Here is a 71,596-nt window from a genome sequence, read left to right as displayed (position 1 = left end):
GAGGTGTGGCTTCAGTAGTGCCAAGGACGTGGGCTCTGAACTCTGAGAGATCTCTGATGAAATTCCAGCGCCAGCATTAACTAGACAAACTTGGGCAGGTCATTCAAACTCTTCAAGCCTTTTCTTCTTCCTTAATCTGTAAAATAGGGGTGGCTGGGGGGTTCAGTTGGTTAAGTATCTGCCTTCAGCTCAGGTCACGATCCCAGGGTCCAGGGATCGAGCCCCACATTGGTCTCCCTGCTCAAGGGGGAGTCTGCTTCTCCCTCTCCCTCTGCCGCTTCCCTTGCTTGTGCTCCCTCTCTCTCATATAAATAAAAATCTTTACCAAAAAAAAATAAAAAAAATCTGTAAAAGATGTGAGACCAACCTTGCAGAACTGTAAAGGTTAAAGTCTTCAGGTGTGAGCACAGTGCCTGCACAGGGTAGGTGTTCAAAAACTCAGATTTCACTTACTTTGAATCATCTTTTCTGCTAGAAATTTTCCTGCTTCAGCTATTTACTTTGATTTCTGGAATAATCCGAACAGTGAAGTGATGACGTGGAGGGAAATCCATGAGTATATTGATCCTACGGTGTATTAAAAAAGTACTATTGTATATGTTAAGATTCCTGCCTAACTGCAACAAAATCTGTATAGGCTAAAGCTGGAAATACGCTATTTCAGTGTGGTGGTGTGACACCAACAGAAACTGTTTCACAGATCAGTGATCTTAATTATGTTAGAAGACTTGGCGCATTTGTACACATAATTGCCATTGAAGCCACTCAGGGCCCCAACATCATTAATGTCCTTTCAGATACAATGTGCCTTCTGAAAATAGAAAAGGCTCACATTATCCTTTGCATTATGGATCCTTCGAATGTCACTCTTAGAGAAAGCTGCTAACCATTTCTAAAAATGAAAAGATCATGATGTCTCTTAGCATTTGGATAACATGGTATACAGTTTGTATAATCTCTTCAGGTACTTTTATTCAAATTTAATAAGAACTCCTGCTCCTGTGAGTCCAAAGGTAACAGTGGTCTCAGCATGTTATGAAGCAGAATTTCCAACAGAACTCACTCTCAAAAATGTCCTGTTTTCAGAGCACCTCTGTTGGCACTAATTTTATTGTTCTTGATTCCTGAAATGACACTTTTGTTCTAACCTGCCAGCTGACCAGGAGGGAAGTACTTTTTGAACGGCTTACAAGTCGTGCTCTTGCTGGTGAGACCTCCAGGGACAAGTTTTATTTCTGTTCTGGAGTTGAATCTGCATTTTTTCAGAAAGGAGCAATAGTTTTCCAGAAAGTGTTTGAAACTAGGGTGTTTTAGCCATAGGATTCAGGAAAGACTGCTTGAAAAACATTCCCAGAATGCTAAAAGGAAGGCAGACGTCACCTGGGATCCCACATGTATCCACATTTTAATGAATACTCCTAAGACTATTTCCAGGCAGATAAAGATTCGTAAGAACTGATCTTGTCCTCTCGATACTGTTTTGTAACTTCCTTCCCACTTACGCACGTGCCCTATGTCAACTATTATGTATTATGTCAAAGACTGCATGATAAAGGGTTACATATGGTTGATAGAACTGATCATTTAGGTCTTAAAATTGTTCACCACGACACTGGGAAGGTTATATTTAGATTTATCTTTATGCTGCTTGTATTTTTCCCCCTTCAGATAAGCTCCTGGAAGGGGCAATGTTGAGTCGAAGGGATTACCCGCTTGAAACGTTGACCCACATTCCTGGGCGGCCTTCCCCCAGAAGCCTATCTGCTTGTTCTCTTCACGGTGCGTCAGAGGATAACATGGCCAGGCCAAACCACAGAACCGTCCACAGCACATCTTAAACAGAAACTGAAGTGAAAGAGTTGAATGTTTTGAGTGAAGTCATTTTCCTCTGTGACAGCCACCATTGGCCTGTGGCTGGCAGTTTGGCGGGTGGCACGTTCTCACAGCAGTGGGTGACATGGCTGCACCGAGGCTCACAGACACCACTCTCACACCCAAGACCACCCAAATATGTAGGCATTTAATGTAACTCCAGAATTCTCGCACAGATGAGGAGAGATCTTAATTGTTTCTGGTTTTGATCTGCTTATTTTTGGTCTGTCTTGGGACCTTCCTGGAACAAAAAGCAAGGCGGCGTCAGCCAGTGTGGACAATCTCTCTCGAGGTCCTGTGGTTCTGCTTTGAGCAGTCCATTAAGTGGAGCATCTCACTTCTCAGGAAGCTTCCCTGCCGAAGAGTCCGGCGACACCCCTGGGTCTCCTGGAGAGGGGCGGGTGATCACACAGTACTTCACGCATCGGCTTTCTCCTCAGACACGAATCATGTTTTGGAAAGGTAGCGTGGAGGAAGATGGCAAATTGCTGCAAGGAGTTTTGAGGAGAAATCCCCTCAGCCCGAGAGAAGGTTGTGCAGCTGGACAGACACATCCTCAGTGCTCTCCCTTCCACTCTCTGGAGGTTCCTTGACCTCAGGCCCCTTGGTTTCCAGTGTTCGACCCCCTCAGGGAGCTGGACATGGGCCTGGGATTCAATGTCCACTCCCTAACCCCAGTACCTCCCTTGCGGGTCCCACCTCGCCCTGCTGCCGGGGGCTGCCCGGGGACCCTGACCTCCTTGTGTCCTGGATAACAGTGAGGAGATCCTCAGAGATGGTGACAATTTGAGAATCAAGTAGGGAGGCAAGCATCCTTTTGAGGCACCTCAAAACCAAAAGATGGGGATAGTTATTTCCTTCACTGAGGATCAGATTGGAGAGGGGATAGATATGCAAGTTAGGGTCATGTGGGTTCAGATCTCAGCTCCAGACTTTACAAGGTTTGTTAACCATGTGGCATCATGTCAAGTTTTGAGCCTGTTAACTTCAGAGTAAAATAGAAATGGTGGCTACTATGTCCTAGCTTAGTGGTTAAAATCACAACATTTCATCTATGAATGGTCTAGCAGAGTGCACAGTACACAGGTGCCCATGAACCCTGCTTCACGGTCCTGTCCCTGTCCCCGGGAGGGCCCTGAGAATCATGGATCTTATTGCCAATCGATCTGCTCCCAGAGCTCCCTGAACAGGGTGTTTTCTTCCCTGGATCTCCATATATTGCCGTTTTATGGGGAGGCAGAACCATGATCTTGATTTCATGAGTTCTTGTGTCCTGGGGCCACTGCCAGGGCCAGTAACCACTACCTCCAGTCCTGGGACTCCAAGTTTGCTTCCTTAATGGCCCTCCAAAGGGGACAAGCATGACAGAAACACATCGAAAATGGGGGCCCTCTCCTCCCAATGGAGACCGTGAAGCTCTTTTACTCTGGAAATGGCACCAATTCCCTGGGATCCTCAGCTGAGAACAGGCATATGTGAAAGCCACGAATTGTCTATTTTATGGCAATGCCTGCAGCGAGGCTGCCGTGTGTCATCCTGTAATTTACTGAAATGTTCTGTATCAGATGGAGGACCGTGTGCTTCCGAGAGCCTGGGCTCTGCAAGGAAACACAGGCAGGTTTGAATCCCTGCACTGCCTCTCACCGGCTACGTGACCTTGAGCACATTAACCTTACTGTGCTCCAGCTCCCCCATCTGTAAAAGGAGGGTGAGGGTATCGTATTAGTTTCCTCTTCTGCTGTAATACATCACCACAAATTTGCTGACTAGGAACAAAACGCATTTATTACCTTAAGATTCTCGAAGCCAGAGTCTGTAGTGGGTCTCCTACTACAGTCAAGGCATCAGTCTGCAAGAATGGCCCCTTCTGGAGTCTCCAGGGAAGCGTCTGTGTGCTTGCCTTTACCAGCTTCTAGAGGCCGCCTGCATTCTTGGCTTGTGGCCCCTACCAATTTCAGAGTCAGCAATGGCCACTTGTCTCCTCTCCTTTGACTCTGACCTTCTTCCCTTTTATAAAAACCCTTGTAATTACAGGCCCACCTCCCAGGATGATTGCCCATCTCCAGATCTTCCCTCACCCCTGCCAAGTCCCTTTTCCCATATGAGGAAACGTAGGCATGGGTTCAGGCATAAGGAGGTAGATGCCTGGGTGCGGGGGGGCGGGCGGGGAACACAACATGTTGCCTGCCACAGGCCCCAAGCTCAGCGCTGCAGCAGAGATCCAAGAGGTCATGTCCGCGAGGCAGGAAGCACTAGGCACTCAGCCCGAACACAAAACCATCCAGAGAGACGGCTCTGCCCTCCAGCCCCACAGGACAGACCCTCACGGGCTCTCCATTCTCACGTGTTGAGATGTGGAGCCATTGAAGCCCCCTGAACAGCCAGGCCAGGTGGAGATTTGCACTAGGCCGGAGTTCTCCCCTGCCTCCGGATTGAATGCATTTCCTCCATCAGTACCGCCACGGCTCTTCTAAAGTGAAATCACACACAGCTTGAAGTTTTTGGAAGCAAAAGATTGCATTTTTTTTTTTTTAATTTGAAATTTACCAGCTTCCTAATATTTTTCTCAAACCCTCCTATTCTTTGTAGGAGACAGACTCAACGCAGCATTATACATAGCAATCTCAGGGGACAGGGGCGGGGGGGGGGGGGGGGGGGGGGGGGGGGGGAGGGGCGTGTGTGTGTGTGTGTGTGTGTGTGTGTGTGTGTGTGTGTGTGTGTCTGTGAGTCACTGTTCTCCCAATCCTGCTGAGCGTAACGGTCCAGCCTCTCTCCGCTCCTATCCTCGCGCTAGAGGAGAGTGTATGGTTATTTGATTGGTGGGTTTGGCAGAGGAAGTGGGTGTGGGTGGCTTGACCCTTTGTGCCTCTTCCTCTTTGGGTTGGCTGGTGTCCCTGTGGAGTGGGAATGTTCTGGTCTGGTCCAGGTCCACAGAGAGGGCAGCCAAGCAGATGGGCTCTGCTCCCACGGGGTAGCTGGCAGGCAGGGTGGGTGGGGTGGTGGCGAGGCCCGTGGCTGTGAGTACGGCTGTGATTGGATGGTCTCGGGCTCCCTCTGGGCTTTAGTGATAGGAAGCCACTGTAGCCACACAGCTTCCACTGATGGATTATAAAGCTGATATTTTGATGTTCATTTGCTTTGGTCCATTTTCTCTCAGTTGGGAAAAAGAATACTATATCGCGGGTTCCCCCTTAGGCTCAGAAGTGCAAGGATGCCTTTTGCACTTAGAATTCAGCACACCGTTGACTTTTGGGGACCTGGGGGAGGAGAACAAATGGGGACCCACATACCAGATGTCAAAATATTTCAAAGTTATAAATCAAGCTAACAAACTGTTAAGTTAAATAAGCTTTATCCTCCTACCCTGCTAATTATAACTCTATAATGACCCAAAACATCAGGTTCAGATTTTTTTTTAAAGATTTTGTTTATTTATTTGACAGACAGAGATCACAATCAGGCAGAGAGAGGAGGAAGCAGGCTCCCCGATGAGCAGAGAGCCCGATGCGGGGCTCGATCCCAGGACCCTGGAATCATGACCCGAGCCAAAGGCAGAGGCTTTAACCCACTGAGCCACCCAGACACCCCTGTCAGGTTCAGATTTGAGCCCTCGGATTCCTTGCATTCCCTACCAGGGAGTGGTGGCATGGAGACACCGACCCCTGACTTCTCATGCCCCTGTCTTCCCAGCCTCAGCTCTGTCCAGCTTTGTGTAGACAGCCCAGGACCCCTTTCCAAGTTCCTTCTAAATGGCTACAACCAGCTCCTGGCGGGGGGGTGGGGAGCATGGATGGTGGGGAGAGGGATGGTGGTGGGGGAGCTGCCCCTAATGTTGCTTTGGAGCCACGGTGTTTAAATGACTCCTTTTCCATGAAGCTTCCCCAGTAACTCCTCAGTCAAAGTTTTTCTTCCTCTGAATTCCTCTACCATCTGACACTTACATTCCTCCTCCAGAGCCAAACAGTGGACTTTTGGAAGGGTACCCTCCATTCACCACTGCTGGGAAGTGCCTCCTGGTCACCCTGCCCAAGGCGGGCAGAAATACTCAGGGAGGATCTCTGTTCCGTCTGTTCCGATCCTCTAGTCCATTTCTGAATGGAAACTTCAGCCTGTTAGACCCAGGTCTTATTTTCTTTAAAATTTAATTAACATTTAGTTTAATTCTTTGTCCTCGTCAGTATTAGCACAGCCTCGCTTCCTGAGAGGACGAAGTAATGACCTCTCCCCATTATCACCCTTTGAGGGGGGTTGATAATAGCATTATACATTTTTAAATAGCCTATTTGGGAATTTTAGGGGTTGATTTGTTACTTCTGTGGAAGCCTTAACATCCAAAGCTTCATTGTTATTTTTTTTAACACATGGCTTACCTTATTAAGCACAAACTCCCAATCTCTTGATCGATTATCATTTGTGCCTGACACTTTCCTCATGCGCCATCAGCTTTATCACAGGATGGAAAACAGTGTGACCTGAGAGCAGACTGGCTGGGGGGATGCCGAGACACCCCAGTCAGTGCAGATTCATGGAGACAAGCCATCAAGGGAAGCCTAAGGCACTTCCTGACACCTTCAAGGAAAGAAAGTCTTCCATAGTCCACATTCTCAGGTCTTTCCAATTTCCCACATCATTAGTGCCACTCACATCCATACCCACTTAGAAACATGCCTTCTCTCCAGGAGACCTTGGAACACCGGACTGAGCAAGTCTATGACAAGCACATCCCGAAGTCACCGAGCCCAGACCCTTCAAAAATCCACTTCAGCTCTGTTTCTAGGAAAAACTATACCACAGCCCTCTCAATGTACCTGCTACTTGTTTAAAATTTCAGGGAGCAGCAAAACACTAGTGCCGATATGGATCTTAGAGTTTATCTATCTAGTTCAACCTGCTCGTTTTACCCAGGAGAGCGCATGCTTCAGGGAACAGAACGTCCCTTGTTTTGGTAAGGGCTCTCAGTGGACAGTGATCACTGCTGGTGTTTACATCTACTTGCAGATGTAAAATTCCAAGAGGTCCCGCAGACCCAGGGTTTGGTATTGAGAAACCCAGACACAAAGAGAAGTCATGTGTCCTCTGTGCACCAGTGAACATTTTTTTCGCAACCAGATACAGAGAAGTGGCTTTAAATCGGCTGGCTTTAAAGCAACGGATTCCCTGTGTCATTGCATTGCTTTGTGTAATCTAAATCTCTATGTTAATCCTGCATTCTGTGATTGCTGGAGAAATTGTTCCCCACACATGAGTATCTTCTTTGCAAAAATGTTTAAGCTCATAAAATTTACTGTTTCCATCTTTTCCAAGTGCACAAGTCAGTGGTATTAGGCACATTCACAGTGTTGCATGACCCTCATTGCTATCCATTTACCCATTTTTCATCACCCCACACAGAAACTCTGGACCTGCTAACCAATAATTTCCCATTCCCTCCCCACCCAACCCTTGCTAATCTCTATTCTACTTTCTTTGTCTAAGAATGTGCTGGTCTGGGTTCCTCATACGAGCAGATCCATAGAGTAGTTGTCCTTTTGTGGCTGGCTTATTTCACTTAGCGTCATGTTTTCCAGGTTCAGACAGGTTCAGGAGGTAGCACGTGACAGGACTTCCTCCCTTTTTAAGACTGAATAACTATTCCATCGTTATGCATAAGCCACAGTTTGTTTACCCATTCATCCAGAAAGCACTTGGTAATTTCCACCTTCTGACTCTTCTGAATTTGGTTGCTACAAACACAATTGTACAAATATCTGTTCAAATCCCTGCTTATTTTTTTTTAAAGATTTTATTTATTTATTTGACAGACAGAAATCATAAGTAGGCAGAGAGGCAGGCGGGGCTGTGGGGAATCAGGCTCCCTACTGAGCAGAACCCCCCCCCCCCCCCGCCCCCGCCGCCCCTCTGAAAGCAGAGGCTTAACCCACTGAGCCACCCAGGCGCTCCCAAATCCCTGCTTTCAATTCTTTTGGAAATGTACCCAGGAGTGGAACTACTAGATTGTATGGTAATTCTGTGTGTTTCACTTTTGGGGGCACTACCACACTGCTTCCATAATGGAAAACATTCCCACCAGCAATGTACAAGGTTTCTAATATCTACATATGCCATCCCAATACTTGTTACTCTGTGTCTGTACGTGTCTGTATGTTTGGGTAATAATCATCCTAACAGGTATAAGTGATATCTCATTGCGGTTTTGATTTGTGTTTCCCTAATGACTAATGACGTTGAGCTTTTTTTTTTTTCCAACGTGCTTATTGGCCATTTGTATATTATCTTTGGAGAAATGGCTAGGGAAGTCCTTTGTCCATTTTTGAGTTGGGCTGTTTTGTTGTTGAGTTGTAGGAGTTCTTGATAGATTCTCGATTCCTAGTCCTTATCAGACATATGATTTGCAAACAAATTACCCCATTCCATGAGCTGTCTTTTCACTCTCTCAATTTACCTGTTTTTTCTTTTGTTGCCTTATCCAAGAAATCATTGTCAAATCCAATGGCATGAAGATTTTTTTTATTTGTGTTTTCTTCTAAACTTTTAAGGTTTTAGCTCAATATTCAAGTCTTCAGTCCATTTTGGTTAATTTTTGCATATGTTGTAAGGAAACGGTCCAGCTTCGTCCTTTTGCATATAGGTATCTGGTTTCCCCAATACCATTTGTTGAAAAACCATCCTTTCTCCATTGAACGGTCTTGGCACCCTTTTCAAAAACTAACTGACCATTTACAAGAGAGTTTATTTGCGAGCTCTCTATTTTATTCTATTCGTCTTAAATTGTGTCTTCATTCCAATACCACACTGTTCTGATTACTGGAGCTTCATAATCAGTTTTGAAAACAGGAAATGTTTTCAAACATCAAAATCCTTCAGTTTTGTTCTTCTTGTTCAAATATATTCTTTTAAAATGGTGCATTGGGACAGTATGCAGTTCTAAAATATATTTTCAAGAGTGGCAAAATCTGAATTTTCAAAACTTTGATACAGAAACTAAATGGTTTTTTGCATTTTCTTTGCTGCACTAAAAGGATTAAGTGAAGATGCATCTTGCTTCCTTCTACCCAAACTCACCACCTCCCCCCACAATCCTTCCCAATGGGTTAGAAGAGTAAGGGAGGAGTTGATTCTGGGGGTAAAGATTCTACTTCAAGAAGCACAAAGAGAGGCATACATGTAGGGGAAGGCAATGCTTCTGGGAAGGGAAAAAGCTTACTCCTAAAAAGAAGATGGAGGGTAGAATATTGCTAAAAAGAAGGAAAGTGTGTCTAGGAGTTGACTCAGGGCTGTTACCAAGGATGAAGAGGGCCGTCTAGCCCAGGTTGGTGGAACTGACTCAGGACCCCTAGAGGAGCCTGGATCAAGTCCCGGTGCCAGGTCCTGGTGGATGGCAGTGCCGAATGGAACTTGCTAGAAGAGTCGTTTTTAATGACACCTCTGCTAAAGTTCACTTACTATATTGATGTACCCCTAGTACCATCAGAGGAAGAAAAAAAAAAATCCTAAAAATATTTTATTCCTGGCATAATTTCATTCTCTCCTCCTACCTTTTGCTTTTTAAAATTTTGCTCCAAGTGGCAATCAATGATGCTTCCACACTGAGGCTCTGAGCTAGAACAGAGAAATAGTTAGATAACAGGAACCACCAATGGTTTAACTCTTGCATGGGTGAGGATGGGGATGACTGGCAGGGTGGGCCATGCCACAAGGAAGGAACAGGGCAATTAGCAAGACAAAGAAGGTCCAAAAGGTACCAAGGGCCATTGCCGAAACACTCCCAACTAGCCATGACAGCCAGGGCTAGGGCAGTTAGAGGAGGTGAGGAAGCTGTGGCCAGCAGGTATGGGGTAGCACAAAGGGATGGCAGGGAGGCAAGCCAGAATTGGAAGTTTGGGCTGGGTGGGTGGGGAATTGCCGGCACCAGGAACTTAGAGGAAGAAGGGGGCTGGATCAACCTGCATTCCAGGAAGGAGGAAGAGAAGGCAGAAAGCATTTAGGGGGAATGTTCAAGAAGTTGCTGACAGCATGAGTCTCTAACCCATGAGGCCATTGTTCTGGAGCTACTTTTGGGAATCCTCAGCATCTAGATAGTCAAAAGCCTGACATCATGGATCATGGATGAAATCACTCAGATGAAGTATATGGGGGGGGGGCGGGAAGAGCTTAAGCTAAAAATCCCTGGGGTATAACAACATCTGAAAGCAAACTAAACAAAAACCAATGTATAAGAATACAAAAGACTCAAGAGGTGGTTAGATGGTGGGAGAGTATGGAGCCATTATGAAAAAAAAGTAGAGGAAGAGAATTTCTAGAAGAAGAATGTAACCAACAGCCACAGAGACGCCAAGTAAGGTGAGCGCTGAAGACATTCTGTTAAGTTTAGCAGTTCAGGGGGTGTGTTAGTCAGTGCCCTCCAGAGAAACAGAACCAATAGAACTGGGGTCCCTGGCTGGCTCAGTTGGTAGAACATACAACTCTTGATCTTGAGATTGTGAGTTGGAGCCCTACACTGAGTGTAGCGATTACTTAAAAATAAAATCTTAAAAATAAAAAGAACCAATAGGATCTAGCTAGCTAGATATTTAGCCATCTATCTATGTAAATAGATTTTCCACATGTATATATGTCTATGTAGAGAGATATATAGCTATATCTAGAAAGAAATTTATTGTAAGTTATCGGATCACATGACTAGGGAGGCTGGGAAGTCCCACAGTCTGTCGTCTGCAGGCTGGAAACTGGCCAGCTGTAGTTTGAAGGCCCGAGAACCCAGGAGAGGAGATAGAGGTGCACATTCCAGCCTGGGGCTGAAGGCTTGAGAACCAGGGATGCTGGGCAGGAGGAGATTGATTTCTCAGCTGGTCAGACAGAGACAGGGCATATCCAGTCTTCCTCCACCTTTTTGTTCTAGTCAGGCCCTCAGCAAATTGTGGGATGCCCACACAGGCTGGGGAGGTCCATCTGCTTTCCACTGTCCACCAATCCAATCACCCTGATAGACACACCCAGAAAGAAAAGTTAATAAGAAATCTGGAAAAATCTCATGGCCGGTCAAGTAGCCACATAAGAATGACATTTACAGGTGTTCCAGGGAACTTTCAAAGATTTATTTATTTGTTTGAGAGAGAAAGAGAGAGAGAGAAAACAAAATAATTAGAGAGAGAGTGTGGGTTTGAAGTGGAGCAGAGGGAGAGGGAGAATCTCAGGCAGACTCTGCACTGACCATGGAGCCCGATGTGGGGCTCGATCTCACAATCCTGAGACCATGGCCTGAGCCGAAACCAAGAGTTGGATGCTGAGCCTACTGAACCACCCAGGCGCCCCTAGTTACTGGTGACTTTTAAAAGAACACGTTTCCAGGAGCCAGCCTGCAGGACACTGAGGAGGTGGGAGGGAGGAAAGTTTGGAGCTGCACCCCACAATTTCTTCAGAGCAACATCACTTTTAAGAAGAGGAGATGAGCTTAAAGAAATTTTTTTTCTATAGGACAGAGAAGCGCATTTATAGGTTGAGGGGAAGAAGGAAGAAGAACATAGAAGAGGAAAATCCAGCAGAGAAAGAATGATTTATGCAGCAAGATCCTAGAGAACACGAGTGATTGAGGGGGAGAGAACAAAGGTTTCTGTGAAATAACAACCCGTCCCTGAACGTGGCTGTGGGCTCACAAAGGATGAGGAAGCGGTGGGTGGGAAAGCCTGTGCGCGTGGCAGGGGCAGCAGTGTGGGGGGAACACAGGAGGGTGAGCACAGGTCCTGGGAGGGGGAGACCAGTGTGAGCACAGCAGGGATGTGAACTGGGGACCCAAGGAGACTGCTAAGAATTGGGACATCCCCTTGGAGAAGGTAGGAGAGGTATCTGGGAACCCTTTCAATTCTTTCTGTGGATATAGGGTCTTCTCACAATTCATCCAAGGGTGGCTTCCTTACTTTCTAAAATAATCCCAGGGGCACCTGGCTGGCTCAGTTCGAGGAGCATGGGACTCGTGAACTCAGGATTCTGAGCTGGAGCCCTCTGTTAGGTGTAGAAATCACTTAAATAAATAAAATGTAAAGAAATAAACAAACAAAATAATCCTAGGTACTTTGTTACCTGAAACTCTATACTTATGTAATATATTTCCAAATACATATTTCTATGTTATATATGTTTTTAATTACATATTCCACATGTTTAAGAATATGTACTATATATATTTCTAAACATATAGGTTTCTGAACAAACATACACACGGGCCTGTATCCGATGGCTCATTGTTTATTTCAGATGGACTAATTGCTCTCTTCAACTATTGGTGACATTGCAGCATCTATGGATAAAAAGCAGAGTTGGTTCTTGCCTTTCTGTGAGGTGCACTGCGTTAGGCAGGCCCATGAGGATGGAGAATACAAGGTCACCTACCAGTAGCGTCAAGTCCGAGTAGGGAGAAGAGTTGCATATGGGAGAATAAACGTTAGCCCGAGGTGGTGAGGCCCAGCACGGACCAAGGCAGTTCTGTGTCAAAAGGCAAGGGACGCCAAGGAAAGAGTTAACATGAATTGAGCAGCTGTCTGTGTATTGTCTTATTTAATCCTCACACGGGTCCCACAAGGTCCTATTATTCTCTGGACAGGGGAAGCTTCGGCACAGGAAGGGGAATTTGCTGGAAATAAATCAAATGGGGAGAGGGTGCAGGCTCACTCCCTTGCATCGTGTTGCTCCGACTAATTAAAAGTTCGTGTTTGCCCGAGCTGCCATCTGCAGTGACCCTCCCCGCCCAGTTCTTAATTAGATTGTGTTCTTGACATCTCTTTGTGCGGCTGCTCCTTCATCATGGACGCTAGCATGACACGTTGCGTTTCACCAAACACTTCCTGCGTCTGGACTGGTACAAAGAAGCCTTTGTTTCTGCACCTTCGCTCTTACTGAACAAGGAGGACCCTTTGTTTTTGTTGAGATACTTTGTGGAGTTGTATTCTGCTGTGCCCATTTTTAATGGGGCAAAGCTATGACCTGTTTCTACTGCTTGTGCCCAGTAGGAAGGGAGCTTTCAGCTTTAATGAGCCCAGAGCGATGGGCTGACGCCGGCTCCGCAGCCTTCTATCTGCTCTGCCCATGACAATGATGCTCTGGGGTTGGCATTCTGATGACTGAGTGGCAAATGTTGTGATTTTTTTTTTATTATTCTTTCATGTTTCTTTATAAGAAAGGGAAGATTTAAGTGGGATTCAAAAGGTAGAAGAACTAAGTCCCCCCATAGTTTAGAGATACCTTCTGAGGGTAGCTTGAATTAGCCGAAAGTCAAAAACTACACTGATATAAAACAATGGAGTTTTATAAAACAAATAAGAGCATAGTTTACTATTCTGTTATCTCTTTATAGTGTTATTTTGCATCTCTTTATAACCATTAATAATGGTATAACCAAAGATTGATTTGATGGGGTCCTTGTTTTTTGTTTTTTTTTTAATTTTAATTACTCCCTCCTGTGTGGATTGGCATTTGAATGTTTAAAGAGCTGTGAACATTTTACTGTTTTATTCTAATCACATGATGAACTGTCGATATGTTCCTTGTGTGGAAAAAAGTTTACTGGAGCTGAGTGTTCATTACCTTCACTCTAGACCATTTTCACAAGGAAGGAAATAAAAAAGAGCTTGGCACGAATGTGGGCTCCTTGCCTTATGTAAGCTGGCTTACCTCCCACCTCCTGTGGGTAGAGCAGAAAATGGAAGGGGGGAAATGGGGGTGCGAAGCTCCCGCCCACGGCTCCAAATGGAAAGAAATAGGAATCCGTCATGTCTATAAACTCGTTAGAGCAGTGAATGACCATCCAGCCTCGGAGGCCATAATTTTTGCCCTTTCTGCCCCATGCCTCTGATGGCTTGTGCATCTTAAGTCCCCAGATACTCTTCAAGAAAGAGGAGCAGCTTCTCCCCACCAATAGGCACTCAGAGCCACGCAACCGTCATAGTCAGGGAATGAGGCCCGGGACCCCCTTACCGGGCAGAATTCCATTGCCGGATTTTACTCTAGAGGGACCCCTGGAGGTGAGAGAGTAAAGTGCACCGTTAGGCATACGCAGGATCCTGTAAGACTCTGGAAGCCACAGGGAATATGTTTTAGGAATTTATCTGAACCACTAAATTCCTTTAGCCCATTTCTTCCAGGAGATGATGTCCTAGCATTGGCAGGGACCTGGACTAGAGTATGGAAACATTTTGTTTTGCTTTGGTTTTATTTAAATTTGTGTTTTATTGTTTCCTCTGCACGTTTTGCTAAATTCCCAAATGGTTATCATAAACTTTATTTTCAGTGTTCTTCCCTTTTACTTTATTTTTAAAGAAAATGAGTATTGAAAATGAGAAGGCTTTGAAGAAGAACAAAGAAGTAAGTCTTGGTTTCTTTGTCCAATCCCTCTGACCCCATAATTTCCTTGGACAAGGAAGAGAGGAATAACATTCCAGGTAGAGGGAACTACAGGATCAAAGAACCTATGTGCGTAACATGGAAGGAACAGCAAGAGTAAAGCTCAAAAAGGTGGTTTGGGGGCAAATTGTGAGGGCCCTTGAATGTCATAATAGTTGGGAGTTTGGACTTTGTTCCATGGACAATAGGGAACCCTCAAAGTCTTCAGGAGATGAGAGATGTGATCATATTTATTGCTCAAACAGGTGGTTCTGGTATCAGTGCAGAGAATGGATTGGGAAGGAGTCCAGAATACCAGTTAGGAGGTAGTTTAAATTGTTTAGAAGAGAGAATGGTGGTCCAAATCAAGGCAGTTTCAGTATAAATGGACATATAACCAATCTAGTATTGGCTAAGAAAAACTATGTTGGAGAACATATTCATGAGACTTAGTCATATGAAGGGCAAAAAGATAACTTGAAAGAAAATAATGCCCTAAGTTTTGAGGCCAACACCAAAAGGTATCACTAATCCAGAAGGAGTTCCTTGGAGGAGAGATATTCAGTGTGTTTTATGTCAGAAATGCTGAATTTGAAGTGTCCTTGTGACATCCACATGAAGGTGTCTAGACAGCTAGAATCTTGGGGTTGGGGCTCAGAATAAAGGAGGAGACGGAAGATGAATATTTGGACATCATCAGCATAGTCAGGACAGGTGAAATTCCTTGTCCTGGGAAATTACCTATTCTACTTAGAGGAGAGAGTATATCATGGAGGAAGTGATGGCCCAGGACAGACCCAGGACAGAACCTTGTAGTGGAAGAGTTGCCAGGAAGGAGATTTAGGGGGAGCCATCCGAGTTAGAAGGACCATACTGTAGAAGCCAAGAAAATTGTATTCAAGAAGGAGCAGTTGTTTAGAAAGAACATTCAGGGATGCCTGGGTGGTGTAATTGATCAAGAGTCTGCCTTCGGTTCAGGTCATGATCCCAGGGTTCTTAAATGGAGCCCTACTTCCGGCTCCCTGCTCAGTGGCGAGCTTGCTTCTCCCTCTCTTTCTATGGTTTCCCCTATTTGTGCTTTCTCTCTCTCTCTCAAATAATTAAGTAAAAGGAAAAAAGAAGAACATTTAAAGGAAACATTAAATTTTGGCCACGAGGAAGTCACCGATGGCCTTTTGACAAGATAGTTTCCAAGGAATGAGAGGTGGCAGTGAAAATTCTAGTTGTTGAGACATGGGCAGGAAGCAAGGAAGGATCACTGAAGCACAAAAAACTGTCCTTAGGAGTTTTTGTAGTAAAGGGAAGAAGAGAAATGGAGCTTGAAGGGAAGAATTTCTATTTGCATAGTTCAAAGTGCTTTTACATTCAGTAGCTTACTTGATTCCCAACACAACTCAGGATGTAGGAAGGGCAAGTATCGATAAGCCTGGGAACAAAATGAGGTTTAAAAATTGGTTAGAAGGCTCACCCATCGTCATCTAGAGCAAATAACTGGTGGAAGAACTGAGCTTAGAATTCAGATCATTTGGCTCTCAATTCAATGATCTTTCCACTTGTCAAAACAGAGTACTTCAGAAATGTTTGCTCTGTTTGGAAACTGGATACAGGAGGGCATGGAGCTCCTTGTCAAAGGGGTTTTGATCTTTTATTTGTATTTTTATTTTTTTAAAAGATTTTATTTATTTATTTGACAGAGATCACAAGTAGGCAGAGAGGCAGGCAGAGAGAGAGGAGGAAGTAGGTTCCCCATTCAGCAGAGAGCCCGATGTGGGGCTTGATCCCAGGATCCTGGGATCATGACCTGAGCCGAAGGCAGAGGCTTTAACCCACTGAGCCACCCAGGCACCCCAAAGGGGTTTTGATCTTATCCAGGGTGCAGTGGGGAGCAACTGGAAGGTTTTGTACAAGGGAATGCCATATTTAAGTCGATATCCCCGGGAGACAGATTTGGCAGTGAGGTGTAGGATATGTTAGTGGAACAGAAACCCCAGGGGGTAGGCCACAGGAACATGACATCAAACTGGACACAGTTCAAATAAACATCTAACTGCATTCTGAGAAAGTTGTTTCCCTTTCAATTCTGTGGACCCTCTTCTGTTAGTGTTTAGGAGAGGGTATCAGTTTGCTGGTAGTTTTTGACACCCTTCAAATACTCTCTAATCTCCTTTTGAACAAAGAGAGAACAAGCCTCAGACTGGGAACTTCTACAAGCAATGTTGTCTCGCTAGAAATAAATCACGTTGCTTTGCATTCATTTTATTTGTATGAGTACTTTCCAGTATGACAAAAAGTACTGATTTCCCATTTCTTACTGTTATAGAAAGGTTACCATCAAATACATCTAAGTGAAACAAGTTAAACTAAGGAAAAATGTTAAGTCAATTCTAAGACGGGTGGTGTATCCATACGGGAAAAAACACTAGGAATGTGCATTCTAATGACTAAAGTTTGGAAAATTCTAGTCTTGGAGGCTATTGCAATAGGAGTAATGAGAATTTAGTTCCAGGTGAGATGATGGAAGCGGAAATCGAGAAGAAGGCTCTGATGGGTATTTTAAGGGAGTTAAAAAAGAAGGGGACAGTTATCTACCTGGGGTATTTTCTGCATCATTTCTTAGGAGGCTTATGGCTGCAACCACAGATAATAATTTTCAATCAAAAAGGCTGTGTAATGCACAGAGTTTATTATCTCATATAACAAGAGGCTCCAAGGTAAGAATCTAGGATTGGTTAAGTCAGAGGCTCATTGACCTTACTAAGGACTCAGCTTCCTTCTACTTCCAACCCCAGCAAAGAAGCTTTGTCTTCATGGTCTCAAAATGGCTGACATAGTTTGAGCAAGAAGACATGTCTTCTGGTGATGAAGAATGAAGAGTAAACAAACCTTCACCTTAAGGCATCTCCACCAAAATATTTTCTTTCAGGATTCGTTGTCCCCAAGTATTGTCACACGTGATGCATCAACCAATCACTGGCAAGGGGAACTAAATGACCATAACCAACCTAGAATAATTAGGATTTATTCTCTGAGTTAGTTAGTTTAGATCTTTTCTTGGAGGATGGGTTTCTCAAGATAATGGAGGCTCTGGTAACACATTTGGCTGGTGGGCAGTCAACCATGTCCTATACAACTTACACCAATTATCTAATGGAATTCCTTAAATTAACCCTTGAACAGAAGTGGAAAGTTCTTGAAGCTTATGGATTTTATTTTTAAAAGTTTTATTTAGCTCTTCTCTCCATGTGTTGGATTAAGGCAGACCGAAATACTTCCACTGCAAAATGAACATCTGGTTTAGTGATGCACATGGAGGGCGCGATGCGGAATGTCTGAGGAGACAAAGGGAAACAGCAACAGATCATCATAGAATCAAATATTGCTTTGAGAAAATGCACTAAGCTAAGACTCTTACTTTATTTTTATGACATGTCTTGTATTTCCCTCCTGGGTTGGTCTCCTCCCTCACCAATGCTGCACCCAGGCCATTTCCCTTCTAGCCTAACAATTCTGGTGACATCTGGCTCTGCCCCTCTTCCTTTATTGCCATCTGCTCACCTCCTGGTCTTTCCACCACCTTCACTGAGGTCTCGGACACCTTAGCTACACCTCATTTCTGCGAGTGTTGAGGCTGGCCTCCACGTCTGGGTATACAACCCTACAAACTTGCTTCTCAGTTTCCTGATCGCTGTGACTCCGCACCCCCTCTCCCCTCTTCCCCAAACTCAGCCTGCAAACAAGGAGACTTACAGGTCTGCCAGCCCAAATTCAAACCACACCAAACAAAAAGCTGTTGCCTCCCCCCCTTCTAGCCATTATACAAATGCTATTGTCTCCTTTTGCCCAAACTGACTCAAAAGAGGCGTTGGGGCTTATTGGCCATTACTGTTCACTCTGCCCTCATCTCTTTGCATCCCAACCCAGGGCAGCCCCGGTTGGCTCTGCTCCATCAGCCTTCTGACGCCACTCTCACCACAGCCGCCAGTGGGGAGCCTGGGTGGTAGGCATTTTTCAGTCCTCACCCTCCCCGCAGGGACACTGTCTGGGTCACCTGGGTCCCTCTCTCCCCTTGAGCTTTGCCCCCTCCCTCCCACCTCATGTCTCTTGGGCTTGCTAACTCTCCGGGCACCTCTGCCCTTGCATTTCCTCCATCTGGGCACCTTGCCTCCCACCGGTCCTGTAAACACTGGTGCCCCCCAAAGTGTGTGTCCTGCTCTCACTGCGTTTCCCATGAAGACTCCCCCGCAACCTCCTAGACTTCCTCCTCTCACCACTGAGAGGCTGACAACTCAAAAAATCGTGACTTGGCCCCAATTCTCTCCTCTGAGCTACCAACTTGTCTGCAGAAACAGATGTCCATAAACTCCTTAGCCCGAGCATGTTCAAAGCAGCATTCATCCTGGCCATGTCTCAACCAAGTTAGACATGAGGCTTGATCCTCGACTCTCCCTCATGCTTCGCATCCCAGTCTGTACACTCCACACTCCTGGAGTTGTTTTCTGAATGTCCCCTTAATCCCAACACTGTGGAGTGGGTTCAAACAGCACCGTCAGCCACCCCACCCACCCACTCACTGCTCCCTGTCTTGGCCCCTTAGGTTTGTTCTTCCCAGAGGACAGACTCAGAAATCAGGCTGCCTGAGCTTGGATCCTGGTTCTGCCACTAACTCTAGCTGTGTGACTTGAACAATTTATGTAACCACTCTGTGCCTCTTTTTCTTCATCTGTAAAATTGGAACAATAGCAGTATTTTTTTCATAGGCTTGTTGAAAGGATTAAATGAGTCAATGCAAAATGTTTATAACAGTGCCTGACCAGCATTAAGGTTTTGTATTATTCCACTCAGTGCCTCAAGCCTTATGCCTCAGCCACACTGGTGAGCGTGTAGCTCTTCACACTCTGCAACATTCCTACCCAAGCTTTAGGTGTTTATTTCATTGTGTAAGGCTCAGCCTGGTTAGAAAATCTGGACCAGGAGTCCCTTGTCTTTCCTCCTGTGATACCCCTTTATTATAGCTGTAGACGAGCTTGCTACATTGTATTCTAATTGGCTGTTTATATGTCTTTCTCTCCTGCCAGTTCTGAGAAGGGAGGGACTGGATCTTATCATTGTCACATTAGTTCTAGCATAGCAAATGCTGCCTTGCGTTTGAATATTTTCCAGATAACTAAGAAATAACTAAGTAAGTAAACAATTGTTTCATGTTTTTATAAGTTATAGGATTTTTAATCATTAATTTGTAGAGAAAAAATATTTGTGACTGGGACTAGAAATAACTCCTCGAGGATGTCCCACCAAAAGTGCTCATTCTGATTTTGTTTGAGGTGGTTTGGTTTGGGTGGGAGAGCTTTAAGCTTATTTCTTAACAGGGTGAGGGGAGGTTGAGGAAAAGTTACAGATACAAGAGAACACAGTGATGTCCCCTTGAACAAAGGTAGAAAGTGTCGGGAGTTAAGATCGTCAATCCAGATCTGACAGGAGAGACACCTCATTCCCTGAATCTTCAGGAAAGGAAGTAAGAAACGGATGTGGGGAACAGATGAGTTTACATAGAGATCTTATTTAAGAGCTTCTGTGTTCTCCGAGAAGTAGGAGGCAAGCGCGTTCACTCAACTAGAATGTGGGGCAAGAAGGGAGCAGGAAAACCAGGAAGAAGGACCAACATTTAAAACGGGACAGAAAGATGACAAGGGACAAGAACAAATTAGAGGAGGAGCAGAAGCTACCCTAAATCTTACATGTCTGCCCTGGAACCACTTCAGGGGGAGGGTCCTGCTGGTGTGAGAGATCTGGGGAGAGGGTTTTCCTAGCAGGATCAGCGCTCACCCACAGCACCCACGGTGCAGAGCTGCCCCAGGACCACACCTGCTGGGGCTATCCCTGGCCTTTCCAAGAGGGAGCAGGGAGAGCTGGACTCTGCATGGGTGAAGGGCGCTGGGAGTGGCTGATTTTGGGTTCACATTAGGGACCCAGCCAGGGTGGTCTCCCACCTCTCCTGAAGGGTCACCTGGGTCGGCCAGCACTGTTAGGTTCCTCCCGACTGGAATTGCTTTCACAGGGTTAGAATTAATTCATACATGAGAGAAATTAGTCACTGCATGATTGTGATGACTCCACTGGGACCTGTACTGTAAATCCTCTGGTTGGTTGTATATCTCTTTATTTATTTATTTATTTATTTATTTATTTATTTATTTATATTTATTTATTTTTTTTGGTTGTATATCTCTTGTTAGGTTTTTGTTAGACGGTCCTCCTAGAGCCCCGTTAACTAAACAATTGGAACACAGCGCCCCCGCGTGGTCTTCAGGCCTCACTGCACCTTTTTCAGGAAAAGATCTGAGCATTATGCCCAGAGGAAGTGGGGCTGGGTCGAGAAGGAAAGAGACCAGCGCTGGGACGTCAGGGAGACGCCTACCGAAAGACACAGGGAAAGACCAGCCTTTCTCTTACCTGGGCAAAAATGCCACCTCGGCCAATTAGAAGCCCCATGCGTTTGCAGTCGTCATGGATTTCATTGACTTCTTCCCGGGGAAGAGGCTGGCAGCTCACCTGCAATACATTTTTAAATATATTTTCTAGGGCACCTGGGTGGCTCAGTTGGTTGGGCGACTGCCTTCTGCTCAGGTCATGATCCTGGAATCCTAAGATCCAATCCCCCATCAGGCTCTCTGCTCAAGGAGGAGTCCGCTTTTCTCTCTGACCCTCCCACCTCTCATGCTCTCTCTCTCTCCCTCTCAAATAAATAAATAAAAACTAAAAAAAAAAATAAAAAATAAAAATAAAAAAATAAAAATAAAGCTGTTAATTGCTGGATGGAGTCTTTTTGGGGGTGGTGCTATTAAAAATATTTGTTTTTATTCCAATTCATTCCAAATGCCTAAAGAAAAAATGAAGTTGAGTGCAGATAGCCAGTGAATCTTGGCTCTGCCAATGGCTATCCTGGGAATTTGCTTCTTTCTTAGCCAAATTTGGAGTCGGCTTTATTGATGTGGTAATTCTCAACTGTTCAGTTTGTTTTGCTCATGTAAAGGGCTCATTTCAAAGTCCAGGAAATGGTTCCAAAGTTACACAAGGGCATGAATGATCCAGGGTTTCCCTGGGCCATAGCGTGGCTAGGGCAGCTGGGGTGGTGCCGGCCCTCCTCATCTCCTTGGCTTGTGGAATTTGCTCTTTCTTCCCCAAGACTTAATCCTCCAGGGTTAGGAAAAGTAAGCCCTTGGCTGAGGGGTGGGGGTGGAATGAGGGTGGAAGGGTGGGGGAGTAGGGGGCTGGTCAGAGGCTGTTTCAGGTTATCAGGCATTGGAGGTTGTCTCTCCCTGGGGGGTCCAGACATGCCACTTCCCTTTTGGTGCCCACTGGGCTGGGGGCCGGCGCCTTTTCTGTGTGTCTCCTGTCTTCCGAGCCTGAGTACAGACGCCTCCCTCTGTCTTAGTCATTTCAAGTCTGGCTGTGTGTGTGCACCTCCCGGAAGCCTTTCCAAACTACAGACATTTGGGGCTCACGCTCGGCCTATGGAATGAGAAGGCCTGGGGCAGGCCAGGGCATCTGGATTGGTGAAATGCCTGGCAGGTGCCTGTGTGGGAATTGCTGCTGTGATCCTGTCTTGAGCAAGGGTCTGTCTTCTGTGGCACGTGGCTGTGGTAGCATCAACACAGGTCTGGCTCTCTGGTTCACATGTAGAGGGAGGCATGATCCTGGCTCCTGGGCCAGCCCCTGTCATCCTTGTGGGACACAGGAGGACCCCCTCTAGGGGTCCCAGCTTTGTCCTTCTCAGGGTTTCCTACCTACTCTCCCTCACTCTCCCTCAAGGCTTCAATATCCATTCCCCTCCCCCAACTCATGCCCCAACCCTTCCTTCCTGCTTAGATCTCAGTGTCTCAGCACAGAATAAGACTGGACCTCCCAGAGATGTTTGCGTTGTTGTCTGTCTTAAAGCTTTGAGATAAGGAAAATAAAATTCAGACTTTCAGATTGCAAGATGATGAGGACCTGGGATGGGGGATGAGACCAGGATCTTCTCACTGATCGTAAAATGTCATCATGCATTCCTGCTTGCCCTTGACATTCTCTTCAAGTAGACGGGGAAGACTGAAATATGACAAAATAATTGAGGTAAACTGTGAGAGCCGTCAAGTGGTCAGATATGGTGTGGAGATAGTGAGAGGTCAGAGGGCATTCAGCACCCTCTGGAAAGGTTTCCCTAGGGAAAGTTGAATTGGTGGGGTCTTGCTGGAGAGTGAGGGTCTGCACAGGTGGAGCCTGGCTTCACTCTGGACTGGGCCAGCACCCACTCTGCTCCCTTGCCCATTTTATCATCCCCTAGCCTCAATTGCTGTGACTCGTTGAACATCTTGTATGCATTCCACAGAGAAGAACAGGGCAGAAAACTCTGAGGGACAGCCCCAGGACAGCTGCTCAGGCCCTGTGCTCAAGCCTGTGTCCCAGCTACTTGATAATCGAGTGGGGAAGTTCTAACTGACCCCTTGGTGGGTGTGTAAGTGTCCCTTCATGTTTACATTTTTCTTGTCCCCGCCCAATAGATCTGCAGTTAAATAAAATAATCCATAGTTATCGAGAAAAAACCTTAAACTGAAATGGAGGTGCATGAAGTGGAAAGTTTTTTCTCCCCCAGTCTTACTCCTAGGTTTACCCCTTGTTGATAATTTCATGTGAACCAGACACTTTTTCTATTGTGCAAATTCATCTATATGCATACTTAGAAAAATGAGTCCTACTAAAATATAATGTTTTTCAATTTGGTTATAACAATTTACAGTCTATCTTAGACATCTTCACATGTCATTGTATTTGGACCTCATCTTCTTTTTATAAAATTTAATTTTTAATTTTTTTTAACATATAATGTATTATTAGTCACAAGGGTACAGGTCTGTGAATCGCCAGGTTTACACACTTCACAGCACTCACTGTAGCACATACCTCCCCAACTGGACCTCATCTTCTTAAAGGTTACCAGATATTTCACAGTTTGTTGGTAATTTGTTTAATCATCTGTTGTTGGATATTTTTGTTGTTTCCAATTTTTTATCATTATAAACAATGCCACAAACATCCCTGCTCATCTATATCTTTCAGACTTCTATCAGTATTTATTTCGGGCATATTTTTAGAAGTGGAATCGCTAGGTCAAATGCATACATTTAAAATGTTGATAGATGCAGGCAAATTGTGATGTAAAGGGCTGTACCAGTACATGTCCTCACTAACAGCAAATGGGAGTTTCAATTCTGGGTTATGGCGGACAGTGTTATAGGCAAGTTCTGAGCTGTCGTAATTATGCGAACATGGTCTGAATTGTTGCAGGGACCTGAACTCAGTCAACACACACTTTTAAAGTACTTACCATCTGCATGATTTCTGGCCTCAAAAGTGTATAACTTATTTAGGTAAGTAAAATATTTCTATATGAAACCTGAATCAACAAATACATGGTTTTGAAACATCTTTTCAGAGGAGCTTTTTAGGGAATGGGTGCTAGGGGGCTTCTCTGAGGCCTGGAGTCTCTGTCTAGGGGAGACACAAACAAGCTAGGGAGGAGGTATGATGAAGAGTTAGACCTGGAAGAAGGCTAGGACTCCACAGGTAGATACAGACCGGAGAGTACTGTGGTCCATGGCTGGGGAAAAGTTTGAGCGGCATTGGATGTAGGGGAGTGAATGGCATTGAATGGATGTTGAATGGGACTAAGGAATGGACAAGCTGGGATGTAAAGCTGAGTGGTCAGCCTTCGGAGGCTATGCTTAATACTACCAAATGGCAGAGCTCATTCAGTAGATACTATTTGATAGCCTGTTTTATTTTTTCCGTCACACAGTTTGCATACCTTTCTCATTGAACATGTAACTCTGCCATTGTGGGATGGATGTACCATAGTTTGGCTTTGTCCTGTATCAGTGGCCATGTGGAGGATGCTGAGGTTTAATCATGAATGATGAAGTCCTGGTGAACATTTTGTTCGCGTGTCTCTGGGTTTGTGTGTCTCTGAGTACACAGAAACTGGGTTTGGAACAGCGGGAAAGACAGGAACACTTTCTCTCTCGTTGGGTTTTCCTCTGTGGTGTCTGGACTTTAAAGCATGGATTCTTTGGGGGAGCTCCTGTGTTGGGGACTAGGATGGACTCTTCTGAGCCTTAAAACAGCTCTTGATTGGACCATAAGCTGAAGATAAGTACTTGTGGCTTATGAGCCAGAAGGCCTAGTCTCATGTTACTCATATTTTGTTGTTTTCTTCCCTTAGCTTTAAAATCCTGTTTAAACATTCCAGTTTTGTACTGGATCTGCTGTGTGGCGTTAAAGGAAGAGTCTTATATCCATAGTCTTGTCTGAGTCCTAAAATAATTGAGCATCAACCCTCCTCAACTAGGATGCCGTGTTAAGATAAATAGCAAGAAGCTGCTTAAGAGAAAGTTGGACAAGAGTTAGGGTGAAGGGGTTAGTTAGTCTGACTTTGTCAGCCTGGTGCCAAGATTCTCCCCCTGTTGCTCTCCTCAGTGGGTCTAGGCTTTGCTTTTATGAAGGGGAGGGACATAGGCTGCAGGGACAGCCATGGAGACACAGGGAAGGATTTGAGAGACTTGGCAAAGAAAAGATCCACAGGACTTGACACTAGAAACAAGGAGTGAAGGATTTTCAAGTTATTTTCTGGTTTGGAGGCTGGGTAATTGGGAGAAGAGTGAAGGGTGAGAAACAGAAACCGCGAACTTGGAGGAATAACTGGTTTGGAGGAAAAAGCCAAGTTCAATTGTTGTCATTCTGAGTTTGAGGTCACAGTGGGAAATGTCATCAGAAAGTCACACCCTGCCTGGTTACTTGGAGATTGAAAAATATTCACAAACAGAAAAATTCAAAATCCTGTAGATCCTTAATGTCCTCACCCCAAAACATCCTCACAACTCTCTCCTGGCCTTCTCCCTCACTTCCATGAGCTTTCTGGGCCACCAGCCGTTCCCCAAATAACTTTCTCCCTTCTCCATATCCATATGTCTAATTCTAAATATTCAGTTGTCACCAATATTCTTTGCCTTGAGCGGCAGGAAAAATACCAGCTCCCTGTTCCAAATGCCCTACCTCACTCTTCTAGGACTCTTGACCTGCTGGCTTTTGGCACTCCCCACTTGTCTTTGCTGAGCTTCGCTGAGCTCGCTGGCATTGTGTGCTCTCCCTGAGAATGAATGAAGTGACCTTGTGGCTCACGCTTCTTACTTTAATTCTTCCCAACCCCAAGAAGTCACACGGAGCACAGCAGATCAGAACCTACCTTGTCCTTCACCATTTCTATTCCTATCATGAGGCCTTTGCCTCGGACATCTCCGACAATCTCAAACTCATCACGCAGCTCAGCAAACTTCTGTAGCATGTAGGTGCCAACATCATGACTATTTTCCTGTAGCTTTTCTTCTTTAATCACCTGTTTAGAGAAAGTCGCAAATGGCCTTGCATTAAAAAAAAAAAAAATTCTAATATTGACTGAGAAGCATTGAGAGATAAATGTGTACGACCTTTTTTATAGAAACTTGACCAAATGCTTGGAACTGAAAGTCTAATGGAACCAGGTCCTGTACAACAAAGAGCTTTGCTGTAAGGAGAAAAAAGAGGCTTGGTATAGCAGATATGGTCCCCAAACCCTCCTCATCTTCAGGGGTGATTAAAAATATAGGAAAGAGTAAAGACATGTCTCCACGCAGTCTGTAACGCTGACACCATTATCCTGAGGTTCATTATTACCTGGCCTGGCTGAGAAGTAGGATACAGTCGTGGGGAAGACAGTGCTCTGAGGGGAGACCTGTCACAGATTCTCACGCTACTGGGAGCTTACTGGCCTCTGAAGAGTGGCCCTCAGCCAGGCACACACTATCATTGCTTGAGTGTCCCACTACAGGGCAGTGGCCTGACAGACTGACTGAAGCCCTGTGTGGGCCCAGAGTCAGGGCCCTGAAGATACGAAAAAATTTTCACCTACTTCCACTCCTGGGAGACACCTGTGATTTTTATCTCCTACACACAATATACCACATTTATATTTAGCTGATAAGAATTACATGACTTAAGTCCTTCTTATTCACCTAAATCCTCTCTACCGGGTCGCGGGGACGCAACACTTAAACAAAAAGTTGGCAATGTCTATTGAATGAAGCAAATGAAACACTCCTCCCCCAACTTTTCATTTTGTGATTTTATCCTATTTGAAGAAACTTTTTAATCAGCAAGGGAATTTTTATTTAAATATACTCAAAATTTTTAAATCGGTGAGTCATGTGCCTTGTTCAAAAATCAGAATGTATGAAAGTGTATGCAGTACAGCAGTCCTCGCTGACTCCCATCCCCCAAACACCAAGTCTCCCTCCCCACAAACAACCACAGAGAGTCGTTTCTTGGGCATTCTTCCAGTGATACCCTGCACGTACTTAAGCAAATGCTCTTATTATGCACATTAGCAAGGGCATTTACCAGAGGAGACATCAGGGAAATTGAGGGACAGGGTCTGAACAACAGCTGAATTATCTCATTGGTCCCGATGAACGCAGTTTCTCTTTATGACTGTACCACCAAAGGAAGGAAGACAATAAAGGCCAGGCCAAAATTAACCCGAATTCAAGGATAGCAGTTGGTGACTATCCATTACATAGCACTCAAATAAAAGAGAAATTTCAGTGCTCTCAGCTAGTGACCTTTTCTTCTATTTCCTATGCATATGAAGTTGATTATGAATTATTTTGTATCTCATACTTCAAGCACCCAAAGTAGAACTTTAAAAAGGAGTGAAGGGGCAGAATAATCACTGGAAATTGAACTTAAATGCATGGATTGGTAATTACCTCTTCACCTGAGTAATATGATGTGACAGAGGTCGGATAGTGTGTGTGTGTGTGTGTGTGTGTGGTTTTGAAGTAGCCATTCTGTGAAATGAGAGATGTTGATGTGGCTGTTGGAACATACCTCGAGCACAGCTGACCCAATGGCACAGGCCATGGGGTTTCCTCCAAAGGTGTTGAAGTGAAAAAGACGTGTAGCCAGAGACTTGGCAATCTCTAGGAGGAGAAGATAAAAGCTGAGTAGAGAGTGAGACGTTCCTATCTATAATCTCCCATCACACCATTTGAATTATATTGACTTTTGGGTTGTATTAATAATGTATTTCATGGCATCATATCCAACGCATTCTTCCTTCACCAGAGAGTGGAGGTTATAGGTGGAATTACGTGTCTCCCCATCCTACTGGCCCCTCTTCAGATGTTGACAATGTGGATATATTTGGAGATGGGGCCTTTAGTGAAGTAATTAAGGTTAAATGAAGTCACAAGGGTGGGGGCTTTACAGCAGTGGTGTCTTTCTAAGAAGAGAAAGAGACACTAGAGCTCTCTCTCTCTCTCTCTGAGGAAAAGGACATGTAAGGACACAGCAAGAAGTTGGCCATCGGTGAGAGAGATCTCACCAGAAATCAACTTTGATGGCCCCTTGATCTTGGATTCCAGCTTCCAGAACTATGAGGAAATAAATATCTGCTGTTTAAGCCACCCAGCGTATGGTGTCTTGATATGGTAGCCCTAGCTGACTGATCCACGTGTCCAGTGGATTGGGAAAAATTGCTTATTCACCCCATGAGAAGTGTGATAACAAAATCTGTAATGTGTTGTGTGAGTTGAAAAGTACCTTAATGTTTGATTTATGAGAATTTACATGGAATCTTCATTATTAGCCTTTCTTTCTATATTATACTCTTGGGACTAAGAAGGAAAACTTTTTCTTTTTTAAAACAACACCAAGGATTTTGTAACATTATTTCTGGATTGTTTCTGGGTGAGCATATATTTGGTTCATTATACTTTACTTTCTACATCCACATTTTAATATCTGTAACAGGTAGAAACACAGCATGTCTGATTACATATTGCTTCATTTTCCCTTGTTGTTGTGACCTATAGTTTAGAAACTTCTGCTTCACCCTGCATGTAGATACGCTAATTACTGAAGGAATTTTGCTTATAGCTGAGATTTGCATAAACTAGTTTTTTTGTTTGTTTGTTTTTTTACCTGAAACCTACATCACTTGAGGAGATAAGGAAGTACAAACAGAAATACCAATGTTATGTTTAAGATTTACAGGAACGAGGGGCACCTGGGTGGCTCAGTGGGCTAAGCCTCTGCCTTTGGCTCAGGTCATGATCTCAAGGTCCTGGAATGGAGCCCAGCATCAGGCTCTCTGCTCAGAGGGGAGTCTGCTTCTATTTCTTCCTCTGTGTTCTCTCTCCCTCTCTTTGAAATAAATAAATAAAAATCTTAAAAAAAAAAAAAGATTTACACGACACCACCAGATACCTGTAGACAAAGAGCAACTGACCAAGGACAAAGAAGTTACAAGACCTTTCTCAGATGTCTACAGACATGGGTCACCTTTGTCTCCAACCCCTTCATGCTTCCCCCTTTTGCTAACAAACAAGGAGTTTAGACTTCCTGCCCAGGGGAGACATTCCTTAGGATGACAATCTGCCATCTCCTCAGTTTGCTGGTTTTTGTGCCCCCGATCTCGCCTCTCAAATTATTGGCCTGTTGTGTGGAGAGCAGAGGGAGCTTTATTCATTCAATAAAAACACTGAAATATCAGAGCACTTAATTATCCTCTAGTATATCTAAAGTGTGCTTCCTACTGGTGGGAAGAGCAAAATGGTTTAAAGACTTTTAATGATAAATGGTTCATAAAAATAATTTTCTGTAAAACCTCACTAAAACTGAAAATAGGGTTTATTCTTATGTTCATTTTATAGAATATTCTGACTAAATGAGATGTATTATATTCGGCTGTTTTGTTGATGAGACAGAAACAGAGAAAACTGTGCACTCTGGACCCTGAGTTTATAACATAGGGGAATAGCAAGCCCAAGGAAGAGTCTCCCTCAAAACATGATTCCCTTGGAAATCTCACAGTTATCTTCAGGTTGGTTAAAAGGAGTCTCTTGTGTGGGTTTTGTTTTTGTGGCACAATTTCCTATACCTTGTTGGAGTGTGAGAACCTGCCTTGCATTGTGGGCGTGGGAGAATTAATTTGCTTACAGCAAGAGCAAAAAGGACTGGCTTTCTTCCATCTCTTCCACCATCTGGCAGACTGTCTCTCTTTATTATCGCTTCAGAAATGCACGTAGAGCTCCCACCACTGTCTTCAACACACACAAGTTCTGAAACACCTGTTTTCTACCATCGCTGATGGGAGAGACCCAGAAGAAAATGGAACTTCCCTGTTGGCCCTACCTGGGGTTGTTACAACTGCTGCCATGGGAAAGCCATTCCCAATCCCTTTAGCCATGGTGACAACGTCTGGCAGGATGCCATGGGTTTGGAAGCCCCAGAAGTGAGAGCCCAGTCTTCCAAATCCTGTCTGCACCTGGTGAAAATAAACGCCAAACCATTGGAAACCTTTCAAGAAATGATGGCTTTTCTGACTTTGATCACTTCCCTCTTCTCCTCTTCCTCTTCTGTATCATCGCTGCCAGTCATCAGCATCACCATCTTTGTAGGATCATGGACACAACACTTAATCTGTGTCTGAGCTTTCAGTTACCAGATCCCGTTTACTAGCTTCGTGGGATTTTGGACATATTTCTGAAGTCCTCTGAACCTATGTTAACTCTGTTAAGTAGAAATAGTAATAGCAATACATCACAGGGCTGCTGTGAGGGTCAGATAAGTAATGCACATGAAAGGAACATTCTGGTTAGCCATCTTTAATAAGGATCTCCAGTGGGTAAGGCAGCAGGGGAGAAGCTGTAGTTATAGGGAGGGGATTGGGGCCGGTATGGCTGCTGCCTGATAAAACCGGGGCACCAGCTGGCTGAGTCAGTTGGCCCGCTGACTCTTGGTTTCAGCTGGGTTTGTGATCTTGGGGTCCTAGGTTTGAGCCCGTGTGGAGCTCCATTCTCAACAGGGAGTCTACTTGAGATTCTCTCTCTCCCTCAGCCCCTCCCCCACACTCATGCCCTCACTCACTCTCTCTCAAATTAATAAATAAATCTTTAAAAAAACAGTGATAAAAACACCCATCTTAGAAAATTCTGAAAGTCGGGGCACCTGGGTGGCTCAGTGGGTTAAAGCCTCTGCCTTCAGCTCGGGTCATGATCCCAGAGTCCTGGGATCGAGCCCCACGTCGGGCTCTCTGCTTCACAGAGAGCCTGCTTCCTCCTCTCTCTCCCTACCTGCCTCTCTGACTACTTGTGATCTCTGTTTGTCAAATAAATAAATAAAATTAAAAAAAAAAGAAAATTCTGAAAATCATATATTTTTTTTAAATGATTTTTTTTTATTTATTTATTTGAGAGAGAGAGAGAGAGAGAGAGAGCATGAGAGGAGAGAGAGATCAGTGGGAGAAGCAGACTCCCCGCCGAGCAGGGAGTCCGATGTGGGACTCGATCCCAGGACTCCAGGATCATGACCTGAGCCGAAGGCAGTTGCTCAACCAACTGAGCCACCCAGGCGCCCCAGAAAGTCATATATTTTTAAAATTCAATCTACTTTCTCTCATTGTTAGCCCAACTGTGGCAGCTTCACTAAGTGCTGATTCCAAAGGTTAAAACTGATTCTCTTGCTGATGTAGCAAATTGTTAATCTTCTTCTTCTTCTTTTTTTTTAATAGCAGTTAACTTTCTTCAGGACTATGTTTGGTTTGCATTCCCTAAACTCCCAGTAGCAGGTCGGGGAAGGGGGTGTGCGGTGGGTTGGCCATGTGTATGTGTGCAGCACTCTGGGGGGCCATCCCGGCCACCTGGGGTTATAAAAAACCTGGCTGCACATGAGGAAATTACCAAAAAAATTTGCAGAGGGGACAGCCCAAAGACTGCCATAGGGAATGTTTAGTTGAGGAAAAATGTTCAGGTGGAAGACAGCAGGACTGAAACAGGTGGGAAACATAGTCACAAGTGCCCACCTGTTCTTGGTGGGTGGAAGTGCTTGTTTGTAGAATCATGACTGTTACCCAGGAATGAGCCAGGGGCTCTCTGTGGTCCTGGGGACCATCCTCTGGTCCTTTGACCTCTGCTGCTATTCTCGGCAGACAAAAGACTACTGTCTTTGATATACCCTAATATGAGGTGTGATTATGATAAAATTGTTACCTTTAAAAAAGACACAAGCTAACGCTTGCAGAGTTGGTGAATTTTGTTCCCTTTGGAGTGTCGCCTTGGTGCTACTGTATGCTTATTCCTCCAATGATACCTTAACTTCAGCTATTTTAGAATTTTTTTGGAACTAGTTTTTAAATATCTGGAACGGTGGCCCTCTCCTTTCTTAGAGGCTGCATTTTTTTTTTCTTTTGTGGGAGGAGGGGCAGAGGGAGAGCAAGAGAGAATCTTAAGCAGGCTCCATGCCCAGCACAGAGCCCGAGCTGGGGCTTGATCTCATGAGGCTAAGATGGTGACCTGAGTCAAAATAAAGGGTCAGATGCTTAATCAACTGAGCCACCCAGGTGCCCCATGCATTTTTTTTTCTTTTAATATCTTTTCCAAACAAGTTTTTTTTTTTTTTTTTTTTTTTTTTTTTTTTTAATTAAGGTAAGATGAATGCTGCCAGGCTGGTTAATACTATTTTGGAAAAATTAGGATGAAAACTTGGTTATGAAATTAAATTTCCTGTGTGGTTTTTGAACTACCCCTGACACAGTCCCCACATGAGAACGTAGAAAGTGCCCACTAGCCACTCATTTGATAGACTCCAATTTGGATATTTAAGTTCTGTTGTGCTTGTTAAATGGACCAAATAAGCCACTAACCAACCAGTCAACTAGCAAAGGCTTCATTAATTCATACCCTCACCCTGGAATTCCCACAGGAGATACTTTTGTCTTGGATTTCGGAGGGAGGTTTGAAGAAGTTTCTCCCTGTGCCTTTCCTGCCCTGGCTCCCTACCCACAGCCGGTCCACAGCTCACCTCATCTGCGATGCACACGCCTCCCTGCTCCCGCACCAACTCGAAGGCTTCCTGTAGAAACCCCTTTGGATACTGGACGACTCCATTTACCCCCTGCAAAAGACCAAACCTGGGTGTCCTCTAAGAACAGCATAGTCCTTTGAAACTATTAAGGAAAAAAAAAAGAAGCTAGATCATTATCATCAGTAGTATTAGTAATACTAGAAATTTTTAAAATGGTCTTTAGAACTGCTCCAACTGTGGGTGAAGAGAGGGACCATTACTCTATGCCATTCCTTTGGGGAAAACGAAGCAAATGCTTATTTCTGAGATTAGATATAAGGTGGATGAAGGGGATTTGGTAAAATTGAAGAGATACTCCCCCTGGCAGTATGGGTATTAAACAACTAAAATTTGCTGGGGTTTCCCTTTCTTCAGAATTTTAGGAATTCAGTAGTTTCATCTATCTGTTCAACCCAGGAATGCAGGAGTGTTTGAAGGTCAGTAGAGAATCAGGGGCCCTCTTTTTTTCAAGGAGACCAAGAGAATGAATTGAATTAGGAGAGGGACACAGCAATGGTCACTTAAATATTTTCGAATTCTCTAGAATGTCTGAGTTAAAACTCTTTGATAATTTAAAAGTCAGCCCAATTGATGTCTAAGGTCAATATACCCACTTGAATTGGCTCTGCAAAAAATCCAGCAATTGATTTGGCCACAGAAGTGTTCAGAGTATCTTTGAACTGTTCAATATAGTGGTCTTTCGCTTGGCAGCAGTCTGCAAAAAAACAAGAACCACCAACCAACAAACACACAAAACATAGCATTTGAAGATGTGAGAATGGCATTCAGTAGAATGGGGGGAAACAGAAAAAAAAGAGGATGAGTAGATTGATTAGAAACCTTAGAATGCAGTAAACAGGAAATGAGGGCATAGCATTCTGAAGGGGGGACATTCTTTTGCAACAACTTGCACTTTAGTTTGAGCAGCGAGAGGAGGAGAGCCATAAAAACATACAAGAACCACTTCAGTCACTTCCATCTGACGTCCCAAGGTATCACTGAGTCTGGAATACAGAGCTATTGCACCCAAGGATGCCTATCCTCTCAATGGGCAGATTTAATTCAAATGTAGTTGGAGCATGGATTTCATCTATTTGAAAATAACTCTATTTACCTTTTATTGCCCCTTAATCGGATGTACCGTTTTAAAGCTATAGAGTGTCTCGGTCTTTAGAGTTAATAAATATGTTTATAGAACAATTAGAATCTGGTCTAAAGAGGAAAGTACTGGAGTCCGATAATGTTCACCCATGGTGACAGGGGGCAGGAAGCCTTTCCCAGAGCGACTGCATCCATACACGACTGAAACTTCAGAAATTTTATCCATGTCTCTAATTTGATTCTAAACAGCACCACACAGCCCGTATCCATGGACAGCAGAAGGGTGCAGAGGGAGGTGTGGACGTGGCAGAGCCCCAGCCCCAGTGACAGTGAAAGCAATCTGGGAGGAGAGCCACCACCTGCCATCCCAGCACTCACTGAGATGCGGGGAGGTTGTCTTATCTCCTGACGTCTAGAGAAAAGGGACAGAAGACTTCCGTCATCATCATCAACACGGAGGCACAAATTATATTTTATACTTCAGCTCTTCATTTAAAAATGGGAAAGAACACTCCCTGGTCCCAAACATATTTTAAGGTACATGTGGTATTTGGGAGAGCTGGCTCAACCAGGGTACCTGACATCTTTGGTTAGTTGGAATTGGGGGCTGGAAGTGCAAAGAAGGAAGTAATGGAAAGGGAATCAAGCCCAGAAAGCACATTTTTTGTCATCGCTGAAGTTGTCTGATGAACAGGATATGCTAGACAAATAAACCTATGCCTCTAGAGAATGAATTTTTAAATTCTTAGAAAGGAAGAGAAAACAGTCAAAGATGACTCTAAAGGATGGAACATATGTTCAAAAGATACAATTTGGACATTTAGTAAGCTGAGCTATAAAGAGAGAGATCAGAAGGTGGAGCAAAATCAACCCTAATGGCTTACATTTGGACAAAACCAACCCGAGACAAGGTTTTGCTTAAACTGGTGATAGACCTTTCATGATTTGTCCCCCACTGCCCACAAGTTCAGTGATGAGAGGGGTCACCTGCTGTAATCAGCTTCTTATTTCATTTCACATTTCACATTTCCTTCCTGAGCTCATTGCTGTAACTCCAGGTCAGGCTGCTTTTGGAGAGGGATGGGGTGCAATGGCATCACCATGACAACAACAAGGGTGTAAAGAGTGGATGTTCTCCTGGAGACCACACGAGCAACAGAGTAGAGACGAAATTGTTTTCACTTTAGCTGCTAGGGTAGAAACCGTTAAATGGAGTGAAAGGCCAAGAAAGAACAATTCTTAAGGAAAAGGAAACTCATTTTGCAAAAGGTGGGGAAGAATGACATGATAGGTCCAAAGTCTGGGGTTTCCAGGGGCTGTGGACTTTAGGAGTGAATGTCATCATGGGTGACATCTGAAGTTCAGGGTCTGGAATGAACACTTGGAAAGACAAAATCCTGACAAAAGGATAGAGGAAGGTAATGAAGTCTCCCACAGCAGCGACTAGATCAGGCTCACAACATGGACCCTGCTTATGCCCATGTGGACCGTGAGGACATAATCCTGAGATGAAAGAACTTCTACCAAGATTGGCACCTGTATGTGCCCAGTGAACAAACCCTAAGAGGAATTGAGAACCGGAATCTTCTATACTCAAACTATTTTATACGTTGGCTTACTTCTGCAAACCTATGAATCTGCCTTTTTACAACAAGGACCAAACACTTCTCAGCTCCCCAAAGCCCTGGAGGAGGCTGAAGTCCTTTTTTGTATTCCTAGTCTATTTAAATATATATCAGCGGTGTCTCTTGAAGATATGAGTTAAGAAAACAGCTGACTTCAGATATGCCAAAGACGACAGTCCAGAGAAGCAGAAATGGATTCTGTCACTATCATTTAGCCTCCAAATGCCACTAGAGAGATGACCATGGGGTTCTAGCATTTTCAAGTTGGCAGAAAGCCTCAAAGAAGGAGGAGGTGGAGGGGATGGAAAGGGAGAGGGACCCAGTGTGGGGAGGGAAGGCAAGAGCTATCTCTTGAGCACTTCTGCCTGCTAGGTTCCATGCTCATGGTTTTGTGGTTGGGTTGAAGTCCATGAGGTACATGAAACCAATTGTAGTTCTTGATGCCATTTAGGTTGGATCCACAGGTCTGGCTCTATGGGTACACTTGACATTGCTATTATCTGCCTCCCTGTACAGAAAGCTCTCTTCCCTTGATCTCATGAAGCCTAGTAATGAGAGACAGATACAGGTGCTGCTATCTCCATCTTCCAAATGAGAAAAAAGACACAATCGGTGGAGCCTTTGCTCATAGCTGAACCAGCCGGGGCTGGGAGTGGACTCCTGGTCTGCTGACTTCACGGGTCTCCTAAGTCTGGCCAGCAGAATGGGAATTATTGTCAAGCCTGGGTTCATCCTGCTGGAATGTTAGTGTGAACAAAGATGGCCATAGGCTGGGAGCACTGGTTTCGAGTCAGAAGGCTTAGGGTGAAGTCCTAGCTCCCCAGCCTCCCCACTGTGGGCCTTGGTTTTTTCATTTTTAAAATGGAGGGTATCTATCTATCTATCTATCTATAGATAGATAGATAGATAGATACACACACACACACACACACACACACACACACACACACACACACAGTTTTAAGTCTCCTTACAGTTTTCAGTTCTGGGACCACAGCATCCTGTTTCAATGCTCATTCTTTCATCCTCCAACCTCCATTTTGCCATTATCCCATCTGAACTTTAAGGAGACAGGGATTTTTCTTCCTTTCAAAGCTCATTTTTTTAAGACTTCCATTTGCATTCTTTTTCTCAACCCCGTGAGCCAGACTATTTCGTCAAATACCTTCCGCAGAAGCATTTAGCTCTTTCTTTCAGCACTACTTAGAAGCAGCTATTGAAAAGTCTTGAACTGTGCCGACAGGCACCAGGGGAGACCTGTTGATTAGCAAAGAAGAGAGTCTGCTTCCGAGCCTCCTCTCAGGATAAGAATAGGTAAAGAATGTCACTAAAACCGCCATGGGTAAGTGACAGCTTTCCTTTTGAGAACGCCTTTAAAACTTGCAAGAGACATCAGCAGCCTTTGGGAATGGCCTTATGCTTTGACAGATGCTGTCATTTTGGCTGGCACTCTGAATCCCTGGGGGTGGGGTGGTGCGCTTCCTGTCTGGCATTTCAAGAGATTGCAAAAAGTATTCTCCCCCACCCTTCCCCACTGGGAATTGGTAAACAATTCTACCAGCCTTATTTTCTTTTAAAATTGATAGAAGAGCTGTTGCTAATAGAGCTAAAAGAACCCCTTTAATTAAGCACCAAGTGATTGTCTGTTTAGCCCAGCTATGATAGTGTGAGATGCTTTTCCTCACAGCCAGACAGCACCGTGGTGGGAGGCATGGGAAATGCTGATTCTATGGGGGTGGGGGTGGGGTGGGGTGGGTTTCTAGTTTTGTTTCCTTGACTCCTCCCGTTTCCATTTTTTTTTTTCCAATCTGTTCACTTAGGAATGGTACAGCCTTTCTCTAGTTTCCTTGCCCCTCCTGACCTTCCACCACCCACCTCCCTCCCTGACCCCTTGAACCTGGTGCACAGCTGCATTTCCTAATTGTTTGCACCGGAGAATCTCGACAGTGGCTTCCTCCCCAAGGGCCACGGAAAACATCTGGGCACATTGTCTGCAAGTGACAAAAGAAGGAATTTGGCAAACTGGGAAGACAAGGTAGCCAATTTGAAGGAGAATGTGATGCCATCAGGGTAAGAGGGCTTCTTAGTTTGATATTGAGATGCCTCCCTTGCTCCTCTCCCACCTTGGATGAAACTCTAATATTTTGGTTGGAAAAGATAATTTTTTTCTTAGAAATCAGTTATGTGGGCACTTTACAAAGGAAACTGATTTCAGTGTCAGCCTGGAAAGAACTCGCTCAAGAGTTTGGAGAGTAAGGGCATCTGAAAGAATAGGAATAATTAGGTATCTGAGTCTTCTGCTGAGGTGGGTATATATAGCAAGTGAGGACAGAAGGTGAGTACAGGGATGATGGTTCTATAGAAATCTTAGGCACTCAAGGCTCTGAGAACTAGTTTCAATGTATTTATTGGTAGTTTACTTGATTTTGTTTAAAAGCAAAACAAACTTTAAAAATCTCTATCACTAATTATTACTCAGACTCTGAAGGCCTTTCTAATAAACATTTCCTCCAAGTGGGCTTTGGTTCCACTAAGTCAAATTCAGCCCCTGATTAATGATAGGCTTTATATTCATTTCGAATCCTAATACCTGGACAATCTGATCAATCATAGCACCTACCCAGCAGACTTTCGAGAAACAAGATAAAAATCCCAGAACTCACTGATTGGCAGCCCGTCCCACTGGGGAGCTCCATCTTGTAGGGCCCTACGTTGGACAGGCCAAGTGTGTAAGGACTGCACCCATGGTAGCCTCCTCTACAGAGAAGAAACAGTCAGAAGATGGGGTTAAGTTCATTTTTCTTCAATTCAGTAGAACACCATTGACGTGCAACTCCAGTGATTTCTAAGAAATCTTCAAAGGCTCTGCCAGGAGAATTTACTTATTTGTCTTTTCTCCTGGGGTCAGAGATTTGAAATGGTGAAAGGAAGCTTTGGAGAACATCTGGGCAGGAACTCTGACCTTAACTGATGCCCTACTGGATTCCTCTACAGTAATGAGACCCATCTTTCAGCAACATGCCAGAGATTAGATAGCCAATGAGCATTAGTCTTCAATGTAGTCACCTTGAGAAGCCAAGTACTAGTTCCTGAGATGTGGTTGCTGCACAAATGCCTCAAAAGCCACTTTATTTGGCGTATAAAGATCACAGGTTTTGTTTCTTTTTGAACCCAAGACTATCATATTTTGTCCATATCATCCTCATCACCAGTCTTGGCTCAAAGGGGTTTTGATGGTTCCCTAAATCAAAGTCACCCTGACACGAGGATTTACAACTATTAAGACCATTCAAAAGGATGGTCATCTATCTTGAAGGAGGAGACATGAACGTGTGTTGAACCCCAGTAACACATGACTGTTTTGAATAGATCAACACTTATCTGGACATGTATATTCTGGGATGTTTATTTGGGTAAAACATCAATCACTTTTTTTTTCTTGCCGTGTTTCTTTGTTAACAAATGTTTCCTTCGTTACTACATGTGCGTTTTATACGGATTATGCAGTATTGGACATGCTGTGGTATTCAATCTTCTTTTGAATGGAGACAGAAATTATGGCCAGACAGGTGACAGACCAGGACTACCTCTTCATTCCACCTACTTTGAGTATAAGCTGCTCTTTGACATAAACCTTATTATAAGATCCTATTTCAATGTGCTATATAAAATTACCCAGAAGACACAACTGCAAACAAAATGCTTAATTTTCTATTATTTAAACGCCAAGGGTTTATAATGAAGTTATTAAATTATCAGTTTTCAAAAGTCACCCAAAGAAGGAGAAATATACAGGTTAAATATGCATCCTCTGCACTTAAAGAGAATAAAGTTAAAGCCATGAGCATCTGTGGGTGTTGACCAGTCATTCACTACTCGGCATTTGTCCTGGTCAATACCATACCTTCAAAATAAAAAACAAAACAAAACAAAAAACTGACATATGACTATCTCTTTAAATTTATAGGAAGATCTGTGACATAACTAGTACTCCAAGCTGTTTGTTACCCCAGTCAGGGACCCCTAACTTAGGGGCTCCTAACTTGGATCAGGCCAGTTTAGATGGGTTTATCCAGTCATAAAATTCACTGGACTGATTCTTCCCTAACATGTAAAATTAGAACAATACTCCTGGGAAAGCCCCCTTCCCCTCCAGGCTATGTTTTAAAGATGCCCATTTAGTACTGGAGTAAGTCAATGCTATTGAGGTTGAATATTTCAGGGCGTGGTTACCTGAAGGAAATAATGTCTGTGCTGTTTGAGTGTGCTCTGGCCATCAGCATGGCTAGATCATTGGCCTCTGAACCACTATTCACCAAGAAAATGACCTGGAGGGAAACAGAAGACACGTGACATCATACGTTCATTTATTTCCTTTTTACCCAATTAATCTGAAATTGCTAAAGACTGTGTGTCCCAGCCTCTAATTATTAAGGTGAGTTCCCTGTAGACAAGCAGTCCCATCCCCGGATTACTATGTTAACTCTACAGCTTTTCACTGAACAAGCTGCCAATTGCTAGAGATACAAAAATGGCCAAGGGATCATCCCGATTGTGAAACATTCCAAGGTTTCACTGGCTCTCATCAATGTTCTGCAAAATGCCAAGATAGGGAGACCTGAGGCAGGGTATGGAATGGTTAATGGGTGAGTGCGTCTGAGGACTGTATCGTTTAGCTCTTGAACTTCAACCACCTGAGTTTTGAAGGCTGGGACAAGGCAGGCCCCTTGACTCTGTAGCCCCACGGATGTCCTAGCCTGTCTATTCAGTGTGTGTGAATATTGAAAAAACAAGCAAATGAAGAAAAAGTGCAGCTCCTCCTGGTTAGAAGAGAAGGGAGAAGTGAGGGCACCTGGGTCCTCCGGGCTCAGGCCCTGTGCCCCTGTTGATATCCCTACTTCTGCTTCTCCATGAACATGACTGGGCTGCACTTAGGTTGCAGCTGGTCCAGCTTTCTTCAGCTCTATAGTAAATAGAGAATCTAGAGAATACAGAAAATAATCCTAAAAACCAACCCTGGGTGCTGGGTACTGTTCTAGGTACGACATATATTAGTTCAGTGAATCTGGAAATGCAAATCTTGGCCAACACTTCAACATCTCAGTTCAGTTAAAAAGAGACCTATTCAGTCATTTTGGATGCAGAAAAACATCTCATTTAGCAAAACTATCTCAGTGCCTCCTAGGTTGAATGGACTGAATGGGATTTAATTTTAGTAAAAAATGGCTCCACTCTGTAAAATGAGCCATGAAAATGACTTTGTAGAGGGGCCCTGGAGCCAAGAGAAGGAACTCTCCCAACCCCCAGGAACACAAAGGAGAGTGTCCAGGGAGGAGGGCTGGGCTTCTGTGAAGCGACTTTTGCAGACCCATGGCCAAGGACAGGCAGAGGCTGGGAGGTGATGTGTGAACATTGGCTGGCTTCACCAGCGATTCTTAAGTCCCTGTCTTCTTGATCCCTTTCAGATATGGCTATTAGTTCACTATTTCAGATGCTCAAAGCATGGACCAGATTCGCTGTTCATATTCCTGCTTCCCTGGGATCATGAGACTCCTGTTCCTTTGAAGAGCATCGTACCTTTAGAGGCTCAGGAAGAAGTGCCGAAAGCTTCTCTGCGAACTCGTGGATTGGAGAGTGGAAGAAGAGGGAACTTGTGTGCCACAGGCGGCCCAGCTGCTTTTGCGCCACTGCGTTCACCTTCCTGGAGCAACAGGAGAGCAGAGTTCCCCATGCTGCTGGTGGCCATGTTCCCCCCAACATGCACACACTGGCCATTGAGCCCAAACATGGGGCTACTTCTCAAATAGTTTCAAGAGGCTGGTTTCATCCACACATGGGAAGAACTTTAACCAGCAGAGCTGGTTAACCAGTAGAGCTATCTGGCAATGGGATGGGTGGTCTTGAAATGTTGTGGATTCTTCACCAAGGGAGGTGTTCCAAAGGAGACCAGATGACAATCTTGCAGGGATTGTAGAAGAGAAATTCCTACTTCAGGACATAGACTCTTTTTTAATTAGGTTTTCTTATTAAATATCCTTTGAACAGTTTGGAAACTAGAGATGACTAGGTGTAAGACTGAGTGTCTTTTCATTTACTCTTCTAAAGAGTTATAGATCCATCATGCATGTGTATATAAGGACCACATTTCTTTCTTCAAAGGAGAGTCAAGTATCTGATTCCTAACAGTGGTCAATGTTGATGGACATTTTGTGACTCTGAAACTATACTCTGTCAAGGATCAGAGGGCTCATGTTGAGGGTATGTAGGACCTGACTAGGAATACCTTGAAGAGATAGGCCAGGATGTTTGAACTTGATCTAAAGGACAGCAATGGCTAGAGTTAACACACCAGTTCTATCTGTTAGTAATAGTTGTTCACACATACACACACACACACGCAAGTTCGGGGCTAAATAAATAAATAAATAATGAAGAATTAAAAAAAAAAAGAATAATTTGAGAAGTACCAGATCAGACAGATTTCTTTACTGTAGGACTTGCCAGTGCCTTTGTTAGCCAAATACCCACTGTTTCTTTCCAGGAGGGAGATATAGTTTAAAGTGTTTTTAAAGCTTATTTTTTCATGGGATGCTTTACCAACTGACCTCTCCTGAAATCGGGGTTCCACAACTCTCTTTAGAAAATTGCAGAGTATCAATAAACTCTTAAACAGAAGAGGTAATTGATAAAAGTGTTGTTCAACAAAATAAACATGTGAGCCATATGAAGGTAGGATAGATAGGGGAAGGCTGGTAATGGTGAGGTCAGCCAGGAGGGCAAGGTGGCCTTCCAGGTGTGGGAGGAGGAAAACTCCTAGGAGGCCGGGAATTAGTGGGGTACCTGTGGGTATTAGTGGGGGAATTAGTGGGAATTAGTGGGGGGCCGGTGGGAGAGGCATTTCAGCAGAGGGAAAGCTAGACCTTGGAATCAGGTGGGCTAAGGGGAGTGAAAGGCAAGGACGAGTCAAAGATGACCTCACCATTCTTGCCTGTAACGTCAGGGAAACTCCAGGATTAGTCAAGAGATGTAGCCAGTGGCTGCCAGCTCCTGGCAGAGGACCTTTGCAGATTGTGAGGCTCATGTGTGCTCCTTGAATAAATGAATATGCAAGTAGAAACAGTATAGTGGAGGGTATGAGGGGTTTGGCCTCAGTAAGGCTGAACTTCAGCTGATGGTGGACTATCATGGAGAGGGGTGGGGATGTCCTAGATGCTGTGGGAAATGTGGGGCATCCTAATGCCCACTCTGGGTTTATTGGAGTTATAATAGTAGCTTGGTGAGGGGTCAAGTTGAAGAGACAGAGCTGGGAAAGGCTGTGGAGAGGTCACTCACTGACCAGGAATGGCCCCATTCTATGGGGGAAATAATAAGGCATAAGGAGGTTATAGAGAGAAGAGCAGAAGGCTAAGGAAAGGGTCAGGGGGTCAAAGGGCAAGCTGCAGGGTCAGAGCGAGATCAGGAGAAGCACAAAGGTCATGAACACCATTGAGTGGTCGACTCACAGGGACAACATCTAACATTATTAATGAAATCAAATTTTTTCTCTCCTTTGTTTATCTTTCCTTCTTTCATGTGTGCTTATCACATATTTTAGACTGCCTTTGAATTTTATTTTACAAGCTCCTTTGGACCTCACATGGGATGAGTGCCTCCCAGAGACAGAAGCAGGAAGGAGACGGCTGTGGGAGGAAGAGGTGAGCCTAGACCCTGGAGGTAAAACTCGCTCCTCCCACCTGACAGCTGCTGGAGGGGAAGATCTTCACTCCTACTTTGACAGAAGGACCCAAACTTACTCAGTCGATTTTGGTTTGCTGCTATATTCTGGTCTTACTTGAAGTAAGCTTTGTTGGATGGATGATTAAAGGCAAGAGCGAATAGGCAGGAAAATGAGAGAGTGGCATCAAAAATAAAAGAACCATAGAAGAACCTGCCCAGGGTATTTGTGTGGGTGGGTTGATAACGAGGGTCCAGAGAACCCCAGGATTAACAGATCCATGCATTTCTAATGTAAATTTCCAGCTCTGATTACTCCTCTCTTAGCATCCTTTCTTTCCTCATCCATCCATCCAACAGTCAGAGGTGAGGAAGATCCTTAGGCTAGAAGTGATTTCTCGATTTATCATTCCACACCTGACACCCAGCCTCCCCATGGGTTTACGAGAACTGCTTGCCTTTTCCTCAGTACTTTGCCTCTCTCTGGAAAGCTGTCACTAGTGAGGACAAGTACACACATACACAACCACACTCCAATCACGTGGTACACGCCTCATGGCATGAGAATGAATAAATCTTGCATTGTTGAGAAAACAAAAAGGGCAGTGTTAAGATTTTTTTGTTACCCAGGAAATAGGGAGCACGGTGGCCATAAACCAGATATGCCTAAGGAGAGAGAATTCGTAACCAGAGTCCTGAATCACTAACGTGATCACTAGCCTGGTCTCCATATATTCTTCGGGAGTGAAAATGCCAGAATTTTAAGGATACTCACGGGTGGCAGTGACCGACACTGACAGTGACAATCCCAGAAAAGAAATCCAGGTATCTGTTTCCCTCGTAATCAAACAGCCATTCCATGTGACCCTGGTGAAGCAACAAAGGCTTCGGGAAATACGCCGTCGACATGGGAGCGAGGTGTTGACTGTGGATCTCCAGGACACGTTCATAGGCGAGGGACTGTAGATAGGCAAGATTTAAGGATTTAAGATCTCTTTTTCCCTCACCTTCACATTTCTTACAAGATCAACAGCAGGGCCTAATGCAGCGTCTCGCCTCTATGCTGACCGAGCATAGGCTGCCATCCTGTGCCCACACCTGGGGGTATTTGCCCCATGTCCTCCTTGCCCAAGGTCCTTCCTTCCTCTCCAGTACAGGAAATTATTAATGTGGCCCTTTGATCACTTTCTAGATCAAATATGAAGAAGGAGGCTGACATTTTCTACCTTTTCTACCTGAAATTTTCTACCTTTCAGTGTCTTTGAATTCATGTTAGCTGTAGGAAAAAATATAAGGATTTTAGAAGTAAATGTCTGTGGTAATGTTCCTCCCTCCCTCCCTCCCTTTCTCCCTTCCTTCCTTCCTCCCTTTCTCTCTCTCTCTCTTTCTTTCTCCCTTCCTTCCTTTTTTTCCTGCAGTTTTTTTTTAAGGTTTTATTTATTTATTCATGAGAGACAGAGAGAGAGAGAGGGAAGCAGAGGCAGAGAGAGAAGCAGATACCCAGCTGAGCAGGGAGCCCGATGAAGGACTTAATCCCAAGACCCTGGGATCATGACTCGAGCTGAAGGCAGATGCTTAACCATCTGAGCCACCCAGGGGCCCAGTTTTTTTTTTTTTTTTCTTTTCTTTTTGAGTGAAAAGAAAGTGAAGTGCTGGTGGTGTTCATGTCTTTACCAAACTTTCTCCTATCCTTCTCTTCTTTATGGGTATCTCCTGACTATTGACTCTACAATTTCTAACCTATGAGTATTATATAGAATAAAGTGGATGGAAAGGAAGAAAGGGAGGAAGGGACAGAGAGAGGGAAAGAGGAAATTAGGGAAAGAGGGAGGGAGGGAGAGAGAAAGAAAGAGAAGCCCAATATTTCTTAGTCTGAAAGCAAAATTATAATTTTATATTTTGGATGGAAGGACTCCTGAAGGTCAGAACACACATTGCTGTATGAGAGTCAAAACAACATTTTACTTATTTTTAAATTTTTTACTTTTTAAAAGATTTTTAAATTTATTTATTGGTCAGAGAGACAGCAAGAGAGGACACACAAGCAGGGGGAATGGGAGAGGGAGAAGCAGGCTTCCCACACCCCGAAGTGGGGCTTGATCCCCGGACCCTGGGATCATGACCTGAGCCGAAGGTAGATGCTTAAGGACTGAGCCACCCAGGCGCCCCTCAAAACAACATTTTAGAAAGCAAATGTGTAGAATCACCTTTGTGATATATGTCTTTGTGTGTCTCTATCTATATTTATATCCCTGTGACAAATAGAAATAGTCTCCTTCTTGTAGTCTTGGTCTGTCTCTGCTGTGTCCCGCACATGCACAATTCACACAACATCACTGAATGGAGTAAGAGCGTTCAGACCCTTCCAGTGACTTAAGGGATAGAATATCTAAGATGTGAGGGCTCAGTAGCAGGCAGGGCCATCTGTCTGTCTTTCTCGAGAAAACAATTAATTTAGCCCGTTCAAGAAGAACCACTTCCTTGGGTTTTCCTAAAATTCTGACTCTTACCTGGTATTTTTCAGGTGTGAAGTCACAGGGAGGCATTCTGTGTTTTGTATGAAGACCAAGCTTGGTCACAGATGTCCGGAAAGCACCTATTAAAGGTGAAGTGAGTTAGGGTCCTCAATTAAACCTCAAACATGCCTGTTTGGAAAAATCACTTGTATGTGTACACAATCTGAACCAAGATCTGTAGGCAACTTCATTTATTCCTTAGTTTAAAAGAATAATTCAAATCGACATTTGGTTTGGATTTAAAAACTGAGGTATCTCAACAAGTTATTGGGAGGAAGAAAAGGAGAGTTTCTTTCAAATCTAGTCCACAAAAGCATGGAGGATATTTGGGGGGAGTCCACTTTTTTCCCACTGTGGTCCCTCATGAGCTCTTCCACACCCTGCACAAGGGATGACATTTCTCTCTACTGTCCACCAAACTTCTGTGCATTCCTGGAATAGATCTTCTTTATAATAGAGGCACTTTCTAAGCTTTGAGTGGCATAGTGCCCACATCCTGGTGCCAATCTCAGTTCCTGATACCAGATTGGACTTCAATAAACAAGGCATGAGTGGCTGTTGACTATCCTTGTAGAGAATGAGGAGAGATAGGTGTTAGGCAATGTAGTATAATAACAAATACACATAAATAGGTCCAGAAGACAAAAACCATCCTCCAAAACCCAACACAAAGACCATGACAACACAAGACCAGACCATGGCAAAGCGAAGATAAGGTGAGCCTGGGGAATCACTTAATATTTGGAGCTAGAAGGGGCCTCAGATTTTTGTTGTTGTTGTTAAAATGCTAACTTTATAGATGAGGAAACCAGTAGAAAATTAATTTGCTTAAGTTCACCAAGCTAGGTAGAGGCAGAACAAGAATGAAACTCCAAATATCTTGCTCCCAGCCTACTTCTCTTTTTCTCATTCATTGGCCACCTTCACCTCTCCTTTCCAGCACAGGTTTTGACCTGTCGTTAGCAGTGGGATGGGATAACGGAGTTACAGAATATCATAGTTTGGAAGAGATGTCTAGAGACCTTGTAAGTACTCTTAGAAAAGAATACTGCTAATTTTGAAGATTCAGTGTCAGTATCAAAATCTTTCTACAGGTGGAGAGAGCTGAGAAAATTATGCCTCTTATTTAGCATGAAGGTTTGAATCCATAGATGAGATGTTGGTGTTTTGTGTAGTGATGAAGTCACAGTCCTGAGCAACACAATGAACATTTGTGTTTTTAAATGAATCTGGAAAGTAACAGCTCTGAATATGTTTTTCTTCCAAGAGATCTCATTCACTTTTGTCCTCTAATCACTAATGTCATTAATTTGCTCTTACCTTAAAAACAAGAGACTTTAGGCTATCCATGTATTAAAATGAGAAAAAAAAATAACAGTTTAAGTTTTCTGAGAATTTCACCTTTTGAAAAGCTTTTCATTGTGTATCTCTGCATTAGTTACTCTTTTGAAATGGAAAAAAATATTCTGAGTGTTTCCAGGAATTCAAATTCCCTTCACTCTTTCAGTCCTTTTTTCCTACCTGCACAATTGGAGCTGCCCATTGAGAAGACTCTAAGTTCTCTTGACTCTGAAGCTATAGGGATTATGAAAGTTAGTTGGGGGTGGGGCAGAGTTGGGGAGAAGGATTTGATAAAGAAGAGCCCAAATTTCAAACAGTCAAGGCAGGTTTATTCAGTTTTTTTTTTTTTTTTCAGTTCTTTTTTCACCAGACTGATAGGAATGTGATAGTGGAGTGAGGGATCCAAATGAAATACATAAAATCCTGTTGGAAGGAAGGAAGGAAGGGAAGAAGAAAGAAAGGGAAGAAGGGAGGAAGGAAAGTGGGAAGGGAGAAGGAAGGAAGGAAGGAAGGGGAAGAGAGGGAAGGAGGGAAAGCGGGAAGGAGGAAAGAAAAAGGAAGGAAGAGGGAAGGAGGGTGAGTGGGAAGGAGAAGGAAAGAAGAAAAGAAGGAAGGAAGGAAGGAAGGAAAAAAAGGAAGGAAGGAACGGAGGGAAGAGAGAAGGTAAGTGGGAAGGGGGAAGGAAGGAAGATAGGAGGAAGGGAGGGAGGAAAGGAGGGAAGGAGGGAAAGTGGGAAGGAGGAGGGGAAAAAGAAGGATGGAAGGAAAGAGAGAAAGTGGGAAGGAGGAAGGAGAGAAAGGAAGGAAGGAAGGGAGAAAAGAAGGAAGGGAGGAAGGAATATTTGGAAAGGAGGAAAGAAGCAAGGAGGAAAGGAATTAGTCAATAGTGAAGTCAATCTAGGTAACAGCACATAAGTCTATTGCCTTTCATAGCTCCTCTCTCACCAAACAACTCCAACTCAAAACTAGTAGTAATGATAATAGCTGATGGACATAAAGAAACAAAGGCTTTTCTTTATTTGGTTTTCATTATTTGCTAGAAAAAAAAAGCAAAGTCTAAATATCTGGATATTTGCCTGCATTCTTTGTTCAAAATAGCCTCTGTTTTGAGGATGACACAAGAGTTGAGGGTTAATAAACTTCCGGGTTCTGGGAGATTGTGGGTGAGCACATACACACATGGGGGCTATGTGTGTGTGGTGGGGGGTGGGGAGACAGACCCAAGAGAGGTGGGGGAAGGGAAAACTGAAATCTGGGGTCATAAAATGGAATTGCAATGGAATTGATCTATTTCTGTATAGGCATTTTTTTGGGCTTCTTTGTTGTTATAACTGATCTCATGTTGCCCTTTTAGGCCTGATGCTAAATACTGATGACAGTTAATGATTTTCATCCAATTCACCAATTTTCTCTCCAGTTCACCTGGACAATCCAAGACATTTAAAGGTGGAATTCTCTTTGGAGAACACTACTGCCATTGTATAAGAAATGCAAATTATAAATGGCTAGTTGGGTTTAATTTTCCAGCTACTTAATTCTCACAGAGTTCCACTACAAAGTCACATTAACTTGGTTGTCTTTCCCCAAAGTATCAAAATACTACGATCATAGTATCAAACAGTGAAAATCTGTTGGGGCAAGATAAGGGAGGGAGATCAATTTTTGTGGGCATTTGAAAATTCTGGGCAGAAATTCTCTCTTTAATGAGAAAGAGTTTTCTAACATTCATAACCAATTTTCAGTGCAGTGGGTATTTAATAAGATCTTCCTACCTTTTCAAATTAAAAAAAGGTATAAATTATTTTGTAATACACAATGAACATAGTTTGCAGAACATTAAGGTGATTTATTAAAATGCTAACTATGACTTATTTCTGCATAGCATATTAGGTAACTTTAAAAAAACTTGTCACTCGGAGCACCTGGGTGGCTCAGTCGTTAAACGTCTGCCTTTGGCTCAGGACAGGATCCTAGGGTCCTGGAATCGAGCCCCACATCCGCTTCCCTGCTCAGTGGGAAGCCTGCTTCTCCCTCTCCCACTCCCCCCGCTTGTGTTCCCTCTCTCGCTGTGCCTCTCTCTGTCAAATAAATAGATAAAAATCTAAAAAAAACCCCCAAAACCAAGAAATTTGTCCCTCAAGATATCTCATTTTCGTAGGATAGCCAATGAATTAAGAAAGGAAGATCTTATTCACCTAAGGGCCAAGGGAGGGACAGATTGCATAAGCGACATTTGCAGTTTTGAGAGACTTTGGTAGGGCTGAGGGCTAGAGAAGCTGTCTCCCATAGAAGCGTGTTGAGACCATGTTGAAGTCTGGATGAATGCAGGGCCATGGTTGGCGGGGGAGAAACGTTATGTCGTCTGCTTCCAGACCCAAGAGGGGATCCTTTTCCTTAGTAAACTGTTCCACGTTCTGCAGGAAGTTACAGGGTACACTTGGCATTGAGCTAGAGCACTAGGTCCCTCTGAACTGTGTGCTCTCAGTGACAGGATACTCACAACAGGTGCCTGCCTCCCACCAGTGAGGCCAGGGGGTGGGCACAAGACCTCCAAAGGATGAACAAGGTGTCCCCTCTTTAAGATGTGGCGTCTTGAGCAGATGCCCCCCATTGGGGGGAATGGCTGCAGGCCCTCATCAGAACCAAGACCTGCTTCCGAGGCTGTTCCTGCAAGGAGGGATGCTATCCCTGCTAGGCCCTCCTGATGTCTCTTCACATCCACTCCTGCCCACCTCCTCACCCTCCCACTGATTCTTTCGGTTTCCTACCTCCATATCTTTCCCATCGGGGTCTTTTCCTTAAGCGAGGCAGGGTGGTTGCTGGTGTCCACAAGCAAGAGGTCTGCCCGAATCCAAGGCTGGTGGGTCCATCCCTCCTCTTGGCACTTTTGGGAGCAGGCCTGCCCCTCCTGGACCTTTTCAGGGGTTCAGTCAATTCTGCAGATGGCAGCAAGGACTGCCGGGGGGCGGGAGACCTCCCTTTAGGGCTCATTTTAATACTTCTCTTGGAAAAGACTTTGCAGGAGTCTTGGGAAGTTTCTCAGCTGGAAATGGGCACCATTTGCCATCCATCTGCCCTCTGGCACACCCTTCCTTGTGGCAAAGTAGGCAGACATGGGAAAATGGTACTTTCAAGCACACAGCCCATCTCCCTAGAGACGATATACACTTAACGACTATCATTAGTAAGGAAGAAGGCACCTCGGAGATATGTTTTCTCTTCTTTTATCTTGAAACAAGTTTCTCCTATAACTCTGTGCACATGTTTAGCCCCAAGTGCCCGTGCATATCAGACATAGGCAAGGCTGAGTCCTTGACCCGCACATATATCATACAGACTATATGCAGGTGTTTTACAAGGATGGTGACATATTTATTTTCGCCTGCCTGGCCACACTTAACACCTGGTGATCTCCCCATCTAAACCAGACTCTGCCTCCCTCCTCTCCCATTTTAATTTTCTATCTTCCCACCCTAATTTGGTTTTATTCATCACGTGTATCTCTACTGGGTGTTTTCTATATATTTATCTGTTGGTTTGTGCTCTGTCTCCCCTACTGGGATACAAAACAAAACCATGGCTTTTTGCCCTGCAGTGGCTCTTTTCACATGTGGGTCCCTAGTAGGCACTCAGATACTTTGCTTGCATGTGTATCTTGCACAGAGTGTGTTCCTAAGAAGGGAGTGGCCAATGAGTGTGTGTTGGAATGAACAAACCCAAGCAGGCGTGTATCTAGGTACAATAGGTCAGAAAGTAGAAATAAAGGCCCAGAGTTTCTTGAAAGGGCAGGTAGAGCATGGCATGGCGTTCATGTCTCTGTGACCTAAGTTTGCAAGAGGACTTTCCCTCCGTAGTTTCTCGGTGCAGCTATGGTAAGGAATCCCCAGGACTTGATCAAGAAGATTTCACCTGCAAGCTTCACCTCTACCAGCATCAGCCCAGCTCCGCAAGGGTCAGGGGTTAGGCTAGGAAAGGGGAAGGGGGACAGAGAGGGCGCTCTCTCCTGCTTCGTCAGCAGCTGGTACTTGCAACGTAGTATCCTCCTTATGGAGCATAAGACTCTGGGTATAATTATAGCTCCTTCTCAGAAAATGACAGGGTTAAATGATATTCTGGCAAAATCCCATGATTGAGGAAAAGAGAAGCCCAAATAGGGTTGGAAGAAGTATAGGGAAGGAGGGGCCTGGTGGAATCATTCTGACTTAGAGCCAGACTGGGTTTAGATGGCAAGTTGTCACTTCTGTGTTTCTCTCTTTGACCAACTTTCTTAATTGCTTTTACTCTTCTGTCTCCTCAGCTGTGAAATGGATTAATAATACTCACTAGTAAGTTTGGGTTAAAGATGAAAGAATAATCCTCTAAAGCATGAGCAGTATTAAATTTGAAAGAAGAGCAACTGTTGGGAAGATATAAAGCAAATAGGAGACGAAGGAAAAAGAGAGAAAAGGGAAAGATGAGAAAATGAAGATCACATTGATCATAATGGGGGATGGAAGAGGATTTCCTGTACCTGATTCGGGCCTGTGAGCACACGGAAACCTGCAGACAGCTGCTTACACTCACGTTCCGTGAGGGGAATTGCGGAGGAGGTGAGGTTCAGGGAAAATCACGAGCACGGAAGAGAGAATACATAAAGCCACCAATGGCTGGTGGCCCCGGGTCTTCTCACACTTTGTGTCCCCGCTGGAGAGAGAGTCTGAGTGGAAAGAGAGGGCTCAGGGTCTAAGTCCTAGCTCTTGGTTGTCTCTGAGGAAATGGCTGCACTCCTCTGAGTCTGTTTCCTTGTCATTGCTTGAGGTGATGGTACCACCTCCTGCGGGCATGGCGGGGGCTTCATGAGGAGGCTTAATGCCTTCCAAAGTCATCGACCTTGAGTATCTCTTTATTGCAGTTAACAGTTAATCATGAATGGCTTTCCTTTTATTTCTCCTTTATAATACAGCTAAGTTACCACATTGTTTTCATTTGGAAATTGTGCATCGTTGGGTTTTATTATCCGTGGATTTCCGTTCAGGCAAGGGGCAGGGTGGGGGTGTAGCAAAATATTGGGCTCGAACAGGGCAATGGATCTGCAGGGTGAGGACCGCTGTGTGAGATGGCCTCTCTCCAAGCCCCCACGGCAGGCTTAATCCCAGAGCCCCAGGCAACAGGTTCTGAGCTCAGCCCAGACCCTTCTGGCCAACACTCAGCTGACCCACGTGCCCCTGGTTTCCACTCACCGCTCAAGGAAGGGCACATCTTGGGGATCCTGGAAGAGGAGGTCTGCAGGTACCAAGCTCTCAGCAGGTGTCTCCAGGCTGGAGTCATCCCTCCCAGGCAGAGAGCGAGCCCCTGGCGAAGCAGGTCTGAGGAAGGGCTGAGCGAGCCCCTGGCGAAGCAGGTCTGAGGAAGGGCTCCAACTGCTCATGGGCCAGCTGGACTTTGAGTTTAGGATGGAAGGGCAGGAGCTCCAGGGGGGAGGGGGGTCCTGGAGTGGTTATTGCCTTTACTTTGGACAAGTCCCAGATCTCCTAGGGCAGGACCTCAGGGAGAAAATTTCCCAGTCCGTGACACAGGGGAGAGAAAAGAAAAGAAGGTGGAAGAGAGAAAAGAGAAAGAAGGCAGGCAAACAAAGTCAAGGCCTTCTGGAGGAGTTTGGTTAGTTTTCTGTTTCAGCAGTTTCTTGTTAGTGGGAGTATCTGTCTGTGAGGGTGGTGGTGGCTGTGGGGGGGAGGGGGAGGTTCCAGAAACAGTTGAAGAGGCCAGAGACTGAGAAATGAGGCATGTGAACCCGAGAGAGAAAAGGAGGATGTGTACGAAGTGAGTGGATGAAGAAATTGCTGTGGGTATGGAGAGTCTCTGAGGAGGAGAAGGGGACTATGGGAAGTCCCCTTCCATAGAAGGTCCTCTCCCATAGAAGGAGAAGGGGCACAAAATAGCTAGGAAGGCTCTGGACAACGGTGCATCCGAGTAGGGAGAGAAGTTGAGACCTGAGGAGTAAGGGTGCTTTATTCTTATGTCTTAATTTCTTTTCTTTTCTTTTTTTTTTTTTTAAAGCTTTTATTTACTTATTTGACAGAGAGAGATCACAAGCAGGCAGAGAGGCAGGCAGAGAGAGAGGGGTAAGCAGGCTCCCCGCTGAGCAGAGAGCCTGATATGGGGCTCAATCCCAGGACCCTGAGATCATGACCTGAGCCGAAGGCAGAGGCTTTAACCCACTGAGCCACCCAGGCACCCCTATGTTTTAATTTCTAACATTCCCATTTGTCCCTTTTGTGTCCCCCACCCCTACTATCTCCATAGGCGACTATTTCACATATTTAATATGTATCTTTTGGTTGGCATGTCTTCTTATAAAACTTGTATTGTGTGGCGTGGATGTGTTCTCAATTTCTAAAAATATGTCCTTTCTCTTTTGCTCAGAGCCATGGTTTTAAGACCCATCCAGGTTGTTCTCAGTACTGTGGCAGACTGAGAGTCAGTGTGCCTATGTGCAGCAGGGCCTAAGGGGGACAGCGACAAGGGCATTTGGAACTTGGTGGGGGAGGGTCCTGTATGCAGAGGGTGCAGAGGGCTGGAAGAAAGAGGCAGGCTGCTCTGGATTGCTGGAGGGTGGGGGTGGGGTGGGGGTGGTGGGGGAGGAATGGGGGGATGGGAGAGTGGTGGGAGGAATGGGGGCTGAGGGGGGGCTCTAAAAAGCAGAAGAGCTGAGGCTTTTCTTGGGGGTAGCCACAGGCCAAGTACATCTCTATACGGTCCTAGAATCTTCCCAGTTTATATAGAGGACTTAACTAGGTTAACTGGATTCTTTCTTAGAGTTTCCACCTCTGAGGTAGACCATACAGAGGGTTCCAACCATACTCTCTCCAGGCAGAGCCTTTGGAACCGCTCTCAGTGTGGGAAAGGTGAGCAGAACATACTTTCTAGGTCCTTTCTAGGACAAAGGAGGGATGAGGGAGCTTCTAAGCGCCGGAGTCCAGCTCTGAGGGCCACAGGAGGTCCCATCCTCTCCAAGACCTCCTGCCCCAGTGGTGGGGGTTGGGTGCACACCATACAAGGGGACGTCTTGCATCACCCTGCAGGGAGGCCATCTGGCTCAGTCACGTTCTCCACGGACATCTAGGAAACATTTTACCCCAAATGCTCAGAGGAGGTGAGGGCCCCAGATAAGCACAGAAAGTGTTTCAAGTTCATTGTGAATTGTCCCCTTCGGCATGGGCTCCCAGCTCCCAGGCCATTCTGCCTTGCGGGCTCTCAGGAGTGGATAGGGCAGCTGGCTGGCCAACGGCCATGTAGGCAAGCCCTTGCTGGGGCGGCCAGTCTGTCGTGCCTCGGCCTGAGGTGAGGACATGTTGAGTTGCTGAAGTCTGGAGTCTTCAGCTCCACTGGGCTGTGATGGGTTTTGTGCTTGTGAACACTGTAGGCTGCAAACTCCTTTGACTTAAGATTTTCTTGGGTTGTCAGCTTAGAGACTGTTGTGGTGAGAGGCACCCAACACCATTGGGGGCTGCCTTGGGTGGGGAAGCCAAACACCGCATGCTCCCTGACTTCAAACTGGGAAGTTGCACCTTCATTATTTAAAAGGGAAAACGGGTGCCTGGGTGGCTCAGTCAGTTAAGCATCAAGTTTTGGGTTTTAGTTCAGGCCTCCCTCTCAGCCCTCCTCAGGCTCCCTGCTCAGGAGGGAGTCTGATGGAGAGTCTCTCCTTCTACCCCTCTGCCATTCATGCATGTGTGCGCGCGCTCTCTCTCTCTCTCTCTCTCAAATAAATAAATAAATCTTGAAAAACATAAAGGGAAAAACTTTTTTTCAAGTGAAAACATTTATTCTGATTATCATAATACAGGACACATTCTTTGTGAAAACAGACTCAAGTCTAGAAAAGCCCAAGGAAGAAAGGAAAAACCTCAACAGATCTGACCATTATATTTCAGTAAAGAGTCTTCCAGAAATTCTTTATTACATGTGTACACCTGTGTATACACAAACCATTTCATTTCATAACCTGCTTATAGTCAATAATACAGCCTTTTATGCAAAAAATATAGATCTGAGTCATGATTCCTACTTCCTTCACAATATGCTGTCACCTGTTTTATTTGATTTTGGAAAATTCTTTAGCCATAGTCGTTTCAGTATTTCTTCTCCTGATGAGATTTCAATTGCACATATATTACACCTTTTGTAATTGTGCCACAGTCTCAGAGGTTCTGTTATGTTACCCACCCCCCACCTTTTTTCTCGCTGTGTTTTAATCCAGCAAGTTTCTATTACTCCTCTTCAAGCTCATGGATTCTTTCCTCAGCAGGGTCCCGTCTGCTCATGAGCCCATTGGAGACAGTCTTCATTTCTGTTATAGTGCTTTGGATTCCTAACCTTTCCTTTTAATTCTTTCTGAGAGCTTTCTTCTCTCTGCTTACATTATCCATTTGATACTACGTCATGTCTGCCTTTTCCATTAGAGCCCTTAACATATTAATCATTTTTACTTTAAATTGTTCGATAATTCTAAAATGTGTGTTGTGTCTGAGTCTGACTCTACTTTTTACTTTGCCTCTAAAACTGTATTTTTTTTTTTCCCTGTCAGTTTAGCATCTCTTGTAACGTTCTGCTGGAAGCTGGACATGTTGCATTGGGTAATAGGATCTCTGGTGAATAAGTCTTTGGTGTGAGGTTTTATGTTAATCTGGTTAGAAGTTGGGATGTGTTTAACATTTGCTGTAGCTGTAAGCGCCAAAGGAATCAAATTCCTGTAGTTTCCTTATTTTTGGATTTCCTGTTGTCTTAGGGCTTCCCTTAAAAACTCCATAAATGGGTTCAAGATCTAGCACCTCTTTGAGTTGTAATTCACCATTATTACACAGGAAACTTAAAATATTATGATTAGATCTCAGTCTTTTAGTGGGTCTATGTCTCTGGACTGGGACTGCCACATGTGTTTCTCCAGTGTGAAAAAAAAATAAAACATTTTTTAAACCTCCTACCCTCTACTGTCCTTCCTGGCCTTAGTTTTCCCAATCTATTTCCTTGAAACCTTGACTTTCTTCTTTATTTCTCTCTCATCAGTGAGGTAGGAAACAGAGACGGGGTTGGAGAGGGAGAAATGCCCTTTATGCAGCAGGCACGGGGCTCTGATCTGGTCATTTCCCCCAGAGAAGAGATCTTTACTAAAGTGAAGTCTCTGTGCATATTTCACAATGATTATTCTTCCCCTTCCCCAGCCAGAGGAATGAACGGAGCTTTACAATGACAAGTTAATGATATTCCTCCTGTAGGTACGGCTCCTAACACTCTGGGGGGCCTCCAGTGACTCTAGAAACTAGGGAGCTTCTCATTCTCACGCTAGTCCACACTCAGCAATTTGTCCAAACTACTATTTAAGTGTTTCTTCCAGTTATGGCTCCAGTGGCTTCTGTTCCACGTAAAGAAGATCTAGGCTGTGACTTTCAAGATTTGTCTGTATCCCTAGATTTCACAGTGACAAGCCACCCAGCAACTTCAATTCCTTCAGAGGTTCAAGAAAATTCATTCATTTTCCCTTTGTTCAGCTTCTTCTTGTAAGGATGTTGATGGTTCAGCTATATGCTGAAGAGAAAGTTGGAAGTCTCCATATATTTTACTTAGTAAGTCCCTATCGACAGACAGCTGCATTTATTGCATATCCTAGGACATAGAATTTTGTGCTCTAAATGAACTAGTTCCCCTTTTTGGATAAATCCTTGAAGAGGGCTTTCCAGGTCAGAACGTCTGTACATTTAAAATGCATTCCAGTAAGAAGGCATCAACTAACACTGCACAAAACTGTTTTCCAAGATGGTGGGTCTTTTTGATCACTTCGGAATTACAGTGATATCCACTGATTCTGAAAGCTGGATGAGGGACAAGCTTAGACTACCTCAGATCTTCATCCTCTGTCTGAGAGTCACTTGAAATAGCAATCTAAGATCTGACCCGAGGTTCACAGGCAACATTACTATTAGACAGATGTTATCTCAGGGACCCCTGGGTGGCTCAGTCAGTTAAGCATCTGCCTTTGGCTCAGGTCATGATCCCAGGGTTTTGGGATTGAGTCCTGCATTGGGCTTTTCCCTCTGCCTCTGGCGGCTGCTCCCTCTGCTTGTTCTCTCTCTCTCTCTGACTCTTACAAATAAATAAATAAATAAATGAAATCTTAAATAAAAATAAACAGGTGTTATCTCTGAGTTATTAGGGACTTTAGGAGACATCTGCTCTGGGTCTTTTTCTTTTTTCTTCACACGGATTATGTATAATTTTCTCCATTATATATGGGACTGGAGAAGATGAAAAAGGACCCCACTTCACATGACTGGTGACTAAGAGGGGCAGGATGTCAGTTAAGAGGCTTGTCATCTCTATTTCTCATACAATGAATTATTTTGAAGCTTAATATGTTTTATCAGGTAGGAAAATATTGGAATCTCTCCTGGAGAAAGGTAACTGATAATTATGGAAACAATGGGAAAGCCATGGGGAAGTAATGGGGAAAATTATTAACCTGACAAAATTCTGTTGTCAAGTTACTAATTATGGGGGTTTTTTTTTTTTTTTTTGGAGCTCAGGTTTGCTAATGATTTATCAGTTAAGTCTGAGTGAACTTTGCTCTTTGATCCTAGTACTTCTGCCAGTGACAGAGCAGGGTCCATCAGAATTACTGAGAATAAATAATACTTTTCTGAAGTGATCCTTTCTCTTTCCTAACTTGCTTAGGAGTCCTGGAGTGGAGGGAAAGGGAAAATTCTGGAAGGATTTCAGATAAAACCCAGTGTACTGGAAACCTCATATTTCAGGTATCCTATTTCACTGTGAAGAAGGGCAGGGATAGAGTGCTCAGAATGAAGTAAAGAGACGGCAGGTGAGTTCAAAGAGAACAACTGCATGGAAATGTGCTCCGGTACCAAAACCCTTAGCATTTCATATAGCACTGATTTTCTTGAAAACACTCAAGAAGTTCTCAGAAGTCACGTGAAGCAAAGCTGAGCGGTTGACTTTGAAACAGTGGTTGGATTGTACTCTAAACACTTAACACCTCAGATCAGCTGCACAATGGCATAGGATACTACTTCCAGACAAAGGGTAAGGAAAAAATGCATACATTCGCAGTCTCAACAGAAATATATGAATACATTTTTTTCAGTTTCGTTTTACACACATAGACACAATCAAACTGAAATCCACAAGGACAGATTATAAGTCATTATATAATTATTTTCATTTGTATTACATGATGAGTTTCACGATACACGGATTATCTGTTTTAATGCATCGGACAGTTTGGAACCACGTAAAGCAGTAAAATATAAAATAATATAACAGTTACGTTAAAGTCAGGAATGTTACATGGCCAGTACATCCAATATGCCACTGAAAGACAGTCAAAGCATGAGACATGGTAGGTATCTTTCATTTCTAAACAATAAGCAGCTTTGGAGAAAGGACTGTAGGAAAAGAAGGGGAGGTAGTTACTTCTGAAAATTCAAATTCCTTTAATTTGTTTATTAGGATGAACTGTTTGGACCAGGCTCATTTGGAATTATTAGACTTAATATTTTTAAAAGCCATTCTGGAGAGCAGGACACACAATGGTTACCTCAGCTTTCCAGACTAGTGTGTGATGCCCAGGAGGACAGAGAGTTCATCATAAGGATTCCTGTATCCTGGCATGGTGCCTGGCACACAGTGCCTGTCAAGCATCACTTAGTAATTGGTCTGGTCCAATAATTGACAGGTAGTTGAGGAAGATCTGTATTTAAAAGGAGGATCTTGGGGCATGTGGATGGCTCAGTCGGTTAATGACCCACTCTTGACTTTGGGCCAGGTCTTGATCTCAGGATCCTGGGATGGAGCCATGATTTGGTCTCCAAGCTCAGCAGGGAGTCTGCTTCTCTCTCTCTCTATCTCTCTCCCTCTGCCCCTCCCCCAGCTTCCCCGCCTGCTTGCCCATGCTCACTCTCTCAAACACACAAATAAATCTTAAAAAAAAAAAAAAGGTGGGTCTTGAACATCCAAATTAATCTTTTTTTGGTTAAATGTATGGGAGATATTTTATATATGTATTTTGCATAGGGCCCTTAGCAGCCGGACTTCTCCAGTTGCTCATTCCCTTGAATGTTGTAACCAGAGGACAATGTCTCTTCCAGTGGTAGCAGAATGAGTTTCAGTGTAGAATTTGGCTCCCCATAATTGGGCTTGCTCCTGACTGAGAGAAGAGCTGGGAGAAGGCTGAGTGCCTAAATATAGGCACTCAGATACAGTGAATTATCTAACCAGGACCTTTTATTTATATCCTGTTCTTATAATGATTATTACAAAATTGGCTGACTAAAATTACAAATTACAAATTGATTCACGTTGCAAAAGAAAAACAAAGGAAAGTTTCCAGAAGAGCAAAAGGAACTGACTTATCACCTATAGGAAAAAAATCTCAAATAGAATGAAAAAACAAAGTCTAGCTATTTGCTGTTTATAAGATGCACTTAAAACATAGTGACTCTGAACAATTGAAAGTAAGAAGATGGAAAGAGACCCACAATAGAATTAATCAGTGGAAAGAAAGATAATGGAGAAATATTAATATCAAAAAAAGAGACAAAACATCATTAAGGACAAAGAATATCATATTTAACAATGATAGACACAATTCATTAGGAAGATTGAACATTTAAATCTATATATACTTAATAATATAGCCTCAAAACAAAAACTGATAGAATTACAAAGAGAAAGGGGAATTTCTATAATCCTAGATGATTGTAACTTACAAATCACCTCAAAAAATTATATCTCAAGTAGCAAAAGAGATGAATCTTATGAACACAAAAATCTTAAAATTTTAGCAAGTTGAATAAAGCAAAGTTTGTAAAAATACATCATAATGAAGTAGAATTCATTCCAAGAACATGAGACTAATTTAGCATTAAAGCCTTTCTCCAAATTAATCTGTAATAATTTATATATTAACCAAATAAAAGGGGAAAGCCACATTTTTCTATCAGTAGGTGTAGAAAAAAAATTGTTGTTAGTAGATGTAGAGCTTTTAACACCAATTTGAGATACGAAATCCATACCAAATTAGGAATGAAAGGAATTTCCTTAATATATCTGAGAGTATCTGTAAAAATATATAGGAAACCCTATGCTTAATGGTGAACTTTTGGTAAAATTCTCTTTAAAGTCAGGAACAAGAAAGAATATCCACTACCTTCAACATCCTACTGGAAATCCAACCCCAAGAAATAGATCAGGAAGAAGATACAAGAGATGTATATACTGGAAAAGAAGAAACAAAGTTGTTAACATTCTGATGATATTTGTAAACTACCATAGTTGTAAAAATGGAAAACCCAAGAAAACTTACAAACTACAAGAACTAATAATTAGAGTTCAATGAGGTTTCAGGACTCAGAATCGATATTTAGAAATTGTGGTTTCTATATATAAACAACAACTTCTCAGAATAAAATAATTTTAAAAAAGATACCATTTACAATAGCAACAAAAATTTTATAGTGCCTATGAATGAATCTACTAAAACACAAGCAGATATTTATGAAGGATAGCATAAAACTTTAGTATATACCACAGACAATGAGGCGGTAAACCATGTTCATTATTAGGACACAATAGTATAAAGGTCTCACTTCTTCCAGAATTAACACAAAAATTCAATTAACAAAATCTAATTCCTAACACAATTTTTAAAAAAGTTGATAAGCTTATCTCAAAATTCACATGATGAATAAATGTCAAGAACAGCCAGAAAAATCCCGAAGAAGAGATGGAGGTATAGGAATTAATATACCAGATAACAAGACTGCATAAAACTGGGGTACTTAAAACAGGAAACATCAGGGCATAGATAGATGAACCAAGCACTGGGCTGGAAGAGAAGTCTAGATGGAAGATTCAGACATATGTAGAAACTTGTAGATGACAAAGATGACATAAAAGATAAGCAGGTACAGGACGAATTAATTAGGACAATGAAAGTTAAAACAGCAACAGTGTATCATTGAATGCTCATCAAATTGTCAAACATCTGAAAATATCAGGTAATGATTAAGGAAGGAATGGAATCATCCGCACAGCTGCTGGTGATGTATATGGGTACAGCTGCTTTGGAGAACAATTTATCAATAGTATCAATAAGTATCTCTGTATTCATTGACCACAGTCACATAAACAGGATATGTTTTTCCACTTTACGCATCTCAGTACTTTTTGAGATCAGAGCAGAGATCAAAGGAATGGAGGCAGATGAGACAATAAAGGGCATGTGGTATTGTGTTATGTACATCTCTTAGCCATAAACTCAGAACACCGAATAGATTACAGATTCACTTTGCCCAATAAAATTTGGGTTTCACAGGCTATTGTTGGCATTTTGTGGAATCCTGAGATGCCCAGACCTCTGGAAATGTCCTATTTCCTATTTTTTTCATTTTATTGAAGTACACAATTGCAGGATTGTAGTTGTCCCTGGAGAGGGAGGGGTAGAGAATTTGGTTACTGAGAGATATGTACTATTGCATCTGTGATGCTTTGCTTTTTTTTTTTTTTTAAGGCCAGGAATAGATAGAGTAAAATGTTAGTATTTGTGAAATTCGGGTGTTGGTAAATGTGTCTTTGTTATATCCCCCTCTGTAACTTTCAAGTGTGTATGAACTACTTTATGCAATCAATAGAAGATGATAAGTGGGAGATTAAATCATTGCTGAAGTTTTAGGTGAAGACAGGATAATTCTAGGTAGGAGGAATAGAACAAAAGAAAATGCGGATTTGGGGGCATTGAGATTTGTGGTTTAAACTTCATTTGGGAAAGTTGATTGTGTATCAGATTTGGGAACTCTCCTTTTGATCATTCTTGGTTGTTCCCAGAAGGCCCAAGGAACTTCTGAATGTTTCCAAGCATATTTGCATTTTTTAGGCTCTGGTCTGGCATATGAATAAAGACTGGGTGATCTTGACGGCAGTGGAAAAGGAAGATGTAGTACGTAGCTGAGTTGGAAGCAAGATGTCAATTTTGATTTAGATTTATTAAAAAAAATACAGAGGTGTTGAAAGATAAGCATAAAAGGGCATGCCTGAAGTAAATCTCTTTGAAGAGTGTTCTAAGACAAATACTGCAGCATATGACTATGTGTCTTATTTCCAGAAGGACTTAGCATGACGTTTTCCCTTTCATTTGTTTCTTTATTGTTTTGAGAGAGAGGGCAGAAGGAGAGGGGGAGAGAGAATCTCCAGTAGATTCTCTGCTGAGTTTGGTGCCCTTGGTGGGACTGGATCTCACAACCCTGAGATCAAGACCTGAGCTGAAATCAGGACCTGAGCTAAAATCAGGAGTTGCAGGCTTAATCAACTGAGCCACCCATGCGCTCTTTTCCCTTCTTTTAAAAAAACACATCCTGGGGTGTGTGGGTGGCTCAGAGGGTTAAGCCTCTGCCTTCAGCTCAGGTCATGATCCTAGGGTCCTGGGATGGAGCTCCACATCAGACTCCCTGCTTGCTTCTCCCTCTCCCTCTTCTGCTCCCCACCACTTGTGCTCTCTTTCTCTATAAATAAAAAAAATCTTAAAAAAAAAGACATCCTAATAAAGTGTGTTGAAGCAAAGGAAAAACTTCTTAAAGTTGTATTTTCATAAAATACTTGTTTGACATGTATATAGAAAGATCATCCAAAACCGTTGCTTAGGAAGTAATTTATTGATTCGGTTTAAACTAAGCATCGTTACCATTGCAAAAGAGGTTGCTCTAAAGAAAGATAGGAAAATACACCATAAGGTTACATAGTTCAGTAACCATATCAATATTGATCATGTTAAGTAAAACTACCGGCAAGCGTCATCTAAGCTTATCTTGGAATTTTTAATAATTTACGGAGTGAATGGGTGTCACCTTAAAAAACACCTGTGACATTTTACAAATTCTTTCAAACACGTTTATAAACACAGTAATATAAATTCTTGTGCTCCCTTTTCTTATCCCAGTGTTCACCAACCCACATCCATGTAGTGTTTTATTCGCCTGATGTCTTCTAGACTTTCCTTAAAAAAAAAAAAATCACATTCATAAAAATATCTGTGCTTCAAGGCTGTTTGTCAGACAAAGTTTGAATGTGAACCTGATCATAATAAGAGAAAAATGCTTGAGACTTATGCTGGCAGTACAAGTCCAGGGGTGAGGTGGGATAGGAGGCAGAGGTTGTGGGTAAAAGAATTCCGCTGTAGGTGTCAAGATCTCCAAAGTAGGACGTGCTTTTCCAATCTCAAGAATGGGTTCAGTCTCACCTGCATGGTTTGGAGGGACTCTCAGAGGTAAATGCAGCAGAAATCTGCTTCCCTGGCCTTTGAGGTCTTTTTCTGGGCCTTTTCAATCAACCTATTTCCTATATCCTTGCCCAGTCCCACCCTACCCCAGACCTGCAACACTTCAAGATTGTTATTAAATGGAAGCTCTATCTCTCTGTCCCTAAAAGATAGGGAATATGTAGAATGTACACCACTTGGTTAGTAAATTGTAGGAAGTCTGGTGAGGTTAAGGTTTTCAGATGGGATTCTGACAAGAAGTGGTAAAATAGAATTTGTTTTCTTGCAGGACGTGCATTCTATTATCCTGGGAAATTGGCTACATATTTCTTCTGCTCATCACTAATTATATGAATGTTGTGTCTGGTGACTGACACTCCGAATTTTTCATTTAGAAGTAAAAGTGTGCCCAAGAATTAAAGCATGTGTTACCAACCTAAACATGGTCTGTGGTTCTTCAATGGAGGCCATTTTGGAACATGCTACTCATGTAAGAAACTCCTCATTGTTCTTGTGAGACAGGGTATGAAAGAATTTGGAGGCAGAGAAGAATCTGTAAAGCAGACCCCCACACTATTCCATAATTTTTCATACAAGCATGGACAGTAGGTGAAGGTTTCTAGATATAGACCCATTAAAAAGAAAAGGTTATCATTTTACACTTAATACGATGATTTTGTCAGAAACGATTGTTAGTAATGTGGACAAATCATCCCATTCAAAAGGATGCCATTTTTAAAAATGGTTTGGTCTTTCCTTTGTTTCACAATATTTAAGAGAGTTTCTTATGTTGCTCATTCCATCTCATTTTATTTTTTAGCAGCTTCTCTTGTAAAAGTGATGGGGTGGAGGAAGGAAAGTGTATTTTGCAATCATATGGAAAGACGAAGACAAAGGAGGAAATTGTTTTGGTTCAACGTATACCAACAGTTGCCAGATTATAGATCCCTTCGTAGCAAAAATGCTTCCAGAAAATTGTTTCAGACACACACATGTTATTCTGCTTATTTACCCATCAAATAAAAATAAAGGAAGGGTAGGCAAGGGAAATAAACATTTATTGAGCCAGGCACTGGACTGGGTATTGTCAATAACGTGAATAGAAATATAACGACCATATCATATGGGGATATCTAAGATTTTGTTTGGCAAGCATTGTTTTTGGCGTGCAGTAAAAGTGAGGTTGTTATGACAATAGCAGTTAGCTTAATCTTCCATACTACTGGCAAGGATTTAATGGTCCAGGTTGTCCCCTTGAAGCGGAAGGAGGCAAACAAATAAATCCACGGAAAACAGAAAGTACAATGTGCAATAACTGAAATCTTACAGAATTAAAAATTCAAGATAAATCAGACAACTATAGTCCTCTAAAATTCTTTAAAGCAAGAAAGAAAAAAAGTAGGCATTACAATAAATACAAGCAGAAATGTGTTTTTCAATCAAAACAAGACTATTTCTGATATATGGCTGACTTTTCCCATACCATTAGATATTTGATGGCTAAAATCAAATAAGGAAAATATTTATTTCTAGGGATGTTAGGGAAGTCAAATTGTGAGAAATATCATTATCATGGCTTTGGGTAACCACCTCGAGGTGACTCATCATTCGGAAAGAAATCTGCACTCTGTGGTTTTGTTGGTCTTTCCTCTGGTGATTTACTAAGTATTCTTTCTGGCCTTTATTCGTCAGCCAGTTTTTATAAAATGTAGAAGTGGTTATTGAGAAAACCTAGCATAAACCTACAAAGTGGTGAATTAGAAGGTGTATTCTCATGTAAAAACAAAACAAAACAAAACAAAACAAAACAAAACAAAACAAAAAAACCAAACCCAAACCAACCCCCAGCAACTTACTGTAACAATCACTTCTAATTTCGCACTTCATGTTGAAGAATTTTGCTTGGTATTTCCTAGGGAGAGAGGTAGTGAGAGATCCGAAAATATGGAAACTTGCTATTACATAGTCTTTGCTTCAATATGGCTTTACAAGAAGACACAGGTCACACAAGAGGCTGTTTCTAGATTGCTTTGGTTTCCACATGAGACTCTTATGAAATTGTTTAAAATGAACGATCGAGCACAAAAGCAAGCCTCATGATGCAAATAACACTCAAGAAGTTCTCAGAAGTCACATGAAGCAAAGCTGAGCGGTTGACTTTGAAACAGTGGTTGGATTGTACTCTAACACCTCAGATCAGCTTAACACCTCAGATCACTGCACAATGGCATAGGATACTACTTCCAGACAAAGGGTAAGGAAAAAATGCGTACATTCACAGTCTCAACAGAAACATATGATTACACTTTTTTCAGTTTCGTTTTACAAACACAGACATAATCAAACAAATCCACAAGGACAGATTATAAGTCATTATATAATTATTTTCATTTGTATTACATGATGAGTTTCACAATACACGGATTATCTGTTTTAATGCATCGGACAGTTTGGAACCATGTAAAGCAGTATAATATAAAATAATATAACAGTTACGTTAAACTCAGGAACATCACATGGCCAATACATCCAATATGCCACTGAAAGACAGTCAAAGCATGAGACGCGGTAGGTATCTTTCATTTCTAAACAATAAGCAGCTTTGGAGAAAGGACTGTAGGACAAGAAGGGGAGGTAGTTACTTCTGAAAATTCAAAAACATCTTACCAGAAATTTTATAAAACAAATTATTTTTCAGAGGTATCTTTGCCATACAGATTTTTGATGTCAGATTAACATATTAACAAGATTTTTTTTCTTCAGGATTTGTGGAATTTGTATGGAGAAACTCAGATGGTGTTTTGAAGTTTATCCAGGTGAAGCATAATTTAAATGTAATTATTAAAGGTTATTTTTGATGTTACTCCTTCCCTCAGCAAAGGATTTAAGGGTTTTTGCTCTTTTGTTTAATCAGGAGCAGGTAAAAAGTTAATTAATAGAATACCATTGTCTAAGGGTCTCTGTATTCATTGACCACAGTCACATAAACAGGTTATGTTTTTTCACTTTACACATCTCAGTACTTCTTGAGATCAGAGCAGAGATCAAAGGAATGGAGGCAGATAAGACAATAAAGGGCATGTGGTATTGTGCGTTACGTACATCTCTTAGCCATAAACTCAGAACACCGAATAGATTACAGATTCACTTTGCCCAATAAAATTTGGGTTTCACAGGCTATTGTTGGCATTTTGTGGAATCCTGAGATGCCCAGACCTCTGGAAATGTCCTATTTCCTATTTTTTTCATTTTATTGAAGTAGATACCGTGATGATCTCAGACCCCTAATCACTTCACTGAAAGACACAAGCCTAGGGAGAGAACTATTTGATTTGGATTGTATCTGGTAATCATGGATTAAGTCCAGGTCTTAATTATAAATAGAACTTCTGGTTACAGCATAGGTTCTCGAGCAATCATTTTGTATTTTTAAATTTCTACCTAAGACTTCCAGAACTGAGTCATCAATGTACATTTATGGCCTTTGAATTAATGAAGCAGTTAATGAATTGAGTTAGCAATTTCTAACTATGCAAATCTCTAAATGAGGTGACTAATGACCCTCAATGTACAATGTGGTATCTGTGTGGCTGATTTAACATCTGAGCTCGTCCTCTGAGGGGGCCAAGGTCATTGTTGATGAATGACTTAGTTTTTAGTGGATCCTATGGTTGCTAGTGTACATAATTGACTCTCAGAAACAAATACATGCCCTAGAGCAGATGAGCAAAAAGGCTACAAGTACAGAAAGCTAGGAAGAGAAGAAGAAGCCAGGATGTTAAAGCAAATCAACCTGACTTGGACCAACAGATGTCTATCGTTCTCTTAAGCTTTGTGACAATGCACGTTATCGGGTTAAGGGCACGTCAGCAATAGTTTCTTGCATTGCACCTGCGTCTTTGAAACCTTGGATTTTACTATTGTGCTTGAGCCAAAAAGGCAAAACAAGAAATTTGTCCACTGAAGCACACACAAGGCTTTCATCAATGGGAAATCTATGTTAGTGACACTGGGGAGGGTAATGCAGAGTCATTTGCATTTTTTCAGTATGCATACAAGCTTCCACTGTGCATGCATTGTCCTTTTTAGGCCCAGGCATGCGATTTGAAGCCTTTCAAAAGCATATCAATATGTTTTTAAATTGAGGAGTCTCGATTCACGGGGTGGGGGAGCCGGCATATCCTTAAATCCTATCAATTTCTCGTTAGACAAAATAAGTTACACTATTCACATCAGCTCTATGGTAATTCATTTAAGCAATAAATACAAAAATCTGTGGAACAGTTGCTGGTTGGACCTTGGATCATTTTGTCATTCCCTTTCTGGTTTCTCCATTCTTTTACATAAAACAAGTAAAATTTACTTTCCAATCTATACGCTTTTCTTGCAAAAACAGAACTTTTTTTTTTAAATAAAAGTAAAGAAAGGCACTTTGTAAACTATATACAAATCTGTTTCTTTCTTGTCTACACTAAGGAGATAGAGAAGACAATAAAGGCAGGGCCAAGTCTTTCTGCAACTGACTACACTCATGGAGAAACTCGAGAAAGGGCCAGATCTCTTCCACAGCCAAACCACATCCCGGAGCTCTTGAACTCATGGCTTGTCTGATTCAGTTGGGCACTACAGGACAAGGGGTCAAACTCCTGATTCAGGTGGTAAGGGACTGACCCATGTTGGACCAAACCAGCGAAAGCAAGTTTTTGGTACATACCCACCTACCAGGATTGGCCTTAGGCACTTAGGAAAATGGACATTCTGTTAAATGTCAGGGATGCAGCTGATAATAACTTGGGTTCACGCCGAGGTGCCTTAAATCCATTCGTTAAAACTGACCAGAGAACATTTTGTGGTTGGGGTTAGAAGATTCCATAAATCACCCATTGGCTAGCCCGTCTCTATGTGCTTTGTAATTTGAATATTTAGGTGTTTTTTTATAAAACCATGACTTTTTATAATTCAGAGTGTATGGCTCTGTAAAAACCAACCATGCAATAGTGGTTTATAATTCATCAGAAAGAAATAAAAACCAGAAGCCACTTTTTTCTAAAAATCAAAGGCTCATTCGGTATGTCTTTAAAAAAAAAAAAAAACAAACCAAAACAGCTCATGCATCTTCCCTCTACACACATACTTACATGTTTTCTTAGACACTGATGCTGTATCTACATAATTTATAGCATGCTTGTGTCATATGTTAAGACCGACTAGAACTGATGATTTAAAAGTGAAATCAGAAGAGCCCATCCCTGGAAAGTGCTTGTGTGTCTCTGATGAAAGGCAATGATTAGTTAGCTTACTTACGATCAAAGCACTGGGTATATTATCTTTGCTGGAAAATATTCAATGAGTCATGGAATCAAGGAGCCAGAGTTTGAAAGGATAGTAGAGATGATTGGCCTGACATTTTCTTCAGAGGAAACTGAGGCCCAGGAAAGGCAATTGTTCTGTCGAAGGCAACAGAGCCAGGACTGGAACCTGGGTCTCTTGACCCCCACGTCTGGATCCTTCCACTGTACCAGCTGTCTCCTTGATAGGAAATATGCCAGAAGATGAAAAAAGAATCCCACTTGATTCTAATAAAGGGTGTTAATTGACCATGGAATTGTAACCTTGGCTTACTTAGTAAGTGGCTAACTGGGGTATTTTGGAGATTTACTTCAAGGTGAGTCTTTCACCATAACATTTTTTTCCCCCACACATGCCGAGTCATATGCCAAACAGGTTATTTTTGAATTTTCAAATTATCAGAGTGATTGATGTACATTTTGGAGGAGAATGGACTATTTTGGGAGAAGTTTGGTCTGGACTGGCTTGGAAAGGTAAAGTTTTGGCAGAGTCTATCCCAGGTGGAGTATATTCCCTAGCCCTCTTGGAGTTGTATGTACTTTTGCAAAGTTATCGCCTATCACCCTATAAATTTGAACCCTAGATGGATTTTTCAAAAAGTGTGCCTTCTCCTTACATAGAGGGTCACTGTGTACAAGTGAGACTTGACCTGTATTTCTGAGAGAGGATTGTTTCTGGGCACTAACACACCTTTAGCGGAAGTGGTCACCTGGGACAGTGCTTCTCGAACTTCCTTGTGCACATGATTCATCTAAGGACCATGGTAAGATTGGGATTCTTTAGGTCTGGGGCAGGGGATCAGAGAGTCTGCATTTCCAGGCAGGGTCAGGCGATGCTGAGACAGCTGGTCCTCAGGGCCTACTTTGAGTAGGAAGGACCTAGGTCACTGGAGGAACTTGGGCAACTTTCCCAAGTGTTCCCCTCACTCTTAATGCTGGTCTATATTGGGAGAAGAGAACTCAGATCGATTTACTCTGGCATTTCTGGAAGCCCTAGTGATGTGTTCAGTTGCAAACATCAGGGCCATGGCAGAGTCCGGTTCCTGTCAGCACGGGCTTGCTGGGGGTTGGCTATTTAACTCCCAGAGTGGAGTTCCTATTCCCTACGTCCAGCTAGTGAGTGAACACAGAGAATGGCTTTGCCATCAGATGAAATGAAAAACAGAGGGAGGCAGTTTCATGAGTCACGAATGCTCTCTTTTAAAATGGAGATCCGGGCGCTTGAATGCCCTCTTCTCTCTCTGGAAGGCTGCCCTTGGAACTGACATGGGGATTCTTGCTACCAGACCCTGCCTTTGTAGCTGTTGCCACCACCCACAGATGCCTGCCTCCTTAGAACTTGTATTTGAACGCTTCTGGGGTGAGTCCTGTCTCTGCCTCTGCCAAGGTTTTGCAAATGGATTTACTTCAGAGAGATACTAACTCCTGGCTTTGCTTACATTTTCTTGGCTGCCCAGAATTTCTCAGAACACCCAAACCAGAAAAACCCTCTCTCTAAAACAGTACGTGAGAGGTCATGGCTCACCTTTTCATGGTGGTTTTATGACTATTTACCCGGAGAAGAGCAGAAGCCCCAGAGTAGACCTAAAACGACAGAAGTGATTTCTAGTCTGTGAAAAGCCCTAAACTTTCTAGGCTGGCGACTGTTCAAAGTATCACACAGATAAAAAGAATCAGATAAACTATAGTACGCTGTGCTGGAAATTGAATGTACTTCCCATTCCTCAGTGGGCTGTGGGTTGCTATGGCGTTTTACTCCACGAACAGGGATGGCATATACTACTACGTACTGCAAATACTCATTATAACCTCAGAGCAGAAAATACCGTACCCACTAAATACGTAAACAGCTGTACTGGGAAGATAGAAAATAGTCTTTTATTTTACCTAAGTGATAGAAAAATAGTCTTCAAAAATACATTGTGAAACTTACGGGTTTATATTAAAGTAGAATTTGTATGTACAGTAAGGCAGTATTTCCATTAGCATCCTGCTGTGATTATCTTTTAAAATTAGTCTTTGGGGATTTGGTTTTTTTTTTTTTTTTTTAACCTAACAGGAGACTAGGGTGTATAATAAATGATCTCTTATGCTGAAATGAAACAGGAAAACATTTTAGAAGAATTTAACCACGTGAAACTCATTTACCTGCCATGTTAGAAAATTTCACTTTCCAAAACTATTTTCTCTAGAGGCTTCAGAAGAAAATACAATTTAGGGGGAGGGAAAAAAAAATCCATACTTACTAATAAACTCAAACCATTTTAAGAAAAAACCAGAGGCATCATTTTGGCTTGCATATTGGCAATGTATCACTAAGGGGATAGGAACCCATGTAAACAACATGTCCAGTCTTCTGGAATGCATTCTTTCTTCAAACGGGTCATATTTGGTTAATCCGAATAAAATGAAAGAGGAGTGCAAAAGTTAAGCAAAGGTTTGTTGGTTTTCAAAAGCGGTTTTCATGGCATTTTTCTCACATCTATCATCTTCCTGTGGTAAACAACTGTGAGTATTTCATTTCCTTCTGTCACACGTCAAATCATGAAAGCCCCTTCCAGAGGATATACTTAATGGCGCTGTCCCTCAAGAATACTAAACGGTGTGCTTTTATTTCATTGAACACATAATTTTATAACTAACAGGAAAAAAAGTCAATCTACAAATCACAGGAGACAAAATGATTTGTTCTGGAATCAGCTGTTGGAGAAAGAGGCAGCTGGTTGAAAATGGTGCATGACGAGTGAACTATGGGCTGTATAGTGTCATTCTAACCACATTCTCCAGCATTCTCTAGTAGGGTGCATTTCCCGTACTTTGTAGTGTTACCTGAAAAAAAAATCACATTTTAACCAATCATTCCGTGAATCAAGCTATCACTGGAAGGAGTGCATAAAACACATGGGATCCAGGTAATCCAACCCACCCAGCTGGAGTCCACAGCTGCTTGGGGCTGAGGAGAAGGAGGCCAGGTCTTCTCTGGCTGGATTCTGCTGAAGAGATGGTGGAGCCTCCTTGGCTGGTTCTTCAAAAGTAGCCAGGTTCTGAGCTCGCGGATCCTGCACCAATACCAGGATGTTGTTATCCATCACCCGGGACACCTTGGCATACTCCTTACTGCCTTCACAAGTACCGGACTTCTCTGTCTGGTGGCTGTTCTCTTTCTGTTTTGGGAGCAGTGATAGTGCTCCGTCTTTGTTAACCTTGTGAATCTCCACGTAATCCAAGGGTTTCACAGAGATAAAAGGGGTTTTCTCCTGGGGCAACAGCCATGCTGTGCCTTGGTCAGTCTTGGAATGGAAGCTTTCCACTTCCTTCTGCTCAGCTGCCTTTTCCTCCCCTCCAGTCTTGGTGGTTTTTGAAGATCTTAAAGCTTGTGTGTCTGTTTTGTCCAACAAGATGGCTGATGTCCCCGTCACGCCCAGGGCCAGCTTA

At 43.2% G+C, this 71,596-nt stretch overlaps 2 protein-coding genes across 4 annotated transcripts in view; both read right to left on the bottom strand.

The window, feature by feature from the left end:
• Window positions 1-17,249: 17,249 nt before the first annotated feature.
• On the bottom strand, window positions 17,250-51,865 carry LOC111141161 (alanine--glyoxylate aminotransferase 2). Of its 2 annotated transcripts, XM_022493525.1 has the most exons (14): window positions 51,733-51,865; window positions 45,167-45,252; window positions 43,432-43,616; window positions 40,521-40,644; window positions 39,177-39,271; window positions 37,607-37,700; window positions 36,841-36,934; window positions 32,832-32,932; window positions 32,176-32,268; window positions 29,509-29,641; window positions 27,202-27,293; window positions 25,523-25,672; window positions 20,695-20,793; window positions 17,250-17,573 (listed from the first exon to the last, which is right to left on the bottom strand). In XM_022493525.1, the coding sequence occupies exons 1-14, from the start codon at window positions 51,818-51,820 to the stop codon at window positions 17,466-17,468; spliced, it is 1,542 nt and encodes a 513-aa protein (XP_022349233.1). In that variant the 5' UTR covers window positions 51,821-51,865; the 3' UTR covers window positions 17,250-17,465. The 2 variants fall into 2 exon arrangements, with proteins under 2 accessions (XP_022349233.1, XP_022349234.1); XM_022493526.1 differs by lacking the exons at window positions 27,202-27,293; window positions 29,509-29,641.
• Window positions 51,866-70,931: 19,066 nt separating this feature from the next.
• Window positions 70,932-71,596, bottom strand: part of LOC111141177 (prolactin receptor) — a 15,364-nt gene continuing 14,699 nt past the window's right edge. The window contains exons 8-9 of one of the 2 annotated variants that reach the window (XM_022493553.1): window positions 71,088-71,596; window positions 70,932-70,990 (exon numbers count right to left, since the gene is read on the bottom strand). The exon at window positions 71,088-71,596 is cut by the window's right edge and continues 464 nt beyond it. In XM_022493553.1, the coding sequence (XP_022349261.1) occupies window positions 70,932-70,990; window positions 71,088-71,596 (568 nt within the window). Of the gene's footprint in view, window positions 70,991-71,037 lie in introns of those variants that run through there. The other variant, XM_022493552.1, reaches the window with a different exon arrangement.

Source organism: Enhydra lutris, unplaced genomic scaffold, assembly GCF_002288905.1.
Source record: "Enhydra lutris kenyoni isolate GAN:26980312 unplaced genomic scaffold, ASM228890v2 scaffoldscaffold5, whole genome shotgun sequence".
Lineage (NCBI taxonomy): Eukaryota > Metazoa > Chordata > Mammalia > Carnivora > Mustelidae > Enhydra > Enhydra lutris.
The sequence above is the reverse complement of the archived record's forward strand: the minus strand, read 5'-3'. Positions and strand labels throughout refer to the sequence as shown.

Coding starts and splice junctions, on each gene's coding strand:
- LOC111141161 (XM_022493525.1), bottom strand. CDS start 51,820: ATGACTCCAGCCTGGAGACACCTGCTGAGAGCTTGGTACCTGCAGACC. Junction 37,701..39,176: donor ACAGACATTATTTCCTTCAG/GTAACCACGCCC, acceptor TCTTCTCTGTAG/AGGAGGCTACCATGGGTGCA. Junction 20,794..25,522: donor TAGAAATGGTGAAGGACAAG/GTAGGTTCTGAT, acceptor AATGTATTGCAG/GTGAGCTGCCAGCCTCTTCC.